Source organism: Ammospiza caudacuta, chromosome 16, assembly GCF_027887145.1.
Source record: "Ammospiza caudacuta isolate bAmmCau1 chromosome 16, bAmmCau1.pri, whole genome shotgun sequence".
Taxonomy (NCBI): Eukaryota; Metazoa; Chordata; class Aves; order Passeriformes; family Passerellidae; genus Ammospiza; species Ammospiza caudacuta.
Genome location: NC_080608.1, coordinates 16,036,895 through 16,096,109, shown reverse-complemented (window position 1 = coordinate 16,096,109; position 59,215 = coordinate 16,036,895). Strand labels below are relative to the sequence as shown.

General features: G+C 46.0%; 2 protein-coding genes across 2 annotated transcripts; both read left to right on the top strand.

Annotated features, from left to right (window-relative positions):
* The first annotated feature begins 7,941 nt into the window (after positions 1-7,941).
* On the top strand, positions 7,942-13,149 carry C16H5orf47 (chromosome 16 C5orf47 homolog). Its single transcript, XM_058815613.1, has 5 exons — positions 7,942-8,209; positions 8,785-8,873; positions 10,352-10,454; positions 12,564-12,610; positions 12,960-13,149. The coding sequence occupies exons 1-5, from the start codon at positions 7,942-7,944 to the stop codon at positions 12,984-12,986; spliced, it is 534 nt and encodes a 177-aa protein (XP_058671596.1). The 3' UTR covers positions 12,987-13,149.
* An 8,507-nt stretch (positions 13,150-21,656) lies between these two features.
* Positions 21,657-53,285, top strand: NSG2 (neuronal vesicle trafficking associated 2). Its single transcript, XM_058815354.1, has 5 exons — positions 21,657-21,767; positions 22,507-22,657; positions 35,434-35,553; positions 49,490-49,600; positions 51,499-53,285. The coding sequence occupies exons 2-5, from the start codon at positions 22,529-22,531 to the stop codon at positions 51,688-51,690; spliced, it is 552 nt and encodes a 183-aa protein (XP_058671337.1). The 5' UTR covers positions 21,657-21,767; positions 22,507-22,528; the 3' UTR covers positions 51,691-53,285.
* Positions 53,286-59,215: the final 5,930 nt, after the last annotated feature.

Sequence of the window (59,215 nt, the reverse complement as noted above, 5' to 3'; positions counted from 1 at the left end):
CCAGCCCTGTCCAGCCTGGCCTGGGGCACTGCCAGGGATCCAGGGGCAGCCACAGCTGCTCTGGGCACCTGTGCCAGGGCCTGCCCACCCTGCCAGGAAGGATTCCTTCCCAATATCCCATCTAACCCTGCTCTGTCAGTGGGAAGCCATTCCCTGTGTCCTGTCCCTCCATCCCTTGGAAAGGGTCTCTCTCCATCTTCCCTTCAGCTGCTGGAAGGCCACAGTTGGGTCAACCAAATCGTTCTCTTTTCCAGGCTGAACAGTCCCAGCTCCTTCAGCCAGAGAGAGACCAGAGACCACCGTGCAGTGGGACAGAGAGAGAACCAGAGTGGGGCCAGGGCAGAGCCCAGCAAGGCAGGGACAGGCTGGAATACTCTGTAATTGTCTCACACTTGTGATCTAACAGTAACACAGGGAAGGCATCTGACATTTTAGAGAACTTGCTTGTTTCAGCCTTTAATCTAAAATATTTAAACTTGAACTCTCTGGAAAGTCTCGTGAAGAGTTTCTAACTTACAGATCTGCTCTTCAAGGACTGTTCAACAGGTGCTTAACGAATGCCAGAGTTGTGCTGCTAATCTGGAGAGCCATCACTGAAAGAATTGTGGTGCAAATGCTCAGTGGATGGTGAGTCTCCTTCCTTTGTGTGGGTGCTCTGGGAATCGCAGGTCCTGCAGCTCTGATGGGATTAGTTCTGCCAGCGCTGATCCCTTCACTTTCTTTTGCCTTCACTTGGTGCACGTGGAGCAGCTCCTGCCTTTGGAAATGGGTTTTTGACAGAATTGCAAAGCTTTGCAGGTGGTTCCACACAGATATTCCCAATTCCTTGCCACGACTGAATAGAAAGCTGGGATCAGGAGTGGCTGGAGGTGCATTGCCTACCCAGTGAGTCAGGAATGCCTCGGTGCTCAGTGCCAGCCAGGCAGCACCAGACACCCTTGACCAGCTCCAGCTGTGACTTGGCTGGGAAACTTCATCCCTCTGTTCCCTGCACTGGGGTTGTTGGGAAATAGCCACAGTTCTTGACATTGTTTTCAAGTGCAAATGGTCTTTCAGACAACATGGGCTTATTTATGTGTTCATGTTTTTTCACAAGTGTGACAGGCTTGAAATCTGGTCCTGGAGTATGGAAGTTTGAGGCTTTGGATGCCGTGATGGTGGAACCAGCAATGTCCTTCACAAATGGGGCACTCCCTGCTTCACCCCAAAGTCCTGCAAACTTAGAGAGTTTTTCAGAATCCAACATTTCATTTACAGTTGGGGATTACAGTGTATATTCATTCTAGAATTCTCCTATTCTGAAGAATCCTTGGTGAATATTTTTTTATTACTAGGCAGAGTCTAAAACCTTGAAATCAATAAGGGAAAAGGTCTGGATCATTCAAAACTCCAGATAATCTGTTGGGAGTGACGGGCTGATTCTGAATTGCTGGTAAGTTTCTTTGGCAATGACACAACAAACCCATTTTGGCTTTCTTTTTGCACTGAAGCTGTAAGTAAATGCTACAGGCAGACTCCAGAAGATGGAGGTAAGCCCTGCTGGGAGAAATTCCAGAATTCCCAGTGTGTGATTCCCAGCTTTTTCCTTCCAGCACAGCTGCCCCCATCACAGTCCCCATGAGCCCTCTCAGGTGCCACTGGCACTGAAGGAGCTGCCACATTCCAGGCTGGTGCAGGAGTGGATGGACCCAATCTCCCTCTAATCCAGAGGCTGAGCTGATCTCCAGGAGGGCTCTGGGCTGTCAGGTTGTTGTGGGACAACTCCTGCCAGTCCTGACCCTCCAGCTGCCGCTCCCAAAGCGCTCAGTGCAGCTCCAGGGAATCTGGGACAAGCCATAGCCTCGGAAAGGGGAGATGAGGAGAAAAGCTGCCATCCCTTCCTCTGTGTGAAAAAAGCTGATTCAGTTTGTCAGAGTGAAAAACAGCCTGTGGGATAAGAATATCCTCACAGCTGTCTGTGCACTCAGAGGAACTGAAGGGAGTGAATCAGTGCTCTGAATACACCACTGAAAGTCTTCCTGCACCCCCATGCTCTGATTGATGCCATCAGATATCACCTGTTTTCATGGCACAGGAACTATAATTTCCTGACTTCTTGTGGGGCTTGTCAGAGAGACAATTTGATACTAAATGCTGGTTTGTTTGCATGCATCCCTCCTTAAGGGAAGCTGCCTCTGTCACTTTGTTTATGGAATGTGGGAGACCGTATTCTGGTAAGGTTCCTCCATGAAATTTGCTGGTCCAAAGTTCTCAGTCCTCCTGGTATACATAAAATATAGAGATGTATTAAGTCAGTGCTTGATTGCATTTTTCCTTCTGAAATTTAATTTGGTGAGTCATAAAAGCTGAGATTAAATCCTCTGAGCACAGCACAGGTCAAGGATGACTGTGAGGACACATTTTGAGTTTGTATTATTCTTAATGTTTAAAATGGATGTAGTTTTATTGCTGTCAGTCGTGGGGTATTTTTTTATCTCAAAACTTTGAGTTGCTTTGCTTTTCATGGGAGTGAAGAACATTGCTTTGAAATGGCAGTGATGGGGTAGATGCAGTGGACACACACTGTGTGCCTCAATAACTCAGACCAGATCTGAAATCCATGGAAGGAAAGCAATGCATTAAAAAAAAATATCTCTGCCCAAGGCTTGAAAAGAATGTTTGCTTGGTGTAAATCACCATCTGACATTGCTGCTGACTCACAGCCCAGGATCAGTTTGCTCAGGGATTGTTCAGGCCTTGCTGTGCATTAAGTTGTCACTTTGGCCAAGTGTCACTTTGTAAGGCAATGCTTGTGCCTTGAAGCTGCTGCCCAGGGTTGGGCTGGGTTGGGAGCACGTTCATGCCAAGTGTTTCTGAGTTTAAATGGGATTCCTCACGTTTCTGAGGCATTCTCCTGGAAGCAGCAGCAGCAGCCCCCAGCTCTGCTGCAGTGGGCCAGCTGTGCACGGACAGATGTTGCTCTGTACACACTGGCAAGATCAGCCCAGCTCTTCACTCAGTGCAAAGGGAATTTGCTCAGGCGTTGCTTTGGCGGGGGGTGTCTGTGGAGAAACAGAGAGCAGAACAAAGCAGTGACTGCTTCCATTTTGTCTGCAGAGGAGCGATCCAAGGAGACAGAGCCCTGCTCTGCTCCTCTCCTGGCAGCATCCTGATGTCTCTGGCGGAGAGAGGGAGGAGGGAATGCTCAGTGCCATTATGGGGTGGCCCTGCTGCTGAGAATCCCAGAACCTTTTGGGTTGGAAAAGACCTCAGTGTCCATTGAGTCCCAGCTGTGCCCCATCCCCACCTTGTCCCCAGCCCAGGGCACTGAGTGCCACCTCCAGGGATGGGCACTCCTGCAGCGAGGTGTGTTGGTGGTCACACTTTGGCCTAGATCCCATTGGATTTCAGAGGAGAAATAAGAAATTGTGAGCTTTCTGTGCCTGGTCTTGGGTTACCTACATTACTGGTGAATCTGGGGATGATTTAGTGATTTTTGCATTTTACATCCTGCATGAGCCAGGATTTTTTCAGCATCTGGAGGGTTATGGCAGGTAGGGCTGAACTTTCTCAGCTATGTATTCTCTCAGGATCTAACTGCACATTTCTCTGAATAGGAGACTTTTAATCTTTAATATCATAGTCTCTGCAGCCTAAAACTTGGAAAAGTTTCCCTGTCTCTAATTTGGAAACAAATACCGAGAACTTGCACATTTAGTTCATTTTTCATTTGGAAAAATGAAATCAGAGCAAGTGAAGTCCTCACCTGCCTTCTGCTTCATCCACTTGGCTACCAGCCTTTCCTGCAAATCAGGCTGTGCATTCTGGTGTAATCTCAGGGCTCATTTTTTCTCCCTGTCTTCCCCATAGTTTTATTTCCAGTTGGCAATCTGTTGAAATGCTGTAACACAAAGTTCTGCTAAGCCAGGGGTTTTGATCTCCTTGATGTGGGTTTTGTTGTAAAGCCCATGGATCTTCTCAGTGATTTGGAAATCTCTCCAGGGGAGGCTCAGGCTTTTATGTAACACAGTTTATACTCTGCTAAATATTTTTATGCACAGCATGAAGAGATGGGAGAACTGGCTTCTCCTTATGAGTGGTGTGGAGGAAGGGATCCCCATGTGTGGTTTGTAAAGCAGTGGGAGCTGGGCAGGTTCACTGCTGTGAAATGCAGGTGCTGTTCCATTTTCTCTCTCTGCTGCCCCATTACTGCTCACACAATTAACTTAGAGCCAGGCTAAATGATGAAAGAAGTAAGAAGAAGCTGAAAGCAAATTCATTGCTTTGACTTAGCAGAAGTCATGACTTTTGTTTTTATAATGATTCCTGGTTACACTAATAAATGGTCCCCAGTGCCTTTTGTGCAGTAACCACATACTAATGAAATCCCTCACTCCAGTGACTTATTAAATATTCTGTGAAAATGAAGGTGATAGAATAATTGTTTGTGCTACTGCTGAGGGTATAATTAACAAGGATTGAGTGTAGCTGTTGTCAGAATGAGCACACTTTTCCCTGTTCAGTGTCAGAGTCCCACCTCAGATGTATTCACCCTTTGCAGTTCATCAAGGTAATGTTACACTTAATGAGCATTGGCCTTGCCTGAGTTATGCTGAATTTTAGGATAAGTTTAGGTGAGATGTATGGAAGAAATTGTTCCCTGTGAGGGTGGGCAGGCCCTGGCACAGGTGCCCAGAGCAGCTGTGGCTGCCCCTGGATGCCTGGCAGTGCCCAAGGCCAGGCTGGATGGGGCTGGGAGCACCTGGGACAGTGGAGATGTCCCTGCCCATGGCAGAGCCAGACTGAGATGATCTTTAAAGGTCCCACCCAAGCCATTCTGTGGTTCCGTGAATTCTGTGGAATCATGTGAGTACTTTCCACTGCAAAGAATTCTCAGAGAACCCCAAATCTCCCCCAGCAGCAGAAGGGTGGGTTTTTTCAGGGAATCTCTGACCATGCTTGCAGCAATGTCCCAATGGCTCCTTCCTTCCTTCTCCCTGGCGTCAGCTGTAGGCACCAAAAGCTGCCTCATTTTAAAAGGACTGTCATGGATGGTGACACATCCTTGGCCAAAGCAAAACTGAAACAATGGAATTCAGGAACCAAGTTGTGAGATGGAGGAGCTGCCATGGGAGCACACAGCACACACACAATGAGGTGCAGGCTGAAAACTGGAATCTGGGCTATTTTTAACCAGACAGTTGCAGCTGTGGTGAAAAGCTGAGATGTTTGTTCAGGGTGATTAATACAGAGATAGTGGCCAGCTGGTAGTCAGTTCACACATGTGGAAAGGTGGGTGAAGAGCAGCGTGCAGCTAAAATAGCTGAACTTGACAGATCTGCAGAGAGATTTTAGGTGGCACTGATTTTTCTGGGTAGCAGCAGATCCTAAAAAGGATCTGAGCTGAATTTGCATTTGAGATCAAAGTGCTGGCAACGTGCTGTTTGGAAAAGTGGACAAAATGTGCCCCACGAGGTCTGTGTGTTTGCATTAGCAGGGTGGAAGCATTTCTGTGAGTACAGGTGCTGAGAAACCACTGCCTTGGCAGCCGTGGTGCCCCGAGGAGGCCGGAGGAAGGAAGCAGCTGCCAGCTGGCACCGGCAGCTCCTGCCCTGGCAGATACAGCAGCGAGTGTTCCTGCACAATGCCGAGACAGTCATGGAATGAACACGGGGCTCTTTGGGTTTGTGTGCCAGCATTCACTGGGGGGTTGTGGTGCGGGCAGCACTGCAGCTAAAGAAGGGATTTCTTTACCAGGCCTTTGGGATGGATGCACCTGGGGAAGTCTGTACACCAGGACCAGTTTTTAATGAAGCATTTGGGTTTAATATCCCAAATTGAACTCACTGGCTGCTGCCTCACTGGTACAGTTGGTTAGTGCAGGTTTTGACAGAGGAGGGAGTTTGGGTTTGTGGAGGAGTGGAATTGAGAATTGTAGAATCACAGAGTATCCTGAGTGGAAGGGACCCACAGGGATCATTGATCCAGCTCCTGTCCCTGCACAGGCCCAGAATTCCACCCTGGGCATCCCTGGAGCGCTGCCCAAACCCTCCTGGAGCTCGGGCAGCCTCGGGCTGTGCCCATTCCCTGGGGAGCCTGGGCAGTGCCAGCACCTCTGGGGGAAGAACCTTTCCCAAATATAGGAGATCACAGTTGATATTTGAGGTCACAGTTGATATACGAGGTCACAGTTGATCTCAAGCCTTCTGACCCGGTGGTTGTGTCACACCTACAACCTCCTTTTCAGTCCACACCCTTTGGACCCTGCAGCAGATGCCTAACTAACTACTCTGTCAGGCCGTGCCTCTGCGAGTTGTTTTCCCTCGTTTGCGGCTGCATACGCGGCATGCCTTTAGCGGGCAGTGTGTACAAGGGCCGGCGATCCAGGGATGCTGGGCAGGCCGCGTTCGCTGCCGGCCGGAGCGGCGGCCCCGGGCAGCGCCGGTTCCGCGGGAGCGGCCGCCACCTGGCGGGGCCCGCCCGCACTGCGCCCGCCGGGCCCGGCCGGGAACCGCTGAGGGGACAAGCAGCTCCGGGACCACCCGCGTCCAGCCGTGCCACATCCCCACCGTGTCCCCAGCCCAGAGCACCCAGTGCCACCTCCAGGGATAGGCTCCAGTGCCTGAGCACCCTTCCCATGGGGAAATTCCTGCTGATGTCCACCCTGAGCCTGCCCTGGCCCAGCCTGAGGCCGTTCCCTCATCCTGGGTGCCCACCTGGCTCCTGTCAGGGAGTTGTGCAGAGCCAGAAGTTCCCCCCGAGCCTCCTTTTCTTCAGGCTGAGTCCATTTCCCAGCTCCCCCAGCTCTGTTCCCTTCTGTGGACACACAGAGGGACCCTCAGCCTCTTCAAAGCCTGGGGAATGACCACGGTTGGCTTTGCATCCATTCCAGAGCGTAACACAATTCATGCTGCCAGTGCTGCTGAAACAATTAGGAAAAATAGGTATTTTCATAGAATTTATTATTTCTAATTTGCGACCCTGTGCAAACTGAACTCTGGGAAGTAATCTGGAGCAATATCTTAGTGACAAAGAAAACATCAGTGGGACTTGACGTAAATTCTTCCCTGTGAGGCCCTGGCACAGGGTACCCAGAGAAGCTGTGGCTGCCCCATCCCTGGAAGTGTTCAAGGCCAGGCTGGATGGGGCTTGGAGCAAGCTGGGATAGTGGGAGCTGTCCCTGCTCATGGCAGGGAATGGAACTGGATGGTATTTAAAGTTTCTTCCAACCCAAACCATTCCATGATTCTATGACTGGAGTTCTTCAGTGCCTTGAGAATGCCAGTTGTCACCGTCCATACCCAACAAACCCATGGCTACAATGGGACCAAGAGCATCTGCATGGGCTGGACTGACCTGCCAGGCATCCTGTCAGCGTCACACATCTGTTGCTGCCTAAAGGACAAAAAGGTATTTGATGTTTCATTATTTTTCTGCACATGGCACGTGGCTGGAGCGGATATACTGCTTGGAGAAGAAATCCCTGTTATCAGTGCAGGTACTGCAGCAGCACCCACACCAAAGGGATGCCCAGGGTTCCCCTGCTGTGGAGACAAACAAGACATCAAATAACCTTTAGCCCGGAGCCCCCTTACCACTGGTATAAACAGATCAATACCTTGCATGAAATATATCAACACATGGCTTCGGGCAGCAGCAATGTGTGCTAAACTCTAGCACTGACCCAGGGACAGGGGGACATGCAGCCCCTCAGTCCCCGGCTCCCCTCAGTCCCCGGCTCCACTCACCGACCCAACTGTCTCCCGCTCCCCTCATCGACCTCCTCTGTCCCCCGCTCCCCTCGCCGCCCCCTCAGCTGCGGCTCCTCTCAGCCCCCGATTTCCCTCACTTAGTCTCAGACCCCGGTTCCCCTCAGCTCCCGCTCCCCTCACTGACCTTCGCCTCTCCTCACTAACCCTCAATCCCCGCTTACCCTCACAGCCCCCAGCCCCTGTTCTCCTCATGCCCGCTGCCCCGCCGCAGATGGAGAGCGGCCGCCGCGCCCGCCCGCCCGTGCCGCTGGTGTACGTGAACAGCTTCGGCTCGCACCGCTGCGGCACCGTGATCCGCCTGGACTGGGGGCAGAGCCGCGGGCAGAGCCCCCCGGGCCGGGCTGGGGCTCCGAGGGCCGCCCCGGAGCCGCGGGCCGGGCGCAGTCCCAGGCCGGGCGGCAGCGGGAGGCGAGCGGGGAGCGGCGGCGAGGCGAGAGCCGGCAGCCGCACCAGCCGCGGTACGTGAGACCCCGGGACAGCCCCCTTGGTTCTCCGAGGGCTGGAGGTGGCTCAAGCGTTGTCTTAATTGTACTAGGAATAGCGGGAACAGCAAAACCCGGGGTGGGGGGTGATTCTTCCCCTGTTCTGGGCACTGGCACACCTCGATTGCCGTGCCCAGTTCTGGGAAAGAGAGGGAATTAAAAGCTCCCAGAAGCCTGTTGTCTGTGTGGGTGCTGTGTAGTTTTGCAATCTGTTTTGTGGTGTTTGAAAGACGCTCACTTGCCCCATGGTTATAATGGAGTAAAGAAGAAGGGAACAAGCTGCAGGGTGTAAGGATTGATACCCTGTACGGTGACCAGAAATAAGGATCTCTGTGGAATCATAGAGTAGTTTGGGCTGGGAGGAACCTTAAAGATCATCCAGTTCCACCCCCTTTCTAGGGACACCTTCTGCTAGATCAGGCTGTCCAGAGCTCCATCCAGCCTGTCTTGCACACTTCCACAGCTTTTCCGGACAGCCTGTGCCAGTGATCAACACCTTCCTTAGGAACATATTCTAAATACTCAAAAAATGCTTTCTAAACTCTTTCTAGGTGATGCTCGAGAGGCTAAGACTGACGCCTTTGACTTTCCCATCCCTTCAAGAAACGTTGATAAAGTCATTAAACGAAAGAAGAAAAAGGTATAAATTGTGGCAGCTCAATTAGCTGCCTTGGCATTTGAGAAAGCTGCTTGTTCTCTGTGTGTGAGAGCATGAGGGAGATGAAAAGATGGAATTGGTAGCCTGTTACTGAAAACCTTACTTACAGAAAAGAAAAAATGGTATTATCTTCCCCCTCTGGAGGCTTTAAAATTCTGGCTCTTATTCAATAAAGCACTTAAGTATGTGCTTACCTTGAAAAATGAGAGTATGCTGTTGACTTAAAAAGCCTGTACTGAAATGCTTTGCTGGATTTTGGCCAGGGTGCAGCACACCTTGGGGTGAAACCCAGCAGGGAAAAGCTCTGCAGCTCCTCTTCCTCTCATGTTTTAAACAAAGAAATCCCATGAGTTACAAATAAGCGAAGGCAGGAACCTGAGCTATTAACACCATCCTTGGAGCACTGCAGAATTACTTTCTGCTTCACAAATGTGTTTCTGTTCCTGTTCAGTAGTTCGACAAATGCCTGAAATTTTAACAGGAACATTTGTTAAGCAGTAACTCATTATGAGATCCTGTAATGTGTGAAGTACAAGTAATCAGCTGGACTAGAACAGAGCCATATCGTAGATACTTGATTTAAAAACAGCAAAATGCTACCAGCTGCAGAGGAACAGCTAATAACATCCTGGAATATGGCTCTCCTGGTGCATTGAATAGTCTTCAAAAACATGAGGAATATATAGAATGTTTTAGCAATAAATGTCCTCGAGAAAGGAATTATCTTTAGATTTAAACAAGTTTCTCAGATGAGGTCCAGCAATAGTCCAAACATCAGCGTGTCAACAGCCATTTCTATTTGTTAGGCCACCTCTGCTTTTGCCCACAATTCCAATTTAATCTTTCCAATGCACAAATTTGAAACGCATCCACTATGGACAGAGCTTTATGCCTCTGAAATAAAGGCTTTCAACATCTCTAAACGAATTAATGTGGATTTGATATGAGATAGGCAAGAGCATTGCTATTCTGGAATCTGAGTTTGGGCCTCAGTTTTGCTGCTGTTTGGGTTGGAAGAAACCTTAAACACCATCTAGTTCCATTCCCTGCTATGTGCAGGGACACCTGTTTCTCACATGGGAAACATTTTGCTCCTGGAAAACTACACAGTCTTTTCTTGCCCACCATTTTGGATGACTTTGAAAAAGCTTAATGGCTCTACACATGTTTTCATGAGCTTTGCTCATCTAGAAGGGCACTTCTCAAGTCCTGGATAAACACAGGAGTTCTAGGCAAGAAAGGAGGTGGAGATCTCATGTGAAAAATCATGGAGGAATTTATGTTTCTGACTTCTAAATGGAGATGATTCTTCCATATGTCCCACATTCCTTCTTCCCTTCTTTCCCAGTCCTCAACAGAAAAACCCAGCTGCACTTCATAGTCATTGTGCGGAATTCAAAGTTCTGCCCTGTAGATGTTTTAATGCAAACTTTTTAGATGCTTCACATTTTATCTTTCAGTCCAAAGTCTGGCACAAGGTCTGGAAAGTGATTTCAAAAATGCTTGAGGAAAATGAAAGGTTCAGAAGTCGACTGTTGACCTGCAGCCAGTTGGATGGAGAAGGTAGGAAATTACCTGCTGATGTTTTATTTTACTAGAGAAAACAAATTGTTAATACAAGTGAAGATCCCAATGTTTAAGGTCCCTTCAGCTGGTTTTTTGGTAGTAGGTTTTACAACTCACAAATGGAATTCATTCCATACTTTAGGCACTTCCAGCTTTTTTGGAAAAAAACCTTTTGTTTCATGGAGGGTCTTGTACGTGTTATTTTGGAGGAAGGATGGTGGAAGTGTTTGCTGCAGTCTGACATTAAAGATATGCACATCAAACATCTGCAAGTTTTTCTGAACATGTGAAATACGTAATTAAACTTATTCACAGATGGGTCCAAGGCAGTAGTTGTATGAATAATAATTTATTTTTTCACGTAGGAAAATAGTGGTTGATTTCATACATACAATAAATAAATTAGATGCTCCCCAAAGGTTGCTGTGACACAATTTAACAAAACCATGGAACATGTTCTCACTCTGTGCCCTGAATGCAGCTCTTTCATTACTGGAAAATGACTTGGGAATTAAAACTGGTGTTCTGCATTCAGCCAATTTCAATTAGAGGCATTGTAGCTGCTGCACAATTTAAGATAATACAGTGTATGCTTACAAATGGAATTGGAATTTCTGGCTTCACAGTTGGATGAGTTATTAGGAAAAAGAATATACTAATCCATGAAGAGCTACCAGGCAAGTTTAAAATGCCACTTTCAGCCACAGCACTTTTTCTTCCCTTTCATTGGTGCTGATGGAAATTTTCCACATGGGGGCATGTTGGGGTGAATCCCAAAATGTAGGACCATTCCAGGCAGTGTCTTATTTGGTAAATGTTGGATTAGATTTCCACACACATGGCAAGAAAATAAACCCTCAAAAATCTTCTCCATGAGAAAAGAGGTCCAATTCTGGTTCAGAACAGAAATCTCTACCCCAGTGGATGTTATTGAATAGGAGAAATTCCACTGAAATATGCTTCAACAACTTCTGCAATTATTGTGCAAATATTTTGCATTGTGTGCAAAAACACTTCTTCTGTTGGCTTTAAACCCAATTCCTGATTAATTCTGGAATTATGACATGATATTAATTATTCATCATGTGCTATTCATATTCAAGGTTCCATTGGCCTCTGTCATATTGCTGTGCTAAGTTCCAATCTAATAAATCTCTCCTCCCATGGAAGCTGTTCCATGTGCTTTCTCCCAGAACTGAGATCATTGCAGAAGTGTGTGTGCAAAGCTATTAATTTATATGTTGGACATATATCTATGTGGAAGACACACATCCATGGATATGTAGGACAGTGAATTTTTTTTAAAAAAATCTTCCTGGATTTGTCTGTTTGATTTCAAGAAAAAGAAGAACAAGTATCAAGAAAAAAGGAGGAGAAACCTTTACTAGGTTATTAGATTTCAAGTAATTGTAAGAAAAAAACCCCCAAATTCTGTTTATATATGATTTCCTGGGTGGATTTGCCATCTTACCCTAATGGCTGCTTTTCTGTTTGTGATGGATCACCATGTGCTGTTTAACCTTGGATTTCTGGACAGGGCCTGTCCCCTTTTCAGCCACTCATTTCTTTTAGAGAAAGAGCATTTTCTTTATATATAATTGCAGTGACTTGAAAAATCTCACCAACCAACCAATCCCTTCTCCTCCCCTCTTACTCAATCCTTAATTGTAATTTTACCCTCTTTCTCAGGAGCTTTAACTGAGAATCTTCTATTGAGTCCTATTTCAGTGAAAACCCTCAATTCTAATACCTTCTTTCTAATTAGCTGATTTTGCACAACATCAAATCTAGGAGATAAGTCTCCTATTGATCTGAATTTTTCATTAATCAAGAAGCAAATGGAATAATTCTAGAAGTTATTTAGATAGGGATCAACAAGTCTGAATAAACTGGGTTCATTTTTATCTTCTTTTTTAATTTTCCCTAGATTAATAAATCTATAAAATTAATGCTGCATTTTATTGCCTCTATAAATAGGGTTTTTGAGAGAACAAAAGTCTACTTGAATTTTAATGCTACCTATTTACTCCTTGCACTGTTGCAATTAAGATTAGATTCCATGTGACTGCAAATGATGATTTTCCTCCACCTGATGTTCTCCTGCAGGCTCTGACAGGACCCAGAGGTCACAGAATGGGGCATACCTGGACAGGGTATGTAGACAGTCTATTATAGGTCAAAAAAACCCTAAAATATTAAATTAATAATATTAAAAGCATGCACTGGTCTTTTTTAATGTTACTATAATAAGTGGCAGTTATTTTTTAAAGTATTACTGACATGGAACTCAAATATTTTCAAGATTTCAGATTTGGGGCCAGAGAAGCTCCATCCTCACAGGGAGGGCTCTGTGCTTTGCCAAGGCAAAGGGAGGATTTTGCCTTCTTCTTGATCTAAATCCTTCCCTGGTGGTCTAAAGTACAAGCCTCACTTGATATAGAGACTTTTTTTTTAATATTAATGGGAATGTACCAACTCACTTTTATCACTTTTTTCCTCTAGGATGAGTCCATCTTTGGCTGGGTGTAGCAAGGAAATAAAGGAAGATCCAGCCCCAAAGGAAATATAAGCAAAGTGAAAGCTTTTATTTTGATCTAGTTCTTCCTGGAGTCAGTGCAAGACAGCAAAGTGACTTCAGGGAACACAGGTTCTCTGTTGTTTTCTTGGTGTTTGTGCTTCTGCTGTTTAGGAGGTTTGTTTTTACAGTGGCTTAAACAGCTCTGTTGCATGATATTTATCTCAAGCCATTAAGTCTAGTGTTTCACTGAGCTATTAGTTTTAGAAAGCTTTTTAATGAGCATAATATTGTGACAGTTTTCTTGCAAAAGAATAGATACACATTTACTGTTGTCTCCATATTTATATCTTTTATTTTTGTAGCCTGTCAGAATAATAAACACAAATTCAGTAAGGCAAAACTCCACACAAGACATAAACCCCATTTTCCTTTTTTCCTGGTTTGCATAAATTTGCCTTTATGATATTAAAATATTACACAATAACCCTCTCTGTTCTTTCATCCATTTATACATGAATCTCAGCAAGTATTTGGAATATGAAACCAGGTGAATGTTTTCTCTCTCTGTTCATCCTGAGGCACATAATGGTACCATCACAATCAGGAGGTGTTGTTTATCTACCTGACTTCAATAACACAATATAATTTTCTTCTGTTCTGCGGCTTAATACTTGAACCCTTGATTGACTGTTAAAGCCTTTTGAGCCAGCAAATTGTGTAAATGGAACATGAAAACTGCATAAAAATAGTTATGTATATGGGGTTCATCTTGGGAGTAAAACATTCACCTGTCACAATGAGACCTCCTTGCTTTCAATAAAAGGATTGTTTTCTCCTGCCATAATGTCTTGGTGTTTGCAGATAAAATGACTGCAGTGTCAGAGTGCTGAGCTTTAATAACACGCTGGTGGTGGTGTCATTAGGCAGCAAAGCACTTGGAAAGGTTTCATCTCTGTTTTCTTCATGGTAAAACTGCAAGTGTGGGACTGGAATGCACCTTTGCAGGGACAGCTGCAGGTTCAAGGTTTTCTTCTGGTTTGTGGTTGGGTAATATTTGGATTTTACTTAAAATAGTTGACATTTCAGCTTGGAAAAGGAAATGAGAAGGCAAAGTATCCAATCAAGATGTAATCATTTTTCTGGCAGAACAAAAATGTCATAGTTCTTTGGTATTTTCAAAACACATGTTTAGAGTCACACGTGGGATTTTGGGGGGGGGGGGGGTTGAGGTTTTTTTTACTAAATGAGATGATCTCCCTGTCCCCACAGTTCTATCAATGAATTGTTTACATTGGGAATATTTAGTTTATAATCCTGGTTTGTAAATTGTAGAGTTGTTTCTCTAACTTTTCTTTTCTTGTAAATTGCAGCTGCAGTTGGTGCTTTACTGGCACAGACTTCAGGGGCCCTGGAAACCCTTTTCTTCCAGATGCATAATTGCTACTTTAACAGGATAGATGAGGTGCATTAACCTAAATCTCTGCCTGAAGTTTAGCCAACACATTAAGATTCTTTGGATAAATACAGACCTCTGTCTGTGGGGCTGTTTTAAAAGAAATTATAAAAGATAAGTATGGCCTTAAATCATCCCTATGTACCTCCTTCAGTCTAAAGGCTCTGTGTGGTGATGAGATAATTAATTAGTTGGGATCTACTAATCCAGAACTTTCATTTGGCAGTACTTTGAAAGGCTCTTACATTTTTCAAATCACTTTGGGCCAGAACAGCTGTTGCATTGGGGAGAAACTGCTGATTCAGGTTTGATTTTTGACTTTTTGGGTAAGAAAATCTGTCTTTCTGCTGTACTGACCAGATTTCAAAGGTACAGTTGGGAACAAAGGTCATGAGAGCAGTTAAAGTGCTGAAAAAGGGGCCTGCAAACCAGATCACCAGCCCAATCCACTCAGACCTCTGTGCATTCCTTTAAGTGTAAAATGCAAAATAAATGTAATTACAGTGTTGCATTAAAATATCTCCAAGTAAGTAATGTGCTCTACAAAGACAAAAAGGGTTGGATAAACCTAAAAAAATTCATTGAAACCCTCTTTGGTAAAAGGGGTGAGAAGTAAATAAGGGACCTTCAGGGCACTGGATCACAGAGTAGAGATTCACTGATTCTTCTTTGAGGACTTTGATCTTCACTGCAGAGCCAAGAGCAAGTGTCACACTGTCCTGCTGTGGCTCCTGGGCACCACTGCTTCTCCTTCACATTCTTCAAAATGCAGATCAGTTACCTGAAGTTTTTAATAACAAATCTCCCTTGGAGTGTGAACTGAAGCAGATGTGCAAATACAGAGGTCACATTTTGTCTTTGCTTTGCCTTGCTCTCAGTGCATAATTTACCTTTCTATACAGAACAGAAACTGCAGCTTGTTCCCAAAGTTTGACATTTCTTCATCTCAACTCCGTGAACAGTTGCCAGGAGATCTGAGGAGGCTCCTTGGGATACAGAACTGGAAGGGAACAGTCAGGGCACACAGAGCAGCCAAAGGCATTGCTGCTGAATTTGTTATTTGTAAATAATGGTGTCAGACACTTATCTCATGATCCAAAAGCTGGTCTGGATAATCTGTTTTCCCTGTGTGCCATAAATACAAAAAACTTTGGATGAAGGTAAGCAGTGGAGAGTAAAGCCTTTGGGGTTTGTGTCACTTGTCCATGCTAGCTGGAGATCAGTTGGTCCAAGTTCAGCTGGAAATAGCACAAAACATCCTGACGTGTTTTGGTTGAAGTTATCCCATTTGAGGAGTTCTTGCCTGGTTCCTGGAGCAGCTCAAGCCAGGCAAGTCTGCCTTGGAGTTCTCTGCCTGGAGGCTCCAAACTCCAGCTGCTGGCTCTGGGCTGCCCCTTCCAAGGCTGTGAAGCTGAAAGCTGGGATGTGCTGGGAGCCTGAGCCCCACAGAGATTTCCATGGCTGGAAGCACTGAGAGCTTGGCTGAGGCTGGACTGCTGGAGCTCCTGCACTCCTGCACAGTGGGGCTGTGGCTCTGGGCAGCCTTGCCAGGGTGTCCTCAGCACCCTCTGCGCAGGAGCCAGGGAGCTTTGGGAGCTCCCTCAGCTGCTCTGTGCTGCTGCTGGGGATGATGTCACCGATCAGCTGCAGCCTTGGGAACTTGGCAATGGTGTGGTGATGTTTCTGAAGTGACCCTTCTGGGAATATCCAGTTTGTGGGCATTTTCAAAAGGGTTTGCTTCCTGCTTGATTTGGCCCGAAGCCACCAGTTGAGATAAAACCTCATTTCCTGCAGGCTGGAGGCTTGGCTTGCCCAGCAGCTCCTCTGCTCATGCCCCATCTGCTCTGGATGAATCTGATTCTCTGGGATGAATCAGATTCCTGGGTCCTACCAGCTGAGGCTCTGCTGAGAATCCCATGGCCTCTGAGGTTATCAGAACTTGGCCATTACAACATAATCAATCACCAAGGTTAATAATATTTCACTGCTGATTCCTTCCATGAAAAGATTTCAGCTCTGAAGCAAAACTTGAGAGCAGGATGTGGAGTTTCCAACATGGTTTGATTTTGGGAAAGTAGAAGGTGACCTTTATCTTCACTGAACATTTACATCCAGTAAATGTCTTTGTCTTTAGGGCCCTCCCTGGTAGTCAATGTTCATGTTTTAACTTCAAAGCTTCTAATACAATTTTGCGTGGACTCTGACTAAGGAATAGCCTTCAGCAGACAGCTGAATTGTAGTTTTCTTTTTCTTTGGGAGGAGGAAGTGAGTGAAAGCAAATTTTGGGCATATATGACATTTTGCCTGTGCTGTAGGCCCTTAAATATAAAGCAGAACAGAACTTTGATTTATAGCTCTTGTAAATAATGCTCAGTGACATGGGCAGGTTTGTGTATTATGTTTCTTTTCATTGCATAAGCACTTATATAACTCTGATTGTTGGAATTTGCATAAAAACCAAAGCAGCCATGGATGGGTTTAACATCATGGGCTTTCCAGCAAACTGAAGCAGCAGGAGAACCTATGGTTTAAGAGGAGTTTTACTTTAGGAGGAAAAGAGCAAGTTTTATCAAAGTATATTAAGCCACAGTGGGTTTTTAATAAATATTCACTGGAAGTTTCTCACTCATTAGTGACGGCATCAGGCCCCTCTGATCTGAGGCAGAAAAATTCACATTTGAAAGCTTCAGCCTAGGGAAATTAATGTGAGTAGCTGCAGTTTCATTTTATTGAGGGAAAGTTATGGAGGTCTCTAAGGGAAAAAGGAGTATGCCTTCATTCAGGGAGTTGATCACCTCCTGGAAGATGCTGAGTGCTTTGACCTCCCAGTCACTGTGGCACCTCTTTTATCTGTTTCTTGAGCTGAAGATGTGGAGCAGATTAAGAGAGGATCTCTTCTTCTTTCTCTAAATTTGGACTCCACATTTGTGTCTCATCCAAGGCGCTCAGCTGAGCTGTGGATGTTGCTGGGCTGTGAACAAATCTGATCTGTGTCATCTCCCAGGGGTCAGGACAGGATCCCTTCATGCTGGGAATGTGTGAGATTTATTGCAGTCCTGCTTGAGGAGGAACAGAGGCAGATTGAAAGAAATGTGCAGGAAGGCTCAGGGTGGCACTGACAAATGTTCCCTCTCTTCCAGAGTCTTTGTAATCTCCTGGATTTTGAAATGAGTAATAAACTAACATGGCTTTTAGTTTTTTCCCCTGTTCTGTATGATTGCTTTCTGGTTCCTACTGTGTGTGACAGGAAGTCAATGGTGCTGGTGGAACTCTGTGGAATGGATGAACTCCTCACAACAGTGACTAGGAGAAGTTAAAACCAGCTCAGAAAATACGTGGTCACTTTTTACACCTCTTTGTATTTAAATTCCTTCAGCTACAGAAAGGGTAAAAAAATTTGAGTATGATACTAAGTTGTCTGTGATCTCCCAAGGACAAGAACACTGCACTGGTTTTCACTGCTAATTTTGACATGAACTCAGGTTAAAGTTTGAGAAACAAACACAATCTTTTGGTAGAACAGCCTGAGGTGGATGATGTTACTCCTAGGATTGCCCTGTCATGACTATTGTGACTTCCTGAAAACTTGTCCTCACTCAGTGCCTTTAAATTTTGTTGTTTCTCTTCTTAGTAACCTCTACTTCCTGTTCACACATTTTCCAGTGCTTTCATCGAAAGCCTGGTCCCAGATTTTCAATACATGAAACCAGATAAAATATTGTTCCTTCTACTAATGAGCAGGAACGTTATAGAGAAAAATGCTTGGTGTGCAGGAAATGTATTTTATGAAGTGAGACAATAAGTGTTTCATAGATCAAGGAGCAAGTGAGTAGAATAATATTCATTAACATTGAAGAGGAGTTAATTTATGTGTTCAGGCTTGAAGTGGGGAGAGGCTGAACTGTGCTGTGACTGATGTTTTGGTTACAAGCTGCAATGAAATGAAATGTTTGTACTCAGACCCTGTTACCCTCCTTTCTTCCTGGGCTCAGCTCTACTTGGGCTTCACCTTGGGCTTCAGGGGGATCTCAGCTTTGGCACCTGGAGCATCTCCTTCCCCTCATCCTGAATGTCTGCAGAGCTGTTCCTCTCTCACATTCTCACTCCTCTCTCCTGCCTGCAGCTATGCAGTTCTACCCCCATTCTTAAATCTGTTTTCCAGAGGTGTTACCCCCTTGGACCCACTCTGTGGGACATGGGGGAAGCTTCCAGCAGCTTCTCCCAGCAGCCACCCCTGCAGCCCCCCTGCTACACAAACCCAGAGCATTAATAATTGTGGGAGACTTATGAAAGGAATAAAGAGAGGCATATATTTTTGTTGACAGAAGAAATATATTGTTTATTCCTCTGGAGTCTCCTGTTGCTCATATTGCTGCTGTGTCTTATTGCCTGTCACTGAGCTGTGCTGTGTGGGCGGAAATGTCAGGCTCTGAATTGGCTCTGTAAGAAAATCTGTGTGTTACTCTGATTTCTCATACTCACTTGGGCTTGCTTTAATGTTGTCCCTACAGAATGTTCACTTTTAGCTTCTTGCTGGCAACTTCAGACACCTATTTCTGCCATGAAGCATCCTGCTAAGGAAATGTACTCCTGGTAGGTCTTTGTTTGTTTGTGTGTTTGTTTGTTTGTTTGTTTTTTGTGAGAGAGGGATTTTGCAAAGAAGTATTTTCAAACTGAAATGGGCCACACTGACCCAAAGTAGTCACAGGGCTGGTTCAGTCTCCTGGAGGAAATGGAAGTTACTGGATGTAATTCCAAGGGAGGCTTTGGAGATCTCTCTGCTCATCTCCCTCCACCATGCTGCCAAAATTCTCAGATGGTGCCAGTGAAAAAGGTTGCTCTGAGAAGTCAAAAGGTAAAAGCAGCATCTGCTCATTTTTCACAGGTTCTTGCTGCTGGCGCTCAGAAGTAGAAGGCTTTGGGGGAAAAGTGGTTCCTGGTGCCAGTGCTGGCCATGCTGAGCTGGGTTCTCTGGGTCACGTGGAATATCTCCAGCTGAGCTGAGCTCTGGTTTTAGTTTTCAGGAGATTTGCAGCTACAGGAAAGGTGTTTGTCAGTGGGAGCAATGCACAAGAAGGAAGGGGATTCCTCTCATTGCCCCTTAGGTTTGTTACCATGAAGAGTATTCAGGCATAACCAAAAAAAGTTAATATATTAAACTCAGTGAGTTCAACTGAGTAGAGGTGTGGAACAAGCAGGTAACCTTATTTGCAATCTTATTTTTTCATGATGCAAGCCCAGTTTCCATGGGTTTGCACAGGTGCCTCTGGAGATTTCACATCACAGTGTTTGTGAAGTGTTGCTTAAGATCTCTCTGAAGTCAGAGCACCAGCTTAGGTGTCATTAATGTAATATTTTGGCTAAGCAGGATATTCATTGCCAGTGTTGACGTGAATGAAAATTATTTGGCTTTTAGATCACAGGATGCATTTGAAAGCTATGAAAGACATCAATTTGCTTTTCAACAGAGCCCTCAAGTTGATAATTACCAGATAAAGGTGGAAAACCCCAATGCCATTTTCATGGAGCTGCAATGCAATGTTTCCTTTGCCAAAAATTTGTAACACTCCAAGCAAAAGTTGTTCAAGGTTAAGTTATATTTGTGGAACCCAGAAAAAACCTTTTGGGTGAAATTTACTGTAGAAGTTTGGCCTGATCCAGAAATGTGATGGAGAAAATTCCAACCCAAGCATGAAAAACTGGTGAAACTGTTGGAAATAGGATCTTTAATGGGCCATGTAAGGTGATGTTAGTAACAGGTAGTTTTACCTGCCCTTCTCTACTCCCTTCCTCTCAGCTCTTCCCTCTGTACTGTGAACAAGCTCTACCACTGCAGTCAGCACTTCCCCTCACTCTGCCAAAATACAGCTTGAAATGAGTTTTCACAAGTCAATTCTAAAAGGCTTTATTATGGAAACAGTTCACGCCTTCAAGGAGTATATTTAGGTCTCGTGAAAAATGCCAAGTTGCGAGCTCTGGAGGCAAATCTAAATTTATAAACAAATCAGGCTGAAGTCATCCCAAAGTATCCCATGTCTCCGAGAGGAGTGCTCAGCCTCCTGCTGCAGGAGATGGTGGCTGTGGTGCTGTCCCGCCATCCCAGCATTTGAGAATCACAGAATGCCTAAGGCTGAAAAAGACCTCCAAGATCATTGAGTCCAACCACTAACTCAGCACTGCCAGGTCTGTTAAACTCTAAATGCCACGTCAAATGGTTTTTGAACACCTCCAGGGATGGTGATTCCACTGCTGCTCTGAGCAGCCTCTCCCTGGCCACTCTTTCAGTGAAGAAATTCTTCCTAATATCCCATCTCTTCCTAATATCCCATCTCAACCTGCCTTGGTGCAACCTGAGGCTGTTTCCTCTCATCCTTGTTGTCTGGAAGAAGTGACTGACCCCAGCGGGCTCCAACCTCCTCTCAGGTAATGAGTGGGCACCAGGGAGAGTGCCTGAGTGCCAGGAAGCTGAAAAACGGATGGGGAAACCTTCCCTGTGGGGACAGGGTGAGAAAATTGGGATGTTCATCCTGAAGAAGGTTGTCTGGAAACCCCAGAGCACCTTCCAGGGTCTGAAGGGGCTGCAAGGAGAGGGGCTCTGCACCAGGAACTGGAGGGATGGCTTCACACCGAGAGAGGGGAAGTTTAGGTTCGGATATTGGGCAGAAATTGTTCCCTGTGAGGGTGCTTCTCCCTGGCAAAGGGTGCCCAGAGAGGCTGGGGCCGCCCCTGGATCCCTGGCAGTGCCCAAGACCAGGCTGGACACCGGGGCTTGAACCAGGTGATCTTTAAGGTCCCTTCCCACCCAAACCATTCCACAATCCCACATCATTGTGTGACACCCACACACAATGGGACACACTCCCATTGTGAAGGACACAGCGCTCAATGACCAGACGGTGACAGCAGGGCTCCTGTCACCGTGACGCCGCCTAGGATCCCCTCCGCCGCGGTGCTGTCGGTGCCCGGGCAGTGCCGTGGAGCTGTCGGTGCCCGGGCAGTGCCGTGGAGCTCTCCGTGCCCGGACAGTGCCAAGGAGGTGTCGCAGGTGCCGGTGTCCCCTCCCCGGCCGTGGCGGCTCGGCCGCTCCCTCACGCGTGCTGCCTGCAGGGGGCGCTGTGCGCTGTGCGTGCGGCGCGGCCGCCAGGGGGCGCACGGGGCCGCGGCCATGGCGCTGAGGGCGGAGGGGCGGTGTTGGGGGGGGAAGGAGCCGCCGCCCCGCCCGCCTCAGTCACCGGCGGAGCCGCAGCGAGCGCCGCGCTGTCCCTTCAGCACCGCTCCCCCCGCGGACACCGCGGGCTCCACACCGGCCCCGCCGCCGCCTCTCGCCGCCTGCTTGGCAGTAAGTAACGCAGCCGTGCCCGCAGAACCCCCGCCTTGACCGCCTGCGCTGCCGCTCCCGGGGAGATGGGATGGGGGACCCCCGAGCGCTCCGGGATGCGCAGGGGAGGGGGTTCCGAACGCCCAAGGGGGCTGCAAAAATGGAAGAGGAGCATTAAAAACCCTCCTGGGGTCAGTGGGAGACGCGCCGTGTCCTCGTGTCCCGCTGCGTGTCCGCGGTGGTGGCGGTGCTGGTGGCACTCCCGGTGATGCTGGTGATATGCCCGGTGATGCTGGTGGCTCTCCTGCCAGCACTGGTGATATTCCCCGTGGTGCTGGTGACATTCCCGGTGGTGCTAATGACATTCCCGGTGGTGCTGGTGACATTCCCAGTCGTGTTGGTGGCATTCCCACCAGTGCCGGTGGCTCTCCCGGCGCTTCGGGATGCGCCGTGTTTGGGCTGACAGCAAGGGGTTTAAAGGCTGATTGTGGGGTTTAGAAGCTGTTTGTGCGATTTAAAGGCTCTTTGTGGTGTTCAGAGGGTGTTTGTGGCGTTTAGAAGGTGCTTTTGGGGTTTGGAGGGTGTTTATGGGGTTTAGAGGCTGTTTGTGGGGTGTCTGTGTAAGGCAATTGCTTTGCTGTAGTGAAACGTCATTCCCTGTAACCCAGGCACTGACACCTGAACCCAAAGCGAGCAGGGCAAGGCAGGAATTGTCCCCTTCCCCTGCCCCGGTGACATTGCTCATCTCCCCCGGTTTCAGGTCTGGAAAGCCGGCTGCAAGGATGGTGAAGCTGGGGAGTAATTTGAACGACAAGAACAACAAACCACCATCCAACGAAGATGGTTTTCAGACAGTTCCTTTGATCACGCCTTTGGAAGTAAATCACCTGCAGTTCCCGGCTCCGGAAAAGGTAAAACAAAATCACAATGTGCTCCTGCATGGTTGCACTCACGGACGTGTCCCTTGCTTGTCACTGGGCTCTGGTGATGGGAATCGTGGCATGTTTATTCAATAAATAAACAGGGGTTATCTTTCACTGTGTGTTTATCTGTTTAAATGCGGCAAATAAGCACGCAGATATCCCCCAGTGCATTCCGTCCTCAAAAAGAACCCCAAATATTCCTAAATACAATGGGAGAAAAAACCTTGGTGTGTTTCTCTTGCAAAGCTGAGGAAACTGAGGAGCAGCGTGCAATATGTTATTATCAGTAAGATTAATGGCCTGCTTTGAGAGGAGGTAATGTGATAACTCTGCTGAAATAAGCAGCTGTTTTAATTATCTCAGTTAAGCTCTGTTTTCTTCTCCGTGGCTTTGAAAAGCTGCTTTGGGCACTGAGGATGCTGATTTCCCTGGGGACGGTGGCTGGAGGACAGCCCAGGGACTCATTTGGCCCCGAGCAGGGGACATTGTTCTCCCTTACCCTCTCAAGTCTCTCACACCTGAATGTAGCACTAAAACCCCCAGGAATGTGCAATTGGCTGCGGGTTGTGTTGGGATTTTTTGGCTGCGGCGTGAACTAGGAAATCTTTTGTCTACATCCCCGTGGGGATGATGCAAATCAGTATAACCTGGTGAGGACATGATGAGACTGTAAAAATCCATATTCCCCAACAGCCCTCACCAAAACAAAGCCTGTCTGCAATGTAGTTCCCAGATACCACAGAGGTGGAGCCAGCCCACCCCAAAGTACAGACAGAATGATTAGATCTTGCAGGATAATGGAATAACAGCAAAATTAACACTGATGGTTATTGAACATATATCCTGCTTTTACCATGGAACAAAATGAATTTTCCCTAAATACATTAGGAGAACATGGTGATGGATGGGATAAACCTGTCTAGGTAGACAAAGCGTATTTATTTTAGGATAGAGCTGAGTCAACTGCCTTGACATCCTGGGAGCCAGAGCTGTGCCAGACAAAGGAACTGGTCCCATTCTCCACGTGCCTCATGGCAAACAGGAGCAACTTGGCTGCATTCAGGAGAGTTGGACTTCTGTGAATTGTTGTGAAACAGAGGCTAAGCCAGCCCTTATCTGTGACTCTGATAAATAAGATTAATCAAAATAATTCGGGCAAAGCAATATGATTTGTTATAAATGTCTGAAAAGTTTAGGGGAACCGTAGGTGTGTAAAACCTCTGATGCCAATACAAAGGACTCGTTGAGATCACCCAGTGTCACATGGCAATGGGGAATTGAAATGACTTGTGGAGCAGGTGAGACATGGATTACCCAACAAAGATCTTTCCAAGCTGATCGAGTGGTAAGAGTGTGTTCCAGTTGTCTGATGGTGAGCAAACACTGGCGTGGATCAGTGTGGTGTGATTCCTTGCTGATTTTTCTGTTTAAACATGCCCACATCAATAATTCACGTGTTGTTAGGTTACATTACCTTCATTAGCATACATTACTGCCAATGCATCTACCAACATCCATATTTTTCTTTGCTGGAAGTGTGGGATGTATCTCCGGGCGTGCTGAGCGTGATTCAGAACTCATTAGAGTCAGAGCTATTGATTTCTGCAGGCTGTGGTTCATCTCCTCCTGCAGCAGGCCCGCAGTTAACGGGCTGGAAATCCCTTCACCAGGAGGAGAGGTTATTTATGATAAAAGCAAAATAATTCACGACCTGTTTCCTTTGCTCTCTGTAGAAGGGGTTCTGGTGGGGTGAGCTCACCCCGGGGCAGAGGGGCTGTGTAAAGAGCTGCTAATAAGGAGCTGAGCCTCAGGTGAAAAGCTTGGGCAGAGGTTAAGTGAGAGGGGCAAATTGCAGCTTTGTTCTTGAGAAAGCAAAGCTGCTGCTGGATTCAGGCAGACTGTCCCCTTGAGGAGGAGTGGACATGGACTTCGAGTCTTTCAGGGTATATTCTTGTTTGGACTTGCCTTGCTGTCAGGAGACTGGGTTAAAAAAAAAAACCTAAAATTGACTTTTCTCGTCGAGCAACTGATTTTTAGCCCCGGAGAATGAGACCATGAGGGTTCCTGTGCCTGGTGCATGGGATGCTGCAGGAGCCAGGAGAGCCCGATGGCTGTGAGGGACAGCTCCGGTGTCCCCTGTGGATGGACAGCTCCCGTGTCCCCTGTGGATGGACAGCTCCGGTGTCCCCCGTGAGGGACAGCTCCGGTGTCCCCTGTGGATGGACAGCTCCCGTGTCCCCCGTGAGGGACAGCTCCCGTGTCCCCTGTGGATGGACAGCTCCGGTGTCCCCTGTGGATGGACAGCTCCGGTGTCCCCTGTGAGGGACAGCTCCGGTGTCCCCTGTGAGGGACAGCTCCCGTGTCCCCTGTGGATGGACAGCTCCGGTGTCCCCCGTGAGGGACAGCTCCGGTGTCCCCTGTGAGGGACAGCTCCGGTGTCCCCTGTGGATGGACAGCTCCGGTGTCCCCTGTGAGGGACAGCTCCGGTGTCCCCCGTGAGGGACAGCTCCCGTGTCCCCTGTGGATGGACAGCTCCACGGGGCTCTACAGCCTCGGGGTTTTCCTGCCGTGCACAGGGAGGCAATGCTGCCGCCCAGCTCCTGCATCGCATCCTCGGCACTGCACAGACAGCCTGCATTGTCCTGGCAGCCCCTGTAAGTGAGACCTAAAAAAAACCCCTGCTAAAATATTCTCCTTTCTGGGCTTCTCTTTGCTGTCGGAAAGGATCTTCATTCAGGAAATTCTGAGTTTTTGACCCGCATCTAACCCTGGGGTCAGGGCAATCCAGGGTGCGTCAAAACCAGGGCAAGGAGGTTTGGGTGCAGCTCAGGGCTCTGTCTAGAGGAGGAGTAGTAACAGCTTTGGAGAGTGATCCAAGAGTGTACAAGGGCTTGTGCTGGGCAGCCTGGCTGCTGTCTCTACAATAATGCCCTCACCTGGTGTGTATCCTTTTTGTTTCAGTTGAGTATTAGATACCTGCATGCAAGTTGAAGAACATCAAACCTGTTTTTTGTTGGATCCCTGAAAGCACCCCACAAAGCCTGTGGAATCTACAGACTGTAAATGGTGGTTTAAGGACCTTAAATTGTCGACTTTTTTCTTTATTTTAAGGACATTTTTGTAGCTGAATCACTTTGAGAGTCACTCAAAGTGACTCTCAGCATTAACCTATGTAGGTGTTTCACCAGAGCTTTCATCATCTCTTGCCAAGTGTTTTTTGTGTCTGGTTCCTCTGTCACAGAAAGGATACAGAGATAGAATATAAAAATGAGGCTTTTACTGATGTGATGTAAACCCTGAAGTCCAGCTCTTTTCAGATAGTCCCTTGAAGGAATCATATTGGGGGTGAGAAAGGAAAACTCTTAAAGGTGTGCTTAAATTTCCTGTCTGTCCTTTTGAGGGTGCTTTCCTAACAGGCTTGTTCCCCAAAGCACTGAGAGCTGAGCAGCTCCCTCTGACTCCCACCTTGCTGCTGTTGGAAAAATGCAGGCAGGATTTCAGGAGGCTTCAGTTTGGCAAAATTCTTCTTTTTTAAAATTGCAGCCCACTGGAATGTCTTCTTCCTTCTCCCACCAAAGGAGGATGTCCCCTCCTTGTGCTGCTCCTCCGGCAGCATCAGCATTCTCACCCTTCTGTCAGCACTTGTGTGGCTGCAGGGAGACAAACAGGACAGGAATTGTCCCCCTGAGGTGCTAAGCCTGCTGTGCATTTATATTTATTGACAATCTTCAAGCATTTCCCTTGCCCCTGTTCCCTTGCTGGGGCAGAAGGCAAAGTCAGGTGCTCCTAAATCATTTTTGCATGGCCTTTTTGGTGAGATCCATCCATGTAACAGCAATAATAGCCCCATCAACAAGGACAAGCCCTTGACCTGGCTTTTTATGTCTCTGAATTTCATTTCTTCTGATTCAAAAAGCAAAAAAAAAAAAAAAAAAAAACCACCCAACAGAAATCTTTTATCTTTTAGGACCAAAGGGAAAAAGAGGAGCTGTTGCCTTGTGCCTTGTTTTCCAAGGCATAGACAAACAGCTTCAGCTGTGATTGTATCCTGGCAATGATAATGCTGAAAGATGTGCAGCTTTTCAGGGACCATTCTGTTCACTGAAATGTGAAATGAAACCGACAACTGGGGACCCCTTGGTCTCTTGGCTTGCTTCAGTGTAATACATCAGGAAATACCTCTGCTCTGGCAGTAAAATCCTAATTTTACATAACACAAAAGTGCATGAAAGCTCTTGTCAGGCTGTAAAAAACATCCAGCACCTCTTTTGTGGTGAAGGCTGCAGAAGGCTTATCATGTGATCCATTGTTCTTTATTTTGAATGCATCAGGAGGCTCGAGAATTAATTTCTCTAGTGGCAAATTCCTGCCACAAGCCCAGGAAAACAAAAAGAAAATAGATGTAACAGCTCTCTTCAAATGCTCTCCCCACCCTCTGCTCCTGCCCCTGGCCACATCCCTCTCTGAGTGGCAGAGGCCATTCATTTACAGAGTTCCTGGAGATCAGGAGGCTCCCTGGTGTTCACAGCCTGTCCCTGTTGCTTTAACAGAAAATAACGTTTGGTCCTGGCCAGCTGAGCAGGAATAATTCAGAGTAGCTGGATGAGTGCTCCTGTACCTCGGGGACTGCTCGGTGCTGGGTAGCGGTGTCAGCCTGCCCTCTGTGCAGCCTGAAGGGGCTGCTTTTGGGGAGCTGGGGCTGCTTTTGGGGAGCTGCTGCTCCTCCTGGGGCTGCAGGCAGCTCAGCATCCCCAGCTGAGCATTCCTGGGAGCTCTGCAGGAGCCGGGGACAGGCAACTCCTGCTCCTCTGCTGGTGAGGCTGGTGGGATGCCACAAAATGCTGGGATAGTGATCAGGCAGGGAGAGGAAAGGATGGAGGAGGGAGGAGGAGGATGCAAAGGGAAAGAAAACATGGATAAAACAAAGGAAGGGAAGAACAAATAAAAAGGAACAGGCTGTCTTGCCTTTCCCCATCCTTTTTTCTCTCCACTTGGGATACTCTGCCTCATCCCCAAAAATAGCAAAGTCTGAACCTTCTTCTCCTGTTCCCCTCCTACACTGTGCAAATTCCTTTGTCCTCTGGATGTGTATTAGAACTGAGCACCACCCCTGCTCATTAGGCTGCAGTAAATCCTTGCAGCATCCCACTCGGGCAGGGCAGCATTTGGGGAACCTCCTTGATGTTGTTTGCACGTTTTGCACAGCCCTGCTCGTGTCCTTGGCAATTCCTGCTCCTGTTTGGATGTCACTGCGTGCTGGCCTTCCTCTCACACACCAACCCCTCCACTACACTTGTCCGCTAGGGACCTGGAGCAGCTTCCAGCAGCCTCCCATCATTCAGAGAATGTGCTGCTGCAGCAGAGCTTCACTCTGAACATCCCAGGATTTGTGTAGCCTGGGCAGAAATCTCTCTCCTTATCTGCTCTGCCATCAGTGCCGAATTAGGGGCTTTAAAGCTGCCTGGGTGTGTGAGCTCCATTACCTCCCTTAAGCCCAGCTCTGTCTGCACTGCAATTCCTGGAGCTGCATCCTGCAGAAACAGCAGGAATGGACTCAGGAATGGCTCTTGGGCTATGGAGGCTTGGCTGAAGCTGTTCTTTTTTCGTTTCCACGAAAACCCACTGCTGAGGGTGGAAGTGATTTCAGCAAGGCTGTTAGAGGAGCCCCACATACCAGTTCCTTACTGGTGTGGAAAGGAGAACTGGGCAGGAATCTTGGCTGCTGGAAATCAGTGAAGGGAAATCAGTGGAGCTCTGCTAATTCAGCCTGGCCAATTTGTGATTGATTCTTTTGTCTGCTTTGCTAAACCCTCTCCTGGATGAACCTACTTAAATCAGTTTTTCTCAGCCCACCTCCTGTGGGTTCCTGGTGGTTATGGGCACACAGGGGTTTGTAGGGAGACTTGGCTGAATAAATTCTGAGCCACTTTTGTTCTTGGGGCTGTGCCTTGCCCCTTCTCAGCTGCTTTCAGCTCCCAGTGCAGCCTTTGCATTCTGTGCTGCCTTTCGCTGGTGATGCCAGGGCTGATTACATTTGCTGTCTTTGTCCTTTTGCGATGTTCCTTATGCCTGGAATATCCTCCTGGCACTGAGTCAGGAGAGCACTTTTTTCCTACCACCCTCTGTGAAACTCATTTCCAGCACAACACCCATTAAATGAGCTGATAGGGGTAAAAAAATAGCAGAGTACTGACCCTGCCTTTCTCCGGGGACTATGGATTTGATCCAAGGCATCTTTTTCTTAATTTTTTTTTTTTACTTTGTTTGTTGCTTGATATTTCAGGCACTTTATGTATTCAAATAATGACTAGGATGCCATTACCTACATCCCAAATGCCAATTTTAATATCAGCCTTTGGGAAGCCTGCCTGCTGAGATGTGTCCATCCTGTAGATTTGGAAGCATAGCTGCCATTCCTGTAGGATGGGACATAGCCATAATCATTTCAGGAAGCTTTAAAGACTTAAATCTCTAAAAATCTGGGAATTTGCAGCATGGGGATTGCCAGGTAATCTGAGATCTGTCCACTTTATCCATTTTCTGGCAGTAGCCAGGGCAACAGTCAGGAGGAGGTACAGGAGGTGCTGCAGGGAGCTGCTCATGCCTATCAATGTTTCATCCTAAGCCTGCAAGGCCAGAGATTGTTTTAAGCCCTGGAACATGATTTTCCCATCTCTTGTCCTCTATTCTTGTAGTGCTAAGTATTTTAACTCAGCTGCTGTTGGCAATGTGCACATGTCATTTGCTCTGGAGCTGGCTCTGGGTGAGGATTAGGCTGCAGAACTGTGTGTGCAGGTGGTGGATTCTGGCCGTTGCTTGGCTTGGAGCACACAGGGGAGAACCTGCCCCAGTCCCAGCAGGTTTAGTGCCAGCTTTAGGCTGGGGACACCTTTTGCTGTCACCTGGCCCCTGCTGCACCCTGAGGTCCTGCTCAGCTGCTGGTGCTTTGTTGGGTAACAAAGGAAACCATGACATTGGTGCCAGTGAGAAGTTGATGTTTCCCCTTCTGTTTCTGCAAGAAATGGAGAAAGATGTGGAAGGGAAGGAAGCTGAGTCTCATTTTCATTTAAAAGTAAGCCTGACTAATCCGCCTGGAAACGGGTGGGGGTGTTACAACCATTTTGTGGGACTACAAAGTCCAGCTTTGAACTTGGAGGGAACCTTTCTCCTTGGTAGCAGCAACACATTTTGTTTATCACTTCTGTCAATCTGACAGCTACTCTAACTGAGAGACTCTTCATTATTAATAATCCCAGGAAGTAGTATTTTAAATTTTTATGGTTTGTGCTTTGCAGCACCTGAACCACAATATATTACATGCACCGAGGCAGTGGAGTGGGAATTACAGCAAGGCTGCATGTCCTTTTCCAAATGAATAATTTAAAGTTTTCACAATGCCAGTTATGTTAAATATTATTACTCATTTCTTCAGGGAAAACCATAGAGCTCAAATGCAAATATAAAGTGGCAATAAATGATGTTACGTTTAGCCAGTTGGAGACAAGGCTCAGAATTCATATCAGTTCATTTTCTGAAACACTTACTTCATCCCTTTGCTGGAAAATCCTTTTCAAGGTTCCATGCTTAATGGGATATTTTTCAATTTGTCACATTTCACATCTACTCTGCTCTTTCCTCCTTACAGCAAATGCTTTTAATATAGCCCACTTGGTTAGGAGCTTGCTTTCTTTTCCCTTTCAGCAGCCCAAATCCCTGGATTTCCCAGCACTCTCCCACTGTTTACCTTCTCAAGGTTGTGGATGATGGATTTCCTGCTGGTGTAGGCAGACTCTCATCTGTTGTTTCTCACCTCAGCACACCTATAATTTTCCAAAGCATCGCTACAGAGAGGGAGCATGGTCCTGCATCCATTAAAGCTGAGGAAAGATTTCCTATTGATCCCAGTCGTGGCACTGGCATTAAGCCTGGAATAATAAGAGCATTTAGGTTTGGAACTCAATAAATGTATTAACAAACAGCATCATTAGGAACATCTTGTGTGGAGCAGGGTGATGGATGTGGCTCGTGGTCCTGTTGAGGTGGGGTTTCACAATTTCCAGGCCATTCCCTGCAGGCTGCTCTCAGCTCTTCAGAAGTGTTTGAGGGACTGCAATGAGGAACCAGAAGATCCAAGGAAGAGAACAGAATGTCAAAACCTTTCCAGACATGGAATGTTGCTGCATCTGCTGGCCTGGGATGGCTGAGGGGAACAATTCTGCAGAGCTGCCATTTTCCATAGGTTGTCTGACTGCCTTCCCACCCCATCATCCCTTGCTAGCCCCTAATCCCAAAAATGTCACATTTATATGGAGAATCTGCTGGAGCTGCCATTCTCTCTCCTCAATGAAGGTCTGAGAAAACAGTGCATTGTGAGCAGTGAACCAAGCCTGGTGTGAACTCCTGACTCAGCCACCAAGTGGGACCCAGCACATCACTGAGATTCTTTTTTTGTTTTTTTTCCCTCCTCCTCCATGAGTAATATGGGATGCTGGGGTCGTGCTGTGTGCAGAGCCCCTGAGCCATCGATGTAGAATTCCCCAGGATCCCCAAGCATCCTGCTGGAAGTGGCTGTGGGAAGGAGCCTGGAGCCAGCTCCATAGGCCAAAGCCCTTAAATGCACACTTAACTTGAAATACCCGGCTCATCCTGCTGATGTTAATAGGACTACTTGCATGCTTAAGTGCTTTGCTGAATTGGTGGTTAATTAGCTCAAATTCTAAACAAACCTGGTTAAGGAGGAAGCTGCAAGGATTGCAGTGAGGGTTTCCATAATTAGATGTGACTTTTTGCTGGTCCACAACCCTTTTTTCTCTGCTCATATTCTCACAATCTGCAAACCCCATCTAGGAAGCAACTTTGAACAGCTTTCATTTGGATGTAAGATGAAGAAAGTCCCAGGTAATTTATTGGTGTCCCCTTTACTGCATATGCAAGAACAGCTCAGTTCCTGCAACTTGAAGGTGCTGTATCTCTGGGAAATGGTGTGAAAACTTTAAGAACAGATCACAGGAGCAAGATAATCTGCAGGGAGATTCCCTGAGCTAAATCCATCTGGAAGTTCCCCCTTAGAGCACATCATTTCCAACATCCCAGAGAAGGGAAGGAGATGAGATATCTTTCCAGGACCCCAATTTTCCCCTTTCTTTCCCTGATTTCAACCCAGAGCAATTCCCAAGCCAGCAGAGAGCAGCCGAGGAGAAGGCCTGGGGATGATTCTGGTGCTGTGGGCTGCATGAAGGGCAGCAGCTCTCCCAGGAAAGCTGTCCTGGTGTGAGGTGGATGCTCCCTGTTCCACGGGAGCAGCGGGATCCGGGCCGGCTGCAGCTGCTCGGGGGCAGCCGCCGATAAACGAGCGCTGAGCATCGCCCCGACTGCCGAGTTATTACAGCGACCTGTGTGGGTCGCTGCTGGTGAGAGAGAGACGGTGAATCTTGTTTCTTGAATCAGAAGGCTTGATTTATTAATATATGATATAATACATTATAATTATACTAAATAGAATATAGAGAGAGGTTTGCAGAGCTGCTAGCTAAGCTAAGAATAGATAGAAAAGAACCCCCAACAAAGTTGTGGCCAAGGACTCAGTCCCCTGGCTTGAACTGGTGATTGGCTCTTAATTATAAACATAGAAAATGAGCCAATCAAGGTGTTCCTGTTGCATTCCCCAGCAGCTGATAATAATTGTTTACCTTCTCTTCGGGGGCCTCTGGCCTCCCGAAGACGCAGAAATCTGAAAGAAAGGATTTCTGTGGAGAAATGTCTGCGACACCGAGTCGGGAGGCTTCGATTGCTCCACCTTCAGCAGCGATTTGGGTAGGATTTCTGCAAGACTTCACTGCCAGGAATTTTATTTTTTTTTTTTCTCTCGCTGACAAAATGGAAAAAGAAGGTGGAAAAGGAGTGATGGCAGGGAATGGGGAAAGGCAAATCTTTCCCACCCAACTCAAATCTGAAGGCTGGAAAATGAAAACGGATCAAGCAAAAAAAAAAAAAGACTTAAATTGCAGAAAGGTTTCTTTAGAAGATTGATTATTCCTTTTCTAAATTTGCACTTTTAACTCTGCAAGAGTGGGATCCATGCTCAGGATGATTTATTTGGCCTGTGGGGGACTGAACAAGAAGGAGCTCTGTTCTTCTCAATGTACACCCCATGCCCTCAGCAAAATTGCATTTTTATTGTTGCTGCCACGATACTGAATGGTCCCCCCCACTGCAGGTTTTCAGTTTTCTGTTTGACCTTTGTCATTTGATTTCTGTGCTCTCCTCTAAAAAGGAGACTTCACTGCCTGCCCTTTCTGCTGCTGAGTAATTCCAGTGGGTGTCTGACAAAGACACTTCTGGAGAGCAGGTTTTTAACTTGTGCCTGCTAAAAGCCCTTTAGCAAAGGGGCTTCTTCCCTCTTCCACCAAAGCTTTTTGATGCCTTTGCAAAACACTGCCCAGGGTGGCTCTGGCTCTGTGCACACTCACTTCACTGCTGGCACAGTCAGCAAATTGTCTTTCAAGTACCTTCTGATCTGGCTGGGGCCTGAGCTTGCTTATTTATTCCCATATGTGATAGAATTGCTGCAGGACCTGAATCTGATGCCTGCTGAAGGAAGGGCTGTGTGGGTTCGTTTTCAGACTCTGTATCCCTACAGCATGATTCAAACTTTCCTGCTTATTGGAGAAATGGAACAATTTAAAAATAGCCATAACAAAATTGGTGAAGAAGAAAAACAAATTATAGCTAGAAGCAATGAAAGTTTTAATTTTATTTTTTTTCTTATATTCTGCCTTTCATTAAGACCCAGGGTTACAATTTGTGGAAAAGCTCTAATATAAATTTTAAAAATTTTCTGCCGGTAAGATTTATATCAAGCAGGAAGCATGTATTTGGGAGAATTGGATATTGTCTGAAAAGAGAAAGAGAGCAATTTCTGAACACAGGCTGGCAGGTGCTGCTGGCTGATGCTCTGTAATTGACTGTCCTGGGTGTACAAAAGGCCGGGGAGCACTGAAGGCTGGCCAGCTGCACTGGGTGCATTTCCTCCTTTGGAGGGAGAAAATGAGGTCATGGCTTGTTGGGAGCTCAGGGCTGACCTGGGCCACTCTGTCCTGGCTGCAGAGGGAGCTTTGCTTTATTCTGCCCACACTGTGCTGGGCAAAGTGGGTAAAATGGGCTTTGATTCACCAGTGGGTTCAGAGCAGGGTCAGGATTCACCCCAAACCTGCCCAAACCTCTCCCTGTTGGTCATTTCCCCTCCTCTGTGTTGTTACAGTTTTTCATTAATAAGGTAATAAATGGTTAACTGTTTTTTGTTACAAGGTTTTTTAAGGCTAAACAATTTAATTAAGAAATGACATTTAAATTATTTTTTCTTTTAGCTCAGTAACTAATTACTTGAAGTCTGCACTGCAGACTTTCTGTCTAATTACAAAATATTACTTAAACTTATGAAAAAGAAGAAGGTAAAGAAGAACAACTTGCCTCCACCCTAAAATTTCTACCTTGTTTCATATATGTTAAAATTTATCAATTACTTTACAACAGTTTCTGACCTATTTTTAACAATTTATATTACTATATTCTAAAACTTCAAATTCTACATTTTTAACCTTGTGATATTACACATTTCTAATTAACTACACATTTGTAATTTTAGTGTTATCAATCAATTTTGGAAGTTTTTTTACAGCCTCAGGTTAAATGTAATGTTCTCTTGGGAGTCAAGTCTGTCAGTGCAAAAAGTTTAAATTTTTTAGTATCTAGAGCTCTAACATTGTGTCATCACAAATCCTGAGCTCCCAGCTGCTCACAGAAACACATTTGTGTGGCTTTTCATCCCTTCTTCTCACCAAATATTAATATTGCAAATGCTCCTGTAATAAATACTATTGAGAGGGATTTGCTGTAGGATGTAAATATTCATCAGTCTTTAATGATTTGCATTTGAATCCAGAAAATTGGCTTATGACTCCTCAGTGCTTTTCTCTCCCTCTGATTTCCACATGCATTAAATGCAGGAGGATTAAATACCTGGGGTTCTCTTTGGTCCAAAGCAGACTTTGCTGTCTCCATTTGGAAATAAGTCCTTGATTAGCTGGGAACTCAACCTTGTGCATCCCTTAATCTGTTCCAATCCTTCTCCACGGTTTTGTTTCTCACTAAGAGCTTTAGGGTCACTCTTGTCACTCTCATCTGGAGCAGCCTCCACTCCTGGAATTTTTCATTTCCACCAGGCTGCAGCTCAGAAGGGAGAGCCAGGAAGTGGAAGGGTTCTCTGCACTGCTGTAAACCACCTCATTTTATGAGATTAGTAGGACCTGGATCAATCAGATGCAGATCTTAGGGGAAAAGCCAAGGTGATAATACAAGATAAATATTGATAATCTGGAGCCTGAATGAATGAGACTCCAAATGGCCTAAATTTAAATTGGCTTCAGCCAATTGTTTGGACGGAGCTTTTAATTAGTGAGGCTCTTCTTTAGGATGGGCTGTTCTTCTGCCTGTTGAGCAGGATATAAAAATTAAATACTCCTAAACAAAAGTGGGTGTCAAACATTTTGCTGCCAGCTATTTTAGGGCTCAGTGTGATAAGCTCACTGTCCTAGTTCTGTGTATCTGCTGATTTATCTGCCTCTCTTATTCCTGAGGGGGTGATGCCTTGTGTTCATTTATGGTGCTTGTGTAGGTCCAAGGGATGGTTTCTATAGAAAAGCTTTGATAACAACTCAGAAATCTCTGCTGTGGGCAGAAGCCTCAAAAGTGTTGTTATTTTCCAGGTAATTGTGAAAACAAGAACAGAATATCAGCCTGACCAGAAGAACAAAGGAAAACTCAGAGTGCCCAAAATTGCTGAATTCACAGTCAGTTTCACTGATGGGGTAACAGAAAGACTAAAGGTAAGAAATGGTTGTTCTGCTGCCTTCTGATGCAAATTCCATTCGTTTTAAAATAACTGAATCAAAGTGACAGGAAAGACATAACAAATTTAACACTTCACTCATCAGGGTCAAAGAGAGGTTTATCTGCATGAGTGTAAAGAGTTTTTTTAGGACAGGCATGAAAATACCTTCTTAGCTACATCTCAAGTAGGAAATGCTTTTCTTTCCCAAGAAAATGATGAAAATATATTCCAGCCCAAACTGAAAATAAACCAAACTTGAATCCTTTTTCTTCTCACACACTGGTGTTTAAAAATATTTTTTTTTAAGAAAAGTGAAGATTGGTTGAAACATTTTGTTCAGCCTTTTAAAATTCCTTTTGTCTCATAGCCAGTCAACCCTTTTCATATTTAAAATACTTTGTTATAATTATTATATTACTACAGATTAAAACTACAGATTAAAAAACTACTTCAAAATGCATAGGAAAAATGGTATTAGAGAAGAATCCAAGCATATCCTGTCCTGTAAGCAGTTTTGCTGCACAGGAATTGGAACTTTCTGATGGAAAATGTTTCCTTGGGAAATTTTCAACAGGCTCTACTCAAACATGGCAAGAAACTCATGAATTATTGAGTGCTGTCGGTTCCTGTTGACTGCAGCACATTAGAATGGCTCAGTTCCTCCTAAAATTAGACTCCAAATGTGTAGCTGCCAGTTTTTCCTGCCTTTGCACTGGGAAGACCTGGTGCTTTTTCTAAACCACAGAGCATGGCAGTGGTAGAAATGGGAGCTCTGATTGCTCATTTTCAAAGTCAGAGGAAATATCAATGATTTTGAGTAGAAAACAGAGAAAGTGAGCAGTGCCCAGTGACATTCCTGCTCCTTCCAAAGCATCATTTACTCTTAAGAGTTGTGGGAATAAATGTTTATGGTTCTTGGCTGTTTTATTTTTCCATGGACATCACAATTTGGTCTAAAATTTCTTACCTGCTGTTGGTACTTACTGAATTCTGCCCTGACCTTATTGTGTGTAGTAACTATTAACCACCAGTGGTAACTCTCTCTTGTGCCAGAGTAAAGTGAATTAACCACGGTTAAATCCCAGTCTTGGCAACATTTCCAGCGTCCCACACAAACCAGAACAGGACACAATGTGCCTGAGAACCAGCAATAAATTGAGTCTCCTGCACTGATGTGTTGGCTTTAACCCACAGTAAATGGCTTTGTTGGTGTTGTAAATTCTGCTGCCTCACTGGGTATTTAACTCTCAATTCTGCAGCCCTGAAGGGTCTGAAAGGCAGAGTAAAACCAGGAAAGATCTTGTTATTTTAAAAAAAGAACAAGAACATCTCCTGCTTGCACACCTATAGCTCATGGATAAATCCTACTTCATCTGCTCCTTCTACTGAGTATCTTGTTTTTCCTATTCAAATTCCCAACTTGCTGTTGCATTCAAACCTTTCCTTTCATGCATTTTTCCTCTTCCCATCCTGTTTTTGGAAATGGATTTTCTCATTTCACAGCTTCAGCTGGGAGCCCTGGCAGAGGTGGGAGCTGGGCTTCTTCCTATAGAGCCTGGCAGCAACACAGTTTCATTTTTGAGCTGTTTCCTTTCCCTCAAATCCATATGATTTTCATTCTCTGCTGTTCAATGTCAACTTATTCATCAGGCAGTCTCTGCCCTAATACTGGAAAAGACTCTAAGCCTCTCCCTGCCTGCTTTTCATAAGGCTTCCATGTATCCCATTAAATTTGTAGTATTATTTCCTGACAAAATGAGCTGAGAGAATAGCTAATATTTATTACCTTTTGTACTTTTTATTGCACCACATTTTTGTCTCAGTGCATATTTTTAGTGAAGTTATTAAAAACCCTGCCCTCTGGTTATAAGCTGCCCCGTTATCTGCTACTGATGAAATCATCTTACGTTTGTTTTTTTGTAAGAGCAAATCACAGTAAATACTTAACTTTTATGATCTCACTTTGGCTATGTTTTTTAAAAAGCTTTAAAAAAGATGATATAACTGTGATCATCATATTCTCTGTTGTCCTTTTGAGGGTGGAAAAGCCCTCCAAGACCATGGAGTCCAAGCTGTGACCAATCCTTCAGAGCTGTGACTTTGTCCCCAGCCCAGAGCACCGAGTGCCACCTCCAGCCCTTCCTTGGACACTCCAGGGATGGGCACTCCAACCCCCCCGGGCAGTTCCAGTGCCTGAGCCCCCTTTCCATGGGGAAATTCCTGCTGTGCCCACCCTGAGCCTGCCCTGACCCAACCTGAGGCCATTTCCCCCTGTCCTGGGGCTGGCTGCCTGTTAAAAGAGGCTGCAATTCTGTGGTTTTGTACTACAGAAGATCAAGATATCTGGAAAAAGTTTTGAGACCATGTGAACCTGCCAGCCAAGTCCACAGATGCCCTTTTCCCTGCCTTTGGGGTATCTTTTATTGAAGAAACTAATGAATAATTAGACAACTTTCTCACATGAACAAGCCCGAGCCAGAATTTAAGCTTATGCTTGCATATTTTTCATCCATGCAGAATAGCCCAGATCTGAGCTCTTTAATTATCATAAAGAAGAGACTGTCCCTAGGCAACAGTTCTTATTTCACACCAGCTCTTCCAGGAATCTGAGCTAGCTCCTGCCCCTTGTCACATCTCCTAATAGATGAGATTATCATTCTCTCCAGCTCAGCACACACTGTCCTGTAAGTTTGACCAATTAGGCTGATTCTTCAGCTGCATGAGTCAGCCCATACCTCCTTTATAACACTGTTTAAATAGTTGTGTGTAGATGGGTTACGAGAAAATGATGTTAAAATAACCTCATGGCTGAGCCATCTATACAGAAAAGAAATTTCTTTTTTCATTTTACTCCTCCACAGTGAAGCAAAGGGAACATTTTTCTAAGCTGACAGGCAGTGATTTATAGACCTTGCCTTCTCCAGACTGTTCTTCCTTTGGAGTGGGTTCCTCCAGGAGGTTTTTGAGCTGCAGAGATCTTGTTCTGCAGCAGCTCTGTGAGCTGAGCTTTCCCAGCTGAGGGGGAAGGGTGGCTGCTCTTTGCCTTTCATTTGCAGTGCTTTGAAGGGAGCTCCTGCTCCTGGCCTTTGCCATCCTGTGACAACACCGAGGTGCCTCAGAGAGGGTTTGTAAATGTGGCTGTGATTGCTCTGTGGGGTGACAGCTCTAACCCTCTGCCTCTGAGGGTTCCTGCTCCTTCTCACCAGTGATGCCCCATTGTGCATCTTTAAAGAGCAATCTCTCATATGTGAGTAATCACTCTGCCCTTATTTGTATCAGTACTGAAAAGAGATGGAATCCCTTTTGCTTTTTAGGCAGATTCCCCACCAAATGAAGTCTTGTTACTTCTGGAGAACAGGGTTTCACTGACTCCTTTTCTCTTCCAACCAGCCCAGATAGCCCAGAAACTATCCAGCATTGATTTATTTGGATAGCATCAGAAGAGGTCGGGAGTGACACCTGGAATTGCTGGCCCCTCACTGGTTTTACACAAACTGGTCTCTTTGTCACACCAGTCTGAGCCCTTCCTCACCACTGCCACAGAACTATTAAAGATTTTCAGGAAGGTAATGATTTATTGACTGTTAGCTGGGTGATAGTTACCTCCATAGTTATCTGACTTCTCAAGTCTTCTATAGCTCTTCCCTCTTCATGGATCAGTTTCTTTAAAAAGTTTATGTTTTCAGAGTTGGAATAATTAAGCTCAGTACTTGTCTTTAACAGAGCAAGCTGGGAGTGGGTGTACGGGGGAGAAGTCGATATATTTAAGATGTTTTTTGCAAGCAATTTATCTACCTGGAGAAATCATCTGCCAGTATTGATGAAGACTGAGAACTTCATTCTTCTTGCTGCAATTTGGCAAGATGCATTTTCAGTCACTGGCTGTGTCATCTGTCCCTGTTGAGTGTGCAAGGACAATTATTTCTTATCATTAGATCACCCTTTCCTCCCTCCACCCCGAAACTGCTCTGGCACACGCAGATCCAGGGACCAGTGGATGTAATGTGTGGATGCCCACACTTTTCATCAGATCCTTAAAATGTAGTGGAACCCATTCAAGTGCTTCTGTTGTTGAAATGCTCATACTGGAACAATTCTTTTTCTCTGACTTAATGTGAAAGATTTAGAACAAAATGTCTTTGTCTCAAGCTGCACCCTACAAAACAATGATGCTAGAATTGTTTATGATCAAACCCAAGCCAATACCTGAAATGCTTGGCTCCTGATTAACAAAGATTTTTCTGGGCCAGGGAATAATTTCCTGTTGGTAACAGCTTTGCTAAATGGAAGGTGCTCCCCTGGTGCCCTCACTGGAAGGTGGGGCAACAAATCCCCAGGGAATCCACACTTTGCTGCACACACAGAGCCCCAAATGTGCCATTCCTGCTTCTCCTTCCCAAACATCTTATCCATGCCATGGATCCTTCAGACTCCTCCTGGGATGTTCTGCTTTCACCTCTGGGCTGTTGCTTTATGCTGACAGTTCTTCCTCTCACCTGCAAAGAAATCCCAGAGAAACTGGCTGGAGCTTTTCATTGTCCATTTATAGGAAAATAAATTCTAAACTCTCCTTTAATTGTTGAGTCCCCACGGGGCAGGAGTGACTCCTGGTGAAAGGACTCCCTCTGCTTCTCAATCCTATCAGTACCAGCGTTGCCATGGCAGCTGCCACATCGCATCGCTTATCAGAGCTGGAGCGGCCCTGGAGGATCCCATTACCCTGCTGATGGCAGCGGTGCCCGGGGCTGAACGCAGGGATTCCTCCCTCTGCTGGCAATTGCTGCTGGTGCTTTCAGGATCCAGGAGAACCAGGGACAAAGCAGAGATGGGGCAGGCACAGGGAGCAGGCACTGGGTTTTCTCTGGGACCTTGCACTCAGAGAGGGTCAGTAGGAAGGGATTGATTTGGAGGAATATCCAACCCTTTGGGAGCTCCCAGCTGTATCCAGCAATCTCCTCTCCCTGAGGCTGCAGTGGGTGAGTTCCTGCAGGGCTTCCAGGCAGCTCTCACTGCTCCTGAGTTGTCCAGACTGTGGTGGATGATCTGAGAGTGGAGCCAAAGCTGCCTCTGTGGAGGCTGAATATTTCCAGTGCATTCAGAAGGTCACAGGGTCTCTTTTCCCTTGATGCAAAGTCTCACCTGTGTGGTTCCAGGCTCTCAAGGTGTGCAGGTGAGAAATGGTGCTCCTCATCTTCCTGCCTGAGCTCAGCAATCCTTCTTCTGAGGATTTCTGAGGAGAGGACAGGTCACATCTGTCCCAGTGGCTCTCCCAGGCTGCGGGAGGCAGATTGATGGAGCCGTTTGTGATCATCACTGACAAGCAGGAGCTGTGAGGATGAGCTGACTGGGGATTTGTGGCTCAGCTGCCAGGGAACAGATCTGTCTGATCACAGCCCCAGGTACTGCTATAAACCCTGCAGGTTTGCTCTGTCTGGGTAGGAGTCTGGGGGTTTTGTAAGAACGCCCAGCTAATTCCTTAATTGCTTTGTACAGGCAAGGGCCCAAAAATGTCATGTCTGTGTCTAAAACACAGAAGAAAAATCTATTTTGATTTAACTGGAATGCTCTCTACTGGCTCAGGGACCACTTAGCAAAGGAAAAAAACCCAAATATGATTTTTTAATAGGAAATGGACCATTCCTTACAGTGCATTCTTGTTTTAGGTTAGTTTTACACACACAGATACTCCTTTACAAAGCCAGGAAAAGCCTTGACTCTATTTATTTTTGCCATCTGTAAGCATTAACAGAATAGTCAGCTGAATAGATTTGTTCAGTCTTGATTTGGGTTTTTTTCCATTTAATTAATTTTTGGAGAGAAGAAGAAAGTGAATTGTTCTGCAGAAAATCTCTAAAAGTGGAAGTCACAGAGAATATTCACATGCCTACATTTTTGTGGGGTACACTTGCTGAAAGTTCATTCTTCAAACCAGAATATATTGCAGGAAAATTATTTACAGAGCAGAAACCTCAACTGACTCTTGGCTTTGGAGCAAAATGCTTGAAAATATTTCCATAAGTGACCACATGGAGATACCCTTGGTGCTAATTCCAGGGTGTAATTGCAGTTCCCACTGGGCCTGGAGGATTTCTTACACTGCACCTCTGTCTCCAACACCACTTTGCACTTACCTCTGGCACCCCACAGGAAATCTGAGTGTTGGGCAATTTTCCTGTCAGCATTTGAGGTGAAATGAAAGATATTTAATGCTGGTGGGGCCACTGTAGCAGGATGGAGGAGCAGGAAAGAATTTTCAGCTGAGTGAAACCAGAGCAAAGTTTATTGCCTGTTGGGGAGTGCATTTGGAGTCTTGTAGCCAGACCACTGAATGCTGAAAAAAAAATAATAATCAAGGAAGTGCAAAGCTTCAGTGACACAAATTTCTCCATGCAATGTTTCACCCTCTCCAAAGCAGCACAGGCTGTGATTGAATGTTAAGCAGAGCTGAGCTGCCTCTTGTTGGTACTTGCAGATGTATTAAAGCCTGTTGGGTCGGATCCACAGCTAATGGAACTGGCCTGGTGCCTTTGGAGGCAGCATAATCACCTCGATTACTCATTTCTCTTGTTTGCTTTTAAAAGAGTAGCTCTTGTAAGTCATTTGCAGCAATAAAGCCTCATCTTTCTAATTCAAAATGGAAAGGCTTTTAATTCTTAAGTTACCCAGGGGACACTTTGCTCACCAAGTCCTCACTTTGTTCTCCTATAAAGCACCCACATAATAAGTTTTTAAGGAGAAATGGGTGTACTGAACCATGAATGCAGAAATATTATTTCCTGCTCACGATGGGAGACATAAATGCTGAAATACAGGTGAATTTGTTTCCCTTCTTGAAGGAACAAACTTCCAAGTGCTTGTTTTCTTCAGGCACAAGAGTTCACTGAACAGAGGTGCTGTAGTTCATGCAAGCTTGACCTTTGGCAGAAGGTAATTTCACAAAGCAAATGCACCTCAGCTTTTCCCTGGAGCCAGCCTGATCCTTGGCTGTGGTGTGGTGATGGTCTTTGGGTGGTTTTGCCTCAGGAAAAGCCAAGATTTGGGGAATTTGGATGTTTGCAGCTGTGGGTGGCTCTGGCTGGGGCTGTCTGGGTGGGGAGTGAGCTCTGGAGCTGGGTTTGGGGGGATGTCAGGTGTCAGGAAAAGGCAGGGGCAGAGCAGGGAACACAACTGCAGTTCCAGGTGTGTTCCATGAGCTGATCCCTGCATCCGCTCTTGCTCAGGGCTCCCAAAGCTTCCCCTGCACCAAATCCAGCACCAGGGAAGAGTGACAGGGACGATTTTGCATTCATGAGACTGTGCAGAGGTTGGGTCTTGGCAGGCAAAGGGCAGGCAAGGAGACAGTTTATTGATGACTTGATTTATCTTGTGTTCCTGTTAATGCATTTAAAAAGGGCCTGGGATGAACTGAGGCATCCATTGCCATGTCCCACGTGGAGTGACCAGAGGAAATGTCACAGCCAAGGCTGTGCCAGGGCAGCAGGGAAGGGCTGCACGTCAGGAAGCCTTGGAGAGGATGTTTCTGTCTGCTGCAGTCCCACTAATTGAAAAAACACCTCAAATTAGGGATCTGGAAGGAAGCCTCTTCCAGCATTGCTCCTGACATGGGCTGCCAGGTGTTCTCTGGATGTGGCTTTGGGAAGAAAAGCCCCTTTCTGAGCAGTTCTTGAGTCACCCCTTGTTCAATTTGGGGGCTCTGCTCCATTTCTTTTGGAGGTAACAGATACAGAATCCTTGAATGGCCTGAGCTGGGCAGGAGGGACCTGAAAGATCACCCAGTTCCAGTGGGAATGCTTCTGACAATTGAAAAAGAAGGAAAATATTCTTATAGGAGGAGGGGGAAAACACCTTTAAAAATCTGTCTGGTCTGCCAAAATGGCCATGTATTTATTTGGTGTTCCTAGAAACAACATCACCCCATCTCACTATATCTATATAATGAAGGAATTTTTTATTTCATTAAATAGCAGAAAAGAGAAACCCAACAGAGCTTTTTATTTACCTAAATGGAAATTCACTGATACTCATTGCTGAAGCAGCTTTATTTAAAATGGCATTTAGAACTTCCATAAGGAACGGGGGCTTGGAAACAGAGCCATGAATTTTCCATCCAAGGGGTTTGACTTGGCACAGGGAGATGTCACGCAGCCCACAGCTGGCACCAGACACTGTTAAAAAGATCTGAGGCTATTAGTGCCTAAACAGCCACTAGAAATTATATTACATGATGGAGACTGGCTAATATAATTGAGCCAGCTAGTTATTGTGTGCATAATTTAATTATTTGACAAATTGCTTAGAAACACAGTGTGCTCCTTCCACACTCGTGCTGCTCTCACAGCTTTAGGAGGTGCAGAGCAGAGGAATTGCTGCTGCCTATCCTGGAAAAGTGATGTTTCTTTTTAAGATTTACAGACTTGGAGAGGTTCTGTGTTGTCACAGTGGGCTGGTGTGTGCTGGGATGGGCAGAGCCCAGAGGACACAGCTGGGAGGGGAAGTTGGCTCAGAGACAGCCAGTGCTCTTTCAGGTGCACTCTTCTGAGGCTTTGGGGTATTTGGATCAATGAGCCTCTCTGTGAGTGTTTTGGGATTGCATTGCTGGGCTCTGCAGGCTGAAAGGAACACATGGAATAGTGGAGCAGAGACTCACAGACTGGTTTGGCTTGGAAGGGACCTTAAAAATCATCCAGTGCCACCAGGGACACCTTCCACTGTCCCACTGCTCCCAGCCCTGTCCAGCCTGGCCTTGGGCACTGCCAGGGATCCAGGGGCAGCCACAGCTGCTCTGGGCACCCTGTGCCAGGGCCTGCCCACCCTCACAATAATTTTTTTTCTCCTAATATCCAATCCAACCCTGCTCTCTGTTAGTGTGAAGCCATTCCCCCTTGTCCTGTCACTCCAGGCTCTTGTAAAGTCTCTCTCCATCTTCCTTGTAGCTTCTCCAGGTACAAAAAGGCCACAACTGCATCACCCCAAAGCTTCTCCTGTGCAGGTGAACAACCCCAGCTCTGCCAGCTCCATCCCTCTGATCCCTGGTGCCTCTCTGGATCTCTGCAGCAGCTCCAGGTCCTGCCTGTGCTGGGCCAGGGCACAATCCCAGCCCCTTCCTGCTGCCCTGGGATCAGCCCTGGAGCTGATGGGAGAATTCCTGGCCCCCAGGATGATCCCATCCTCACCTGTTCTCATGAGAACTGGGGCCAGATTGGTTTATGGTCATGAAATGTAAGTTAAAGGACCAAAAAAATCCCATCCACCTTCAAACTTGATTAAGATACCTCACAGCACTAAGGAGTATTTTCCTGTAGCCCTGAAAATGTAGAGACATGACCAAGGACATTTTCCTCTGACAAAGCATCTCCTAAACAATTCTTCTTAGGAATCTGGATACCATCTGGAATAAAGCTGTGCTGTAATAATAAAGAACAAATCCTACATCTCCTTGAGCAGTACTAAGCAAATCTGAAGACCCAATTGTGTCACTTTTTTGCAGTTAGCCTTTCAAAATTTCAGAGGCGAAGCTGTTGCCAGAAGATCAGCAAAATCAGCAACTTATTACAAAAATATTTTTAACAGTGGGGAGTGAAATGACATTTTTGAAGAAGTGCAGTCAGATCATTTTCACTGCCAGGGTAGATCAGGGTGTCTGGGTGCTGGGCAAGGCACCAAGAGTTCTTTGGCAGAGTTTGAACAGTGGGGTGAGTTTGGGGGGTCCCTCATCATGCCTGATCCATCTCAGTGTCAACCTGGATTTGGGTGTTTGTACTTTGATTCCAGGCTGGAATACACAGAAGCCACCAGGCTAGCTGGATCCAGGAGCTCCTGATCCTCTAGCTGTGCCTTCCACGTGATGGTATCAATCTTCCATCTCATTATCAGCTGAACAAGTTATGGCATGAAGGGGAAAAAATTGCCCTCCTGAATTTTTCATTGTCAAGCAGAAATCCTTATAATGGATTCAGGAGTGCATGGATGTGTTTGGATGCCCTTAGATGATTTTGTGATTTTTTTTTCTGCAAGTTAACTGGGTTGTCAGGGACTGATGGGTTTTTAGGTGTAATGGAATTGCCATAAACTACAGGAAAAGCTTTGCTGCCTCTCCAGGCACGGCTCTTAAGCTCCTCTCTGAAATAACCTTGACAGAATTTCTGCCAGTTTTGTTCATAACAAATTTTGCCTTGTTCTTTGCCTTTCTTCTTCTACAGAGAAAAATTAAAACCCAGAAAACTTCTTCAGCTGAATTGCCTATTAAAGGTCACAAAATTTCCCAATACCCAGCAACACTGAAGGTATCTTGTAGAACCAGACATGGAATCAGCAGAAGGATCCTTTCCTGAGAAACTGGAATTTTGTGAAGAGGCTGACAAGAGTGCAGGACCAAAAATAGGCAGCAGAAGCTTCTGAGATCCCTAATTCACATTACAGCTGTAGAGAGTAGGAAAATGGTGCCGAATTTTGTAGGAATTTTTCTGTGATAAATGATTTTTATCTCTTCTCTGAGCCTGGCTGCTTTTCCTGTAGGCAGCAAGGCTTTTCTTGGTTGGCATCTTCTTGGCTCTGCTCCTGCTTTAAGTGTATAAGCAGGGAGAAAAGTGTCCAGAGTCAAACACTGATTTGCCAGAAATTTAGAAGTAAAATCGTGCCTGGTATCTAAGAAGTGCCACCCACTCTGAAAGAGGGGAAATTTAGGTTGGATATTGCCAATAAATTCTTCCTTGTGAGGGTGGGCAGGCCCTGGCACAGGGTGCCCAGAGCAGCTGTGGCTGCCCCTGGATCCCTGGCAGTGCCCAAGGCCAGGCTGGGCAGGGCTGGCAGTGGAAGGGGTCCCTGCCCATGGAATGAGCTGATCTTTGAGGTCCCTTCCAAGCCAAGCCATTCCATGATGATAAATTATATGAATAAGGAATAAAACTGTAAAAACCTTGCAATGGAAAAAAGCTGTTAAATAAATGCCCTGCTGTTTGGATGTGCCATTGTTCTCTGGTTGCCTTTTAAATAAGGCTTTGTAGTGGAGTGAGAGAGGGAAAAAGGGAATTTTTGATGAAAAAGGAGATCCTGGGCAGCTGATGAATTGAAGAGAGCAGGGAGGATGCATCCATGGGCTGCATGAAAGCCAGGTTAGCTGGAACACCACTGCAATTAGGCATCCTCTGCCTGGCACAAAACCTGCTGGCACCTGATCTCCTGCTGCCTGATGAGGATGGAGCCTTTTATTCATCCGCGCTTGTGTGAAAATGCAAAAAATGTTCTTTATGTGTGGGAAAAGGGAGAGCCACCCCAAGTGTGCTGCTGTTGATGGGAGTTTGATCCTTCATGGATGTTAAGGGCCTCTCCCACATTTTTTGAGGGATGAGGGGAATGTTTTGGTGTGGTAATGATGTTCTCTGCTCCCTCTTAAAGGAACATTTGGGAATTATGTGAGATTTTGAGGAGAGGGCAGGCAAATCCCCCCCTTCTTTCACCCACTCGAGCAGTCACATGTGACAGATTCATGCCTGCAGCACTTCTAGGTTTTATCTGCTCACTAAATTTTATTTCCCCTCTGTGAGTGTTTATATTGCTTAGAGACTGCCAAGGTTCATGTTAATCATAAAAAAAAAAGTGGAGGTTTATTAGGTATTGCAGCTCTGTGATTCTTTGGTGTTTGAATGTTAATGAAGCTTTGTATGCTCTGGAATAGTTGGAGAGCTGGATCTTAGCTCTGGCATGCCAGGAATATCTGGGGGTGGATTTCTCTTCCCTTTCCTTTGGTCTTTAACATCTTACATGTCATTTCATCTGGAGCAATTTTCCACCATTTATCAGCAGGTGTAATATTGTCACAGCAATTCTGTGAGTGCAGGGAAGGCAGGAGGGTGAAAATGGGCTCAGTTGCAGCCTGCAGGGCCATGATCAACTGGGTGTCAGCACTTGGCCAGAACAGAGGGGAATTTGTTATTTTTAGGGACTCAGTGGGAGGACAGGAGGAAAGAACCCCTCAAATTGCAGTTCTAATGGTTATTTCCATAGGCTGTGCATGCACGTGGGATTTAGCAGAGGAGCCATGAAGAAACATTAATTCTCACTGCAGACAGCTCAGTTCTTTCTGCTTCTGGAAGCTGAGTTTCAAGCAACATTTCTTTTCTCATTTTACATTTAATTTGGGGCACAGTAGCCAGACTGGAGAGCTGAGCATTTCTTATTTCTGAATTTCTAGCCAGGGCTGCCCCTCAGTGTTGGCTTTGGTAGAACAAGATGAACATCTTGCTCTAGTGCCTTCAAATTAACCTCAAAGGACATTTGTGCCATTGTCATTGTGGCTTAGTACCTACACTGGAATTAGAGGGAATTCCAGGCCCATCAGGCTCCCCTTTAAATGGGGAGGAGGTGGTGGATCTGTGTTCTACAGGGGAAATGTTCCTCCACACTGACCTCTCATCACGATTGTGCTGTGGGGAGGGATCTGTTTTTCCCAGGTCTCCTGTTGGAAAAAGTAGAGTAGATTTAATCCAGGAAATCTCTCTTTTTTACCATTCCAAAGGGACTTAATTTTTTCTTTTTTTTTTTCCATGTGCAATGGAATTTGAACAGCTTCTTTTGGGGACACAGATCATGTCAAATTCCATTTGCATCTGTCTTGAATCCAGCTGAGCCTTTCTCACCATGAAAAGGGACAAAGGGACAGATTCTCCCGGGCTGGGAACCCAAGGGCTGCCATGAAGCTGCTCTGAAATATTTCTGTCCACCCCTCTGAGGGGGCTCTGAGAGGAGGTGGATGCCAAATTTTCTTGGTTGGATTGGTGCAATTCATACAACTGCACCCCTTTAGTGCCAGATCCCTCTGCAGCCCTCCAGGACTCCCTAACAGTGTTCTCCTAGCTCCAGCATTAAATTCTGCTCCCTCTGTTGCTGCCTTTGGCTTAAATGACCTATTTTGCAGCAGACGAGGCCCCAAGGAGAGGTTAATCCAAGCAGGAACATTAAAAGGCAGCTCTGGGCTTCAGTGAACTCTTTGTCCTCTTAGCCCCAGTCTTACCTTTTTACCTTTTATTCTAAAATATTCTGATCAAACAATGAATTCAGGAATCTCCTGCTAGATAAGGCTCCACAGCTCTCTCTTGCCTGAGTTTTGGACGTGATGGGTTTTTGTGGAATTGTGGGACCAAGAAAGATTTGGGAAAGGGAAGGATGGGAGTGTTTGACAGCTCCTGGCTCAGTCCTTGAGGAACAGACAGCCGAGCAAAAATCAGTGATCAGGACATGGAGTAGGGATGGAAAACTTGCTGTTGGATGAACTATTTAGGAGGGACCTGGAGAGAAGGGAGCTCCAGCAAAGGAACAGACAGGGTGACCTGCTGGGCAATGAGGAGAGGGGCAATATTTGAGCCCCAAAGAGGGAATTGTGTCTGGTACCTCCAGCACCAGCACCTGCTCTTGGACTTGCTGTGGGGTTTTGTCAGCAGTCAGGATATTTTCCTTGTACAGAGGAGGATCTCCTTTCTCCTGCAGGGCACAATTTATCCTGGTGGAGTTTCCCATGAGGCACAAAGGGATGTGAGCTACAAAGACCTCATTGCTCCTCCCTGCTCACTGCTCTGCTCCCAGGAAAGAGGGATCTGCCCGCAGGGCGCTTCATCCACCACATCACACCTGGAATGGGAATTCTGGCTGCTGCAGGGTCCTGCTGGGTCAGAGAGCACCAAATACTACAGCAAAATCTATAAATTTGCAAGGGGTTAAACGCAGGAATGTTGAAGGTCTGTGGGGGGGATGGGAATGCTGTGGGAATCCAGGATATTGGATCCAGCATTCAGTCAATTACCATGCTTAGTTAAGTACTGCACGGTGGAGTGAAGGCTGCAGTCTGTTAGAATGTCTGTTCCTATAAGTCATTTAATTATGAGGCTGCTCATATGCCATTTTAACATATGTACAGTAACATTATCCCTCTTTTCTAGGTCACCATTCTCATAAGCCTGGCTCTTGCATTCCTTGCCTGCATAGTGTTCCTTGTGGTGTACAAAGCCTTCACTTACGACCACAGTTGCCCAGATGGATTTGTTTATAAGGTAAGGAACTTCAGAAGGATGGATTGCCTGAGCTAATGACAGGCTCTAATTGCCTGCATGGTTACAGCCCAGGCTGCTTTTTTTTTTTTTTTTTTTTTGTATTTTGACCAGGCCAAACAGAACATTTGGCAGGAATGTGTTGAAATGGAAAAAGTGTTCTGGGAAATGTGGACATGCATCTGCCTCCATCAGCTACTGTTACAGTGTAATTGTTGGGATTAGCATTTGGTGAACACTACAGACAGATGTTCAGCAACAATCCCTCATATTTGTGAATGGATTTATTGCAGCTGGGATCCTGCATTTGCTTCCCACACTCCCAAGTAACTGATGTTTGCTGGCATACATTGTAATGCAAAGCAAACTGCTGCAGTGCTGACACTCTGTCCTTTGTCAAAGAAATCCAAATTTGCCCAAGTAGTTCACTTCTAGGTGCTCTTGAGCCTTTATTGAGAGCAAACCCATGTAACAATTGCTAAAACCCAGTGATTTTGAATTGAATATTCACAGAACTGTTTGCCTGGTCTGCTGAGATAAAAAAATACATTTTGCAAAATAATTCACTGACTTCTCACTGGGAATAAACTCATAAATTCACAGGAGTCTTGACCACACTGGGGATAATATGTGAGCTGGAAAATCAAGTAAGAAGTTGGTGTATTAATAATTGTGAATTATTCTCTTAGGTTATATAAAAAGGGAGAATTGGGATTGTTCAGACTGGAAAAGGCTTTGGGGTGACCTCATTGTGGCCTCCAGCACCTGAAGGAGCTACAAGAAAGATGGAGAGGGACTCTTAACAAGGGGGGACAAGGAGGAATGGCTTCAAAGTGACAGAGAAGGTTTAGTTGGATATTGGGAAGAAATCGTTCTTGGAGAGGGTGTGCAGGCCCTGGCACAGGTGCCCAGAGCAGCTGTGGCTGCCCCTGGATCCCTGGAAATGCCCAAGGCCAGGCTGGACAGGGCTTGGAGCAGCCTGAGACAGTGGAAGGTGTCCCTGCCATGGCAGAGGCTTGGAATGAAATGAGCTTTGAGTTCCCTTCATATTTCAGAATTTCAGAATCAAACCCAAACCTGAACTTGTGAAAAGAGCTGCCCCATTGGGCTGTGCCTCCTGCCATCCCCAGCCAGGTGCTCACCCCACAGCTCAGGGTGACACTCTCTAACAGAGAGAGCAGCACAAAGCAGCTTTTGCTGCCTCTGCCTGTCTGGGGATGAATTCTGGCCTGGGACCCGCAGGTGAGCAGAGCTGCCCAGCCCAGTCTGCCCAGTTTGGTCCCTCCCTCATTCCCAGCCCGGATCTCTGAGATTGCTGCCATCTGTTACCAATAGCAGCAGGTTTGGAATGCCGGGCCCTGCAGGGTGCTCTGCAGGGCACTGCAGCAGTGTGGGTGCAAACAGGACCCTGAGAGCATCCCTGGTGCCATCCCTGGTGCCATTTGTCGGTGAGGGGAGACTCGGACACTCAATATGAGTGATAAGCAAGTTCTGTTTATTGAAGAGAGCATCAGACACTTATACAGCAAGTAATAAGCTTATGAATATTCTGTAAGCCAAGCGATCTATTGGTTAAACTGTACCATCAACTCTTCCTCATTCCTTTGGGCCTACATTCCCTATTTCCCACGTCTCTCTGTCCACTTGTTATCCTACCCAGCTAGGCCCAAGGACACGCTATGTTGCAGGTGCAGGACTTGGAATTAGCCACGGCCTTGTGCTTTTCCAGTCTCTAGTCAGCTAAATTCCCAACAATCACTGGTGCCCTGAGAGCGTCACTGGTGCCATCACCAGTACCATCACAGGTGCCATCCCTGGTGCCATCACCAGTACCATCACAGGTGCCATCCCTGGTGCCATCGTGGTGCCATCCCCGTGTTTCTCTCTGCTCTCCCCCCCAGCACAAGCGCTGCATCCCCGCCTCGCTGGACGCCTACTACTCGGCGCAGGACTCCAACTCGCGGGGCCGGTTCTACACCGTCATCAGCCACTACAGCATGGCCAAGCAGACCAGCTCCCGGGCCGTGTCCCCCTGGCTGCCCTCGGGCTCCGCCAGCCACGACAACAAGGCTGCCAAGACAGAGGGGCACTAAAGGCAACGAGCTGGAGCGGGAGGGCGGGGGGACAACACCTGAGCGGGGTGTTGGAGGGATCCGAGCCAGGGCAGGAGCAGCTTCGTGGGTATTTTTCTTTTTTTGTGCGTTGTTCTCGTTGATTTGTAACCGAGTCGAGCTCTTGTACAAAGGCATGTTTGATGTTGACTGTACCTTAACGATGTAAAAATATTTTTAAATCATTGCTTAACTATTTGTTAGAAAAATAAATTAAAAACCAAAAAAAGCAAATTAGGTAAACAGCCAGAGAGGATAAAAGCAGCAAAGAGAATGCCACCAAGTTTTGTGGAAAGCTGCGACAGAGGCTCCACGTGCAGTGAAGGAAGAGCTGGAATCCTTTCAGGAGGGGTAGAGAGAACCTGGTACAAAGACATTGTGGTGCTGTTTCATTTGCCAAAGGGGAGATATTTTGCTGTCAGATTGAATCCAGTGTCAGTGTTCATTCGCTGATAGAGAAATACAAGCATCCCTTCCTTCCCCAGACATGCTCACGTGCAAACACAAACCCTGCACAGTGCCCCAAGGAAATCCAGAAAGTTCCTGGTGTTCCTAATGAGCCACCAGAGTGCTGCTGGTCCTGGCCAGGCTCTGAGGCTGAAATCCAGGCTGCTGATGGACATGGAGCAGGATGGGAGCAGGCAGAGGCTGCTGAAGTGAAATCTTGAATCAACTTTTGAGCACAGGACTCAGAGTCAGGAGTTCAGGATTCTGCTTCTGGCATTGATTCCCTGCATGAGCTTTGGCAATTTCCATGAGGCTTCATCCTTGGGGACCTCTCTCCTGAGGGTCACCCCAACTCAAAAAATGCCATTATGATCACAAGAGCATCTCAAAGGTTCTGATAGTATTGAGCCTCTAATTTTCTGCCCCTGATTTTCCCATGAAATGGGATGCTCCTGCTTCCCTCCTTCAGCTTCAGCTCCTTCAGCATTTCCTGGCATTCCAGGTCACTAGAGAGAGGTAAAAATCAAATCTCTGTGTCCAAACTCAGAGCAGACCCCAAGTTTAATCCAGTCCTGCCCAGAGTAACACATCCTCTCCCCACAAATGGCACTTGAGATCAGTGCAGGCTGGTGGGATTTAAAAAACCCCCAAGGATTCTCTTTTCCCAGAGCTGCAAGAGCAGAGTGCACAGGCAGGGCAAGGCTCACCTTGTCTCAGCTGCTTTTTCAGATTTTTGGCTAGACTGGGATGGAAATTAGGAACTGGCCCCTTCTTCCCTCGCATTGGGCAGTTGTGTCCTCCATGCCAGAGACCCTGGGCAGTGTGTGAGGGCAGAACTCCTCAGTCCTGCAGGCATCATGATAAATAACTGTATAGTGTAGCTAAAACTGTAGTGCCAAGCACCATTGTCTGACTCCCTCTCCTCCCTTCCCTTTCCACCTGTAAATTCATTTCTCACTCAAAATGTACAAACCACCCCCTCCACCCACAACCCCAACTCCAGCAAAACCGCTGAACAGTTTATAATTTTGTGGTGTATTTTTTGTCAGTAGGTAGCAGAGACTGAAGTATTTTTTGGTGTAATTCTTGAACTTTTCTGACGGGATTAAAATAAAGTTCGATGTGACTGAGAGTGGCTCCATGGGTTTCCTTGCAGGTGGTGGGTGGGATTTGTGTGGTACAGGCTGCACCTTGCACCAGCCCCAAGGTGACTCTGCATTTCAGGAGGCATTTCCAGAGATTCCCATTTCCCCTTTTAATGCCCGGATTTTATTCCCTATGTTCTCACCCATTTCCAATAGGAAAAAAGTAATTAAATTTCAGCTCATCTACTGCTTTACAGTGGAGCTCCATTCCATTTTAATGGGAATTCCTTCCCATTTTAAAACCAATGGCTTCCAGGAGCTTTTCCTGGCAGCAATGTCTCCTTTCCATCTTTTCCTGCTGCAGGCATTCCTTGGAATGGGGGGTTAAAGGAAACCCAGCTGGCAACCCAAGGGCCACAGCTGAACTTGGGGAAAGTTGAGCTCTGTACCCAAACTCCTCAGCTTGATTTGTAACAAACCCACAGCTGTATTCATCTCACACGCTTCAGCAAGCAGATTGTGTTGCCTCAAATCCTTGGGCTCTTTGAAATGGAATGATAGCCTGGCATTGAATTGACTCATTCCCTAAAGGCTAAAGAACATTTTGTAAAACCTTCGGATAGCTTTCCTTCAAAAAAAAAAAAAAAAAAAGTGTATTCAGAGTTGTGAAATTGAGCTACCACGGGAGAGAAACCACTCTGGTGTTAGAGGTCAGCACTGAGGACTTGTGAAATATATTGAAAGGATCCAGTGCTGTGCAGGATTGAGTCAGGGGATAATTTAACCATGCAATTCTATTGCCAGTCTCCCAGTAATGCTCTGTGTGTTTACTTGAGTCAGAAAAACCCGGGAATCAAATCACTTGAATTAAAAGGGTTCTAGCTATTACTAGATAAGTGAGTCAGTGGGGATAACCATTCCTATTTAATAAGATCAAAATCTGTGTAGAGCAGAATAAAAAAAAACAACCAAGAAAGACTCAGGGGGAAAGTAAAAGAAACCAAACTCCTGCTGCAAGTGCCACCACTGTGAATATTGTTATTCCAGCTCCTGTGCAAGCTGCAGTTCAGCTTCCATGATTCAGCCATGTATTTTAATCACAGGAACAGCGAGAAAATTGGAATTGTAGTGCATCATCTTATTATTTCAGTCTTTAAAAGCCTCCTTCAAGGCTGATAGTGAGTTTTCAGCTCTGATTAAGGAGCGTGTTGGTGACAGCCCGGGCTCATCAGGGCTGTGGGCTCTCTGAGCAGCCTTGAGGGGCTCTGGAGAGCAATGTTCTCCTGAGCTGTGCCTGGGTGGGGGCTCAGCCTCAGCCTGGCTGATCTGAGGAATGAGAGCCTGTGATGGTGTTCACAGGGGTCTGAGGATGAGGGAAGAGACGAGGACCTGACTCCATGTTTCAGAAGGCTTGATTTATTATTTTATTATATATATTATAATAAAACTAGACTAAACGACTAGAAGAAAGGATTTCATCAGAAGGCTGGCTAAGAATAGAAAAAGAAAGAATGATAACAAAGGTTTGTGGCTCAAACTCTGTCCAAGCCAGCTGACTGTGAATGGCCATTAATTAGAAACAACCACATGAGACCAATCACAGATGCACCTGTTGCATTCCACAGCAGCAGATAATCAATGTTTACATTTTGTCCCTGAGGCCTCTCAGCTTCTCAGGAGGAAAAATCCTAAGGAAAGGATTTTCCATCAAAGGTGTCTGTGACAAGAGCCCTCCCTGTGCCTCTCTGTGCTGGCCAAGTCCACCAGCCCCAGCTTCCCACCCTGTGCCTGCCCCTGCTGCAGCAGGGATCTCTTTGGGTGATTTTCTCCCTTATGGCAGAGTTTGAACTGCCCCCAAAATTCCCCTGGCCTGGGAGAGCTGTCAGTGCTGCAGGGTGGGTGCTGGGCTGTGTCTGCCCCCTGGAGCAGTGGGAAGGGTGCAAGGAGAACTGGCAGCACAGGGCTGAGCTCAGCTGGCAGGACCAGGCACCCTGGGCAGGCAGAAATCCTGGGGAACAGCTGGCAGGCTGGAAAATAACTCCAAAGGTGTGGGGGTGGCACGGTGGGAACTCAGCTGAGCCCAGAAAGAGAAGGGAAGGGAGAAACTGCTGGAGTTGAGGAAGATGGAGAGCAAGAGCAAAGGACATTGGCGCCAGGCAAGGCGTGGAAGCAGAGCTGCTTCAGTGCTGCAACCCCATGACCCTGAGCCACTGCATCCTCCTCCCTGCTGGAAAAGCCTCTCCAGACATCTGCAGTGCCCTGAGGGGAATGGCTGACTCCAATCCTCCTGCAAAACCAGGGCAAAGAGGGAAAGAGGAGCCCCCAGGGCTGGCAGGGCGCAGTGGCACAAGCAGCTGAGCTGGAGGTGACTTTGTGCTCTGGGTTCCAGAGACAGCTCAAGGCGCTGCCTGAGATCAGAGAAGGAGCAGGCCCTGTCCCTTTGCATGTGATTTTTTATTCCCTTTATCCTCCCCCGTGCTTGCCAGCTGTTTCTGGTTTGTAATAATACCTCCAGTGATAAGTGTAAGGGTCGTGCACTGAGCTGTCTACAATCACATTTTATACGATTAGTCAGGGGTTTTAAAGCACCCTAATTATTACAGTCAGACCGGATTAAGCCATTCCTCTAATAGATTTTCAGTTCCTGTAAAATAGGCCAGGGAAAATGACTTACTGGAGGAGAGGGGGGAAGGAAAGGCTCTTTCCTTCCATCCCTTTGGCCTTTGGTTTTTTAAAATGCCAGCAGTGGCAGGGGCACTGCAGGGATCCCACTGGGAGCACTGGGGCAGGGCTGGGTCTCTGGCGCTCTGTTCTCCTTCTCACCTGCTCTGGTGCCCTTTGAGAGGCAAAAAAAAAAAAAAAAAAAAAAAAAATCCTTTTGATTTAAAATGATAAAATGATTTTTTCACTGGGGAGGTGGATGACAAGCATGTGAGAGGCTGTGGGTTGCTTTCTCACAGGAAATAATCCCTGGGAAGCCCAGGAGGGTGGGAAGTGCAGCCCCACTGTGGCTGAGCTGCTGTTGCTGGGGAAGGCTGGGCAGGATTAGGGCAGGATTTGTCCTGCAGCAGGCAGATGGTGACGGGGAAAAACAGAGAGACAGGACATGGAAAATCCTCTTAGCAACAGGGCACACAATTCATCCTGGCACAGCCAGTGCCCTGCCCTGCCTCAGTGGGATGGCCTGGTCCCAATCCCAATCCCAATCCCAATCCCAATCCCAATCCCAATCCCAATCCCAATCCCAATCCCACGGCAGGGATCTGTGTGCTGGCTGTGCTGCCTCCATCCAGGGGCAGGAATCCCTGCTCTGACACAGAGTGGGAGCCCCTGGGGGAGCAGGAGTGGGAACCTGGGGCAAACAGAGCTGCCCCTAAGAAACACTGACCCCCACACAGACAGGTTGGGAGAAATCGCCTGTGGAGGGTTCCTGTGGCATCAGGGAGGGATGGTGGCATTGTCCCTCACTCTCCTGCCCCTCCATCCTCACAGGCTGTGCAAGAACAGTGTTTTCCAATGGCCTTGGAGCCCCAAAATCCAAGCTCTCAAACCTTGCAATCACCAAATTTGTGTCCAGATGAGGCAACAAGGCTGGAGAGGGGCTGGGAACACAAACCCTGTGAGGAACCCCTGAGGGAGCTGGGGGTGCTCAGCCTGGAGAAAAGGAGACTCAGAGGTGATGTTATCACTCTATAACTCCCTGAAAGGTGCCTGTGCTCAGCTGGGGCTGGGCTCTTTCTCCAGCAGCACTGACAGAACCAGAGCACACAGCCTCGAGCTGCACCAAGGGAAACACAGGTTGGATAATGGGAAAAAGTTTTTTACAGAAAGGGTGATAAAGTTCTGGAATGGCTGCCCGGGGAGGTGGTGGAGTGCCCATCCCTGGGTGTGTTTAACAAAGCCTGGATGTGGCACTGGGTGCCAGGGTTCAGTTGAGGTGTTGGGGCTGGGTTGGACTCAATGATCTTGAAGGTCTCTTCCAACCCAGTGATTCTGGGAATTCTGTGATTCTGTGAATTCTGTGAATTCTGTGAATTCCTTCTCCACTCTCTGGGGGAGCAGAGCCAGGCTATCAGGACCTGTCCCTGTCACCTGGGTGGCAGCAGCAGCAGCTCAGGGCTCTGCTGGGCCCTCCCTGCCAGCCCCACCAGTCGTGGCCACATTTCAGTGCTGGGCAAATTGATTTCTGTGTATATTTTCCATGCCAGGTTATTACAATTACTCTTCAGGATCCTTTGGGATGAAAGGCTATTACAGAGATGAAAGCTCATTAACAATAAATATAAAGGGTCACAACTCCCCATAAAAATGTATTAGAAACAGATTTTAGTTTGGAAATGTAAATGTAGCATTTGGCAGCAGGCAGGACTGGCTGGTCTGGTGTGCAAGAGAGCTCAATCCACGGGGAAGATGGGGTTACTTGTATAGCAGAATTACTGGGTGAATTATGGAGTTTTGGCTTGCAGGAAAAACAACTTCTGCCTACCATCAATAAAATAAAAAAAGGAATTGTTGCAGTGGGGAGGAAGAAGATTTCTCCTGCTAAAAATAGGATTTTTGTGGTAGAGCCAAAAAATCTTTGGGAATTTACAAGTATAAATGCTGAGGAAAAAAATAAAAGATTAAGGGAATTTTGAAACGATAGTGGTAGGAATGAACGTACCTAAATAGTGAGAAAAAACACACCTTTTTTTTCAGATATGTTTTCATTAATTCATATAAGAAGGGGAAGCTGAACTTGGCTTTTCCCAAAAACATTTGAAGCACCAACATTCCCAACACTTTTTCCTCTTTACCTTTAGCAAATTCCAGCTGCCTCACCCAGCCAAAGGTGTAAATAAATGTCCTGGGTTGACTATATGATGTATTTATTTAAATTAAAAAATAAATATATTTATTTTATGAATAAAAATGTTTCATTTCATTTCATTTCATTTCATTTCATTTCATTTTCTATTATTTTATTTTATATTCTATTATTCTATTTATTTTACTTTCTTTTATTTTAATTTATTTTATTTTATTCTATATTATATTATATTATATTATATTATATTATATTATATTATATTATATTATTGTATTTATTTTATTTTATTTTTAATTTAGTTTAATTTTATTTTATATTATAATATTTTATTTTGTATTATTTTATTTCATTTATTTTCTATTATATTATTCTATTTATATTATATTATATTATTTATTTTATTTTATTTTTAATTTAATTGAATTTTCTATTTTTTCTATTATTTTATTTTGTATTATTTTATTTTATTTTATATTATATTATTCTATTTATATTATATTGTATTATATTGTATTATATTATATTATATTACATTACATTACATTATATTATATTATATTATATTATATTATATTATATTATATTATATTATTTATTTTATTTTATTTTTAATTTAATTGAATTTTCTATTATTTTCTATTATTTTATTTTGTATTATTTTATTTTATTTTATTGACTACATAAAACCATCCCATAGCCAAGCCAGGACACTGAGCCGGGGGGTGCCAGGGCTGTCGCTGCCCTCCTGCCCTGGGCTGGATCCTTGGGGAACCTTGAGCAGCGATTTGGGGACGAGGCCTCAATCACAGCCTGCGCTGGCAGGGCCCAAAGGCTCTGGGCGGGTTTCAGGTGGCACAAAGCAGATTTTTAGTGCCTGGAGTGAAGGATATTCCTTTACAGGATTCCTTTTTCCCCATCTCCTCCTCGGGCTGCAGGAGCCCAGCATGGGCAGAGGCAGATTTGGGGTTTTGCAGAGGAAAAGGCTCCAGCCCGGCTGGCTCGGGCTCGGGTCATTGAGCTGCTGCAGCCCCCTCACGTTTGAAGATGCAGCATTCCCTCCCTGCTCTGCCAATCCTTGGGAAGGGATTTTTCTGGTGGATTTGATCAATCGGCACAATCACTGAGACCTTCAGATGAGTAATTAATACGGTGAAGTCTTTGGCTG

Bases quoted from the DNA above. Each gene is read 5' to 3' on its own strand.
- C16H5orf47 (XM_058815613.1), top strand. From the start codon at position 7,942: ATGCCCGCTGCCCCGCCGCAGATGGAGAGCGGCCGCCGCGCCCGCCCG. The intron at 8,874-10,351 runs GTATAAATTGTG...TTTATCTTTCAG, and splicing joins TTAAACGAAAGAAGAAAAAG to TCCAAAGTCTGGCACAAGGT. The intron at 12,611-12,959 runs GTATGTAGACAG...TTTTTCCTCTAG, and splicing joins ATGGGGCATACCTGGACAGG to GATGAGTCCATCTTTGGCTG.
- NSG2 (XM_058815354.1), top strand. From the start codon at position 22,529: ATGGTGAAGCTGGGGAGTAATTTGAACGACAAGAACAACAAACCACCA. The intron at 35,554-49,489 runs GTAAGAAATGGT...CCTCTTTTCTAG, and splicing joins GGGTAACAGAAAGACTAAAG to GTCACCATTCTCATAAGCCT. The intron at 49,601-51,498 runs GTAAGGAACTTC...TCTCCCCCCCAG, and splicing joins CAGATGGATTTGTTTATAAG to CACAAGCGCTGCATCCCCGC.